The sequence below is a fragment of the Diadema antillarum genome, unplaced genomic scaffold (assembly GCF_040938485.1).
Source record: "Diadema antillarum isolate AM-2024a unplaced genomic scaffold, OU_Dant_1.0 seq00000894_RagTag, whole genome shotgun sequence".
Lineage (NCBI taxonomy): Eukaryota > Metazoa > Echinodermata > Echinoidea > Diadematoida > Diadematidae > Diadema > Diadema antillarum.
Genome location: NW_027271757.1, coordinates 452,733 through 524,821, shown reverse-complemented (window position 1 = coordinate 524,821; position 72,089 = coordinate 452,733). Strand labels below are relative to the sequence as shown.

The following is a 72,089-nucleotide window of genomic DNA, read 5'->3' as shown; positions in this document are numbered from 1 at the left end:
TTTTATCACACGTGTATCTCTGACTTTTGAAGAAGAAGCTTGACAATAATAATAAAGCATACACAGACACACACACACACACGACCAAAGATGCGTTCATGGACGTGAAGCCTGGGCGTGTCGGTTCAAGTATAATGAGAGCCGTGTCATGTAAGCATTCTTGACTTCCAAAATAAATGTCACTACTATCCAAAGTCCATATTGACAATAATCATTACCAGCACTATTATTATACCTTTTCATGCCGCCAGGGAATTGGATATGTCCTGACAAGCATCGTTGTGCTGTCCAGATCCTGCACGCGTGAGCACGTGGATACACTCGTGTTCCCTGAAGTGCGTCAGTTGCGTTGCAAAACGTTTTGACATCTCCGGTGAATTTACCCACGACTTTTGTTGTTGTTGTTCTTCTTCTTTCTGGCTCTCTTCGTGCTAAATGTTTCTTGCTTTTTGGGACTGTTTATTTCTATATTTCTATCCACATATCTGCATGTATAACCTCTCTCTTCTCTCTCTATCTCATTTATCTATCTCTATTCATTATTTTTTTTTTACATCTAGCCTACACATTGGTATTCAGAATACAAAACATCACTATCTCCATCTCTCTCAATATCATGTTAATGCCATCCCCTTCATCATTTTTCTACGCCTTTTTTTTTTGTGTTCTGCTTCCTGTCTTTTTCATCATTCGTGTATTCATGCACGCCATTGTTATACCTTTAGCAAACGAGTTAACATAGAAAATAATGATGACTCATTACTGGGGGGGGGGGGTAGAAATAAACAGCGTTTAAAAAAAAAAAAACTTCTCTGCTTTTGATTTTATTCGTTTTACAGTTCATTTGGGACAATATGATTTTGAGAATCATTTTCATCCAATACAGCTGAAGCGCTCAATAATTCCACAGACTAGGGCATGTTGTTTACAATCAGCCCTATAATGCAAATTGTTTACGGGTGACCCCAAACACGAATAAAACCGGAGAGTAACGTACAACATTTGAGATTAGGTGCATCTTTTTCAAAAATGATTAAGATCTTCGTACTGTGGCCAGAAAACAATCCCCTCTCCTTACAGAATTATTTCATAATTCATGCAGTGACAACATCGATCAAAAACGGGACAGTGTGGATCGCGGAGTTTCAATTGTGTTAATTCATGGCTCACTGCCAAGTAAAACAAAAGCGATCTTAGCGGTGTCACGCTATACCGTTGACACTTATTTAAAGGCATGATCAATGATATATATATCTCATATCTACATGATGGGATACTAGAGACATCTTTATTTTTCCACTGGTCATTGTGAACTCACCTGAAATTCGACCTCTCTTCACCAATCGATCGATACAAATTTATTTTACACAAGTGGTGGATGGCTGATCTTTCAGATTCGTTTCAAAGTAAATAACATTACGCACTATATCGTGTTCAAATCAATCATGGTAAGTATTATATGCTCTGTGTAAAGATGGACTCCTAAGAGTTGGCGCTGGGCAAAATTAATGTTGTCTTACTTTTTTTTTAAATTCCTGTGTAGGTGAGTTGAAAAGAGTCATAAAAAAACAAATATGATTAAGAAAATAAAGAACTTTACAATAATGTGTTATAGACCCTGATCCCGCGTAATATAGATTCGATATACTTGTGTGTCTTATACTGATTGTTCTATAATGTCTCATCCGATTATCGTTGGGATTCTTGTAAGATGTGTTTTGTTCTCTGGTTTCTAACAAAGTCTATACTAAAACAAGAGTGGTGTGCATGGAACACCCATTCTCATGGTTTGTACTGACTACCTTTGATTACCTGAAAGTAGAAAGCCGGAAATTGATAGAAAAGAAGAAAATCATCAGATGGTTTTCCTCGTTATTCGGAGAGCCCAACTTTAAAGCCTACATTCAAATTGATTTTTAGCTCCTTTGTCTTGCTTGTCTGCACTGATTTATGTAGATGTTGACGTAAACGAGGGAAATAAGTGGATAATGATGACACGTGTCTGTTTGATCGCTGCTGATGAATCACCGACAATTGACACCAAAACCCAGGCACACAGGTGCTTCATGGGTGACGGGCAGTGCCTGGTACAAATAGAATGGGGAAATCTTTTTGAGTACTGACCTAATTTTAGTCCCATTGAAGTGTATACATACCGTTACCGAGCTCATTTTTTTTTTTTTTTTTTTTTGGGGGGGGGGGGGGTATACAATATTATTATCAATCGTTGTTGTTGTTGTTGTTGTTGTCATTGCGTTCGCAATGTTCGTCTCTACTTCATTGTTAACACATAGAGTTAGCATATTCTACGACGCCATGTTGAAAATAATCTGCTTCCTTGATAATGAATAATGATAAAATAAGGTCTTCTTTATCCAGGGAGGCCTCTCCAGTGTTGCCACTATTCTACCAGAGGGCCCTGCCATTATTATTACCCTAGGGTCGCCAGGTACCCATTTATACACCTGGGTCGAGAGGGACATGGTGTATGGGTAAAAAACATCTTGCCCAAGGACGTAAGCACAGAGCGGGAATCGAACTCGTGTCCTCCGATTGGGAGCCGGCAGTCTTATCCACTATGCCACAGCGCCCCCACTCTGGTGTAAATAAGATGACCACGGGACACGGGAGATGGCCGAACACCAATCAAGTGGCACAAAGCAAAAAATAAACGGACAAACAAACAAATAAACAAACACAAAAAAAAAACAGACAAAAAATCCATCTAGAAAAAACGGGGAATAGTAACTGTTTACCCAAGTTTCCTTGCTTGTATGGCACAATGTATTTCCGTTGATGTCAGCACCTTCCTTGTATGGCAAACTCTGCGGCAAACATTACGGGAGATTTGTTTTTTCTTCTTCTTCTTCTTCTTCCTCCTTTTCTTCTTCTTCTTTGTCTTTTTTCGTCTATTTAACATATTTAGACAAGAATAGGTATACCAGTGTGTTTCGACTTTTCGCAATAATGTAGTGAGGCTATTTCTGTCTTTCCCGCTCTATACACACACACCGGACCGGATATTTCAATGGCCGACGTCATTTCCCCCATTAGTCCCAGTGGCGGGCTATGAAAAGTTCACCAACTTTCTTCTTTCTGCGAAGATTGCGAAACGATGCTAGTACACGTGCTGTATTGCCCAAGAGAGTGTTTATAACGGAAGTTGTTAGCGCACTATTATGGCAACAGCTACTATTGCTTTCGGAATATTAGTGTGGCTGTACTTTAGGGTTTTTTTAATCGGTTTTCAATTCTTTATCTTTTTACAAGGGTCGAATGGGGCAAAACGAAATTTGTCGCGTTAGTTCGAACGAATGAACAAATTTGTTCAAATTTCGTTCTCATCATTGCACATTTATTGTAATTATCTTAGTGAAACCGGATGAGCCACACTTATCTATATACAATAAAGCACAATCTTTTCTCTTTTTTTCAGTAGGGGTCATGGTTTAAACAGAATATTTCGTCCTTTATGTTTTTACATTTCTTTTACTGAAAAGAGCATTGTTACCTTAATGGGTTTATCTTGTCAATGGAAGAGCGCGGAAACAAGCAGTGTGCATTCAGGTGATGATCAAAGAGATCCATGTCAACCCGGCAGAGAAAGACAAGTCTCAACATGACTTGTCACGGTTGCCATGGTAACAGTGTTCTTCTCTTTCCTGCTATCATATCCACCCTGTTGTTGATGAATGTATAATATGATAGTTCGTTTGGGGTATTTTTTTTTTCCACAGACTATCGCGCAATGCTGCCCACAATACATTGTCAGCTCAGGGGCTACAGAAATGAAAATAATGAATATTGTGTGGAAAGAAAGATGACTGACTTTTTCGGCAACTGCAAGAGATGGAAGGACAATAAATGGGCGGAGGGAAAGGGGGGGGGGGGGAGTGGGGAGGATGGGGAGGAGGGATCGCCCTTACTCTCCGAAGAATTAGAAACATCTACTTTCGCGTAAAGGAACAACTTTCTTGAGCAAATTTGTTTGTACGCACAATTTTTCCAACAATCGCTCAAACTCGAAAAGCAAATCACGGTCATCTATTATTTGTGTCCCGGGCCAAGAACCGGAGTGAGTCAATGAACTTGCAGCTGAAAGCAAAAATAACAAATTTTGATCATTGTTATGATGGGTCATTTCGACAGAACAGAAAAAAAAAAAACCCAGCTGTTTTGTTATCAACAACGACATCAAGCACAACTAGAGACAGCGTGGATAATGATGTTTCGAATGCGTAGAAATAAATTACAAAATGTGCGGTTTGAAAATAACTAAGGTATCTTACAGTGCTGTTGAGTCAAATCCCTGATCCTAATATTTGTCACTGGGAGAGCTTAATATATTATGATTATATTGATTTTTAGAAAAAAAGCTTGTCGGTCTCGAGTAATCCACTTTTTGCATATGTATAGAGCACCTTAATTCCCTTGGCAGTGATGACTTGTGTCCATGACAACGCAACGAGCACTACGAATAGAGGAGGCGTGCGCATAAACTCGGATCTTATCCAACAAGAATAATATTATGATATATTGACCAAACTCTTCCTTCTAAATCTCTCCGACCTTATCTACTCATAAGAATGAACATTGATAAGAAAATATACTGCGAATTGCCTGATGACATACATAAGGAAATAGTTTATCGTAACCATAAGCGGTGCCTCACTCCCCCACCCCCACCCCCAGTTGTGACCAGTCAGGATATATTGCACACGATGTAATTTGCGAGTCGAGATAAAATATTAACACCAAGGTAGTAAAGGGGAATAGGTTCACAGTGAATTTGTTGCAAATACAGAAGAAAACGACTGTAACACTGTTAAAACTCCGAAACACGGCTTTAGTCAGTTGTGCAGAACACTTTTGTACAATCATACCCGAGTAATCCTTTTGTTATAGTTATAGATATTCATTGCGCATGATTACCTTTGTTATTCAGTGCGGTCCAGTGCACTGAACGAAGCAAATCTTTAGGTAATAACTGCGTAGTTATATTTACCTCCACTTCAAACAAGAAAAAAAACAAACAAAAAACTTTTGCTTAAATGTACAGCCCACGTTGGAGAAGTTATTGTTTGATAACAATGCAAATAAGACGGGAGTCAACCAGAACAAGCAAGGCCAGGTTCACGTTGCCTATCCAACATATCACGAGGTTTCATTTTCTTTGTGAGTTAGTGAGTGAGTGAGTGTGTGTGTGTGTGTGTGTGTGTATGTGCGCGCGTGTACTTTGACAATGGCGCCACTCTTGTTACCACACAGACGACAAAGCTTATCTTCAAACTTATAGTCCAACACTGTCGAAAGCGCGCCATGGACACAAACCAACACTTATTGTCCTGATTCTGTTGATTTCTATACATGGTACCAAACGCATGATGATCATATCAAAACATTGCACCCCTTTGTTATGCTGCTTTGTTCAAACATAACAATGCTGTTATGAAATTATAGTCGATATGATTCGTAATCATATATCCTTCATGATTGAGGAATAATCATCACTGATGCATATTGTGTATTACTCCGTTCTTCTTCGGATCTCCTATATGATACAGGTCAATATCCTTCCGATCATGACACGGACTCACCACAGCAGGGTTTCAAGGGAAAATGTCAGTTTATGAAACAAAGCAATTAGCTGTTACTTTGATTTACTGATAAAATAAACTAAATAAACTCATAAAATCCACAACCAGTTATATAGCCATTTTGAAGCAGAAAGGTAACACGAAGATGGATGAAAAAGAAAAAGACACACACACACATACGCACAGAGAGAGAGAGAGAGAGAGAGAGAGAGAGAGAGAGAAACCCTCTTCCCATGGGAATGTTGGTATTGCACACGGTATACATCACGATGTACTTGAACACATGGAACATTATCTCTTTCGTGCTTCCCCCTCCCAATCAGCGGAAAAAAATTCAAAGGAAGTCTACCAACTGTTTCTGCCGATGTGTCAATATTGAATCTCATAATATTTGTTCAACGACGAATGAAGAAACTAACAATACAGGAAAAGTACCGATATATGAATCATAGTGATTTAAAGCTTGATATCATGAAATATTGCTTCATGTATATTCACTGCGATATTATATTCTGTTTCTATTTTAATCAACAGTCCTGAACCAAACTCAGTCATGGCATGTTGATGTGACTCACCGAATAATAGAGGTCATGGAGTGAAACCTAAAAATAAATCCATTTAATTGCTCCACGCATGTTTACCAAGTGCTTTAACAAGGCACTATTTGTGTCAAAAGCCATTTTTTTTTCTTCCGTGTGATAGAAGAGAGAGAGAGAGAGAGAGAGAGAGAGAGATATTTATCTATATCAACCCCTCTTATATTTATATGATTCGTATATAACATGTATGCAATATCTCAGAAGAAGTATAAAGGCTCTTTCTACAACCCTGAAATATATCTCACACCAACGCAAAGACGCCTAATCTCAAGCCGTATAGTACAATAGTAGAAAACACAATGTTACCATGGTGATAAGTGAAAATCCAGGGCTCCATAAACATGAAAACTTGGTGATTGGTTGCTTATGATATATGTCGCTCCCAATCCTCAAGTACTCAGCAGTGTAAGTTTCGTGTGGGTGGGCCCCTGGAAGTTATGATCAGTCAAGTTTCCAAAGAAAATGCATTAACATAAAGTCCTGCTATTGAAGATGGTTAGTTTGTACTTGTATACTTTGTCAATGATATAACAATAATAACCCAGGCGCCTGTTGCATAAAACTACAGTAGCTGTTCACCTGATAAAACTTTTGTAAGAACTGAAAACTCAGATTAATATGATTTTTCTATTGACTTCTGGTAACACAGGGAATGAGGGATTATTTTTCAATTTCAATTTAAATTCAATTTTGGGGGTTTTTCGACAACATATACATTTCACTTTCTTTGGTAACAGAGAATAATGTGTCATAAGCAAAACAAAGCAAACTGAAAAGAGTGAATATACAATAATTGTGGAACCTTATAGTAATTATACATTGTTATGAAAACTGAAGTGATGAAAAATTAAATAACAATACGCAAACTGCGGAAAAGAAATCCTTCTATTATTGTTAAAAAGTAACACCAGTTTCCTCAGGTAAAAAGTTTTATGCAACAGGCCCCAGTTCCTAATGATAGATCAACAAAATGATATCTATCCATGCAATTAATGCATGCGCATCAGCAGTTTATGAGGTGCTTCTATTCATAAAATCCCATGCGAACTAGTTGACTCTTTTATCACTACATTATCATGTTGAAATGAATATGTATAGTTTGATTATTTTGAGCTAATCAGGGTAGAATCAGATCCACATAGAATCAGACCCACATCGCCCAAATTTAACTGCTACCTCCGTGTTTCTCAGTTGTTAGAAGACAACTATAATCGTTCATTGGAAGTTGAAGATGTCCACTTAATACACGCCATGACGAAATTCCCCGGTGGATTTTATTTATAGTCTGCCAAGACTGTTCTCATCCTGCCATGAAAAATCCCCTAGGTGATGCTGAGAGCTCATATGTCCTCTGATGCTCTCAACCAATGCGATATTTCCAAACCTGTAGAAAATCAACCCCTCCCCCTAAAAAAAGGAAGAAAAATATATCTATTTCCTCATCCAAATAGTTGGCAAGGCCGAACCTCGCGTGACTTGCTTGCTTTACTTTGTTTGCGCACTTCCTTTCTTGTAGCAAAGCCATGGCAAAGATGAACAAGAGCCACACCCCGATTGAAGTGCAAACAATGGCACGATCATCAATATGATCATTGCTAATAATCCATTATTGAATGTAATACAGCGTAACTATGACAGCAGTCAGCCTTGGGAAGTTTTCGAACTTCGATTTGCGATAACATCAGCTGTTGTAATGATCTACCAAGCAGGCATTCCCCCATGACGATATGAATCAAGCGTTTTGATGAGATTCTGTTTTGCGCAACGATCGTCTTTTGAACGTATTTGCAATAAAACGATAATGGGGAGAAGGAAGACAAAAACAACATAATGGCGCCTTTTCACATTGTTTGGATGGTTGCCAGTAGTTTTCCCGTTCTTGTTGACATTACGGTCCCGACCTGGAACGAGAGCAACCATCAATACGAACAAAAATCGATTTCTTGTAAACCGCAAGCCCAGCGAGCCGGAAGTTTAGCACGCGAGTGGAACGTTTTACCCTTGTATGGTAATACGCATCAAATTACAGCATTGTTTTTCTGGTTGCTGTTCTTCGCATCATTGTTTTCAACCTTCCCCAGACCATTTTCTTCTCTTTCTTCATTTATTCCTCTTCTCTCCCCCTCTCTCTCTGTCTCTCTGACTTACTCATCCTCTCTCAAAGTTCTTTTAATTTCTTTTAGCGCCTTTGATCTGCTTCAATGTCGTGCAAAAAAAGAAGAGCAAGAAGAAAAAAAGATCTCGACGTCAATAGTCATGGTTCTTTTTTTGTGATCTTTGTGAGAGTGTTAATGACAACAGCGTTTAAAAATAGAAATCGGTCGTGCATCTCTGCCATTCATGTTTCAACTTGCCACGCGCAGCTGACTTTCAGAGGGGCATACTTGCATGATTGATTCCTGAGAGAATTTTCCACCGAGTATAGCTACCTACAGTTTCCCCCATCATCATCCGGTCAGCCCTCCGCTCGCTTTCCTCCCGTGTATTTATAACGAAACTAAAACATTTATTCGATGGTTTATACGCTCAATCAAAGCCTATTTCGTTTACATGTTTTTGGAAACGTATTGTAATAATGAGTACTTTTTTATGGTATTGTACTCAATTTTTACTGTTAAAGTTTATCAAAACAGGGTCCTGTTGCATAAAAGTTCAGATCAAACATAAGTCAGAAAATCAAACATAAGTCTCTGAATACTCAATTCTGATTGGCTGATAGGCCTACCTAACGCCTGTTTGATTTTCTGACTAAGTTTGATTGCATCTTTTTTTATGCAACAGAGCCCAGGTTATTGTATTTCACATAAAGTTAATTACAGTGAATGCACGAAACATGGATCTCACATATACGTTTTGGGAAACTTCTTATACTGTGGCTTTTAAATCTCTTCATTTATCGAATAGGGAGACTGGAAAGAAGGCGTTTCCACATCAACGATATGCAGGTGAAATCAAAATCAAATCTCGTTTCACACGAACACCACTGAATAGCACCAAAGCCGTAAGTATTTACGGCTCCGAATAGCATCATCCCAAACAACGCGCTTTTCAGACAACCGTGAAATTTGCACAGCAGTCACGAGTCAAACATGAGCCTGTCGTGGTGCGCCCGAGGTTTCGGCGCGTGCAACAAATCTCTCTACCGTGCGGGTCAGGTCGAGGCCAGGGGCCATGGCACTGCTTTTGTTATCCCCCGCAAAATATCTGCAAACATTTACCTCTAATTTTCTCCCCTGTCCCGTTTGATTGCGTGTTGTTTTTTCTGCTCTTTTGTTTTCATCTACACCTATACCTCGCCTGAAGTATAGTTTTACTATAGGCACTGACAACATGTCAAATATCCCTTCACTCAGCTAGAGTAATTCTAGGTAAGGTACAAAGTCTGACAAAAGTGTGCCATATAATGAGTTTGAATGATGACTATACGACAACACCAATAGCCCCACGCCTAAATAGCGTCGTGTTTCTGGCAGCTGTCTGTTTTTCTCATGTTTGGGAGAGATGTCGTAATATGCTCACAATTTCAGAAAACTGGCAGAGAGAGATAGAGAGATAGAAAGGGTCAACAGTTGGACAGATGGATAAATGCGCAGCCTAGCTGTTTACAAGGTTTAGATCGTAAATGTGTAAAGCAGACACGGCAATAGGGCTGTGCAAGAATGCATGTCGCAAATCTTTAGTGACCATTGGGGCGACTATTCGAGTGGTTGACTTCGATTTGATTGCTTAATTGGTCAATTGAACGCCTGCCAATTTGATTGACGGCTCGCACTTTCGGCAAACAATCGCCTGGACGTTCTGTTTGTATGTGTTGAATAGGATAAAAACATGGTTACAAAATGCCAAAGTTTTCGGAGGTTTTACGCTCCTAACCCTAATGTTGCGTTCCTCGATAGAAAATGTCTTTAACCTTTTTGACTTGAGTTGTAGGAATGTATAGTCTTTCTTCGCTTCATTGGTCCGCTTTTCAAAATGCCAAAGTTTTCGGAGGTTTTACGCCCCTAACCCTGATCAGGGAGGTGAGACAACCTTCCTCTCACCTCCTTGCCCTGATGTTGCATCCCTCTATAGAAAATAGGAGTGTGATCTTTCTCCGCTTCATTGATCCGATTCTGTGTCTTAGTCGCTGTGTTGCATTCACTCTGTCCAAGGAGCTACTGTATATAGAAGCTCCCGGGGTTATCCCACAAGACCGACACCCACGAGTCATACAGCCCACGAGTTCGACATTGAAAAGAGGTCCACACAACTCACGAGTCATACAGCCCATGAGTTCGACACTAGGCAAATAAAGCCCATGAGTTCGACACTAGGTAAAAACTGCCCCTGAGTTCGACAGATACAACACGGGGCTTATTGGCTGTATATGACTCGTGAGTTGTATAACTCATGGACTGTAAGACTCGTGAGCTCTATGACTCGTGGGCTGTAAGACTCGTGACGTGCACACGAATTTAAGCTCCCTGCTCTGCCCAAGGAGGTATCTATACCTCCTTGCTCTGCCCCATTGAAAGATTGCGCTTGTATTCATCACAAAGCTAGAACCATCGAATTCGGTTTCATTTTGACGATAAACTTGTACAGTTTCTTTTCTCGACTCCGTCTTGGGACTCTTAATATCGTGTCAAACCGATTCTCTATGATTGTTTTTTTTTTTACTCTATACAGTCATCATCTACACTATCAATTGACTATTACAATAATTGTTTAACGAGGGATGTCGGAGAGTGTGCTAATCGTTCACTCGCTTTGGGATAAAGAGGCATTATTTTCTGAGTTCTGATAACAGTGTTTTTCTTTTGTGTTCGCAACCGCACACACTGTGAACCTGATTTCCTTTACTTCCTCAGTTATATCAGTTTTCTATCTCAGCACGCAACATGCGCCATGTACTAGTATCCTGAAAGACCAGTCATCCTTTATTCATTGGGGGAGGGGGGGGGGGGGGGGGGGGGTGGAGAGGGGAATGATTGCCACAGCTTGACTGTTACATTAAATGTAACAGTCAAGCGGTGCATTGCTTTCTTTATTTCCTCAAGCAGTTTGAAGTCAATTTCAGGACCTTCAGTCTTGACATGACGTGAGATCGGAGAGTGTGCTCAATATATCGTAAATTATTCTTGTTATAGATAAGATTGCTCGTTGGACATGCGTTGTCATGTATACGTCACCGCCAAGATGCGCTACACGGAAAAACGCGGAGTCTTTTGAAATCAATAGGCGTTAAGTACTACCACGACATATCTCGTTCGTCTGTGAGAGACTCTTTGTTTCCTCTTCGAGAGTGTTACATTTTAAAGTCGGGATATTACGATACGGTAATGGCTTATTTACCCGGGTGCAGTTCGTTTTACCCAAGGTTCGTTATTCCGAAAATGTAAAGACGGTGCATATATTATACTAACGAACCTTCGAATGTATTTTTTCATTTTCGGATTATCGAACCTTCGGAATAACGCGCCCTATTTCATTTCCTGATAAACGAACCTTCGGAAAAAAAAAAAACACCGCGAAACAACAAAACGAACATCATCAGTTGCCCTGGGATGCATGCATGCTTCTCATTCCAGTATTATCCTTGTAGCATTGTATAATGAGTCAAAGTTCAAAGTTGAAAGTTCAAATCAATTTTCAATTCCATCAAATAAACAGAGAAAATTATAAGCATGATAAGGCGTTCTCTGGTTTAATCCTCGGTCAGTTTTATATCCGCTACAAGAAACATTTCCTAACAAGAAATGACAGAAGTATATAAGGCAGAAATTGAGCTATACTATTCAATACTAACCCTTATAGCACTGGGGACATTGTGGTAATACATGTAGTAGATAAGACTCCTATCATGATTTTCAATCGGATGCTCCAACATTCAAGACAGCTACATTATAATTCCTATCTCGCCTCGAATCATATCGACGAAACTAATTATTTCGTTATGATGTTGTTCACCATTTCAAACATTCATTTCCTACACCATTCCTTTTTCTTCACCCTCTCTTCTGCGCCCTTTGACACCTCTCACTTTCCAAACGACACTAATTCCAGACAATAAAAACAAAAGGGAGGATTATAGAGAGATATCTTATCATTATTTGACAACTCAAACTTCAAAACATTTCGCCCCTCGTCACTTACGTTCTCATTGTCTAACCTGTCGTACGATACCCGTCATACCCAATATAGGGCTTTTTACACTTGTAAATTTTTGCTTAGCCCCGGACTATCGGTGGGGCTAAGGGGGGGCCTTAGCCCCACCGTTGGTACGGGACTATCCTTAGCCCACTTTCTGTTTACACTCGTTTTTGCCAAAGTGGGCTAGCCCCACCGATAGTACGGTACTATCTGGCCCTGCAAAATAGCAGGGGTTAGCACCGCAATTGCGGTGCCAAGCAAGTGAGTGTAAACAGAACGAAAAAATAATCCTGGGCTAAGCGACGGAGACGAAGTCCGACCCTCACTGACCAATCAGAAACGAGGCAATCAAGTGCTGCCGGTGCGTGCGTGTACGTGTACAGTACACAGCGTAATTATGAATATTCATGTGGTTTGGAAAGTCCGGGGCTAAGAAATACGAGTGTAAAAAGGTCAGTTTTCTCCTTAGCCCCGGACAAGAGATAGTACGGGACTAATTGGCCAGTGTAAAAAGCTGAAAAAATTGGTACGGGACTAACGATAGTCCTGGGTCAGAGAAAGTCCGGGGTTAAGAAACACAAGTGTAAAAAGCCCTTAAGAATGTTTGTAACTCACATCACGTATACGTATCGGAACACGCAATACCAGCACAATAATACCCACCTGCTAATCTACTGTCATTGATTCAGCGCGAATGCTTACATGAAACATCACACACATGCATTATATCAAAACTACTCAAGGCAGAACACAGAACTATAAAACAAATTTGAAGTAACATGAGATGTTACTGTATAGGACTACAATAATATGTGTGGACAAACACTGGAATGAGAGAGGTTGAATATTTCTCGATTTTTGTGATTAATTTATGCCCTTAAGTCGTAAAATGACTGGAGGCGGCCTCAACCCCAAAGAGTATAATCTGCCATGATAAATTCTAAATCCAAATAAAATTGTGGCGTTCTTTATCCGTAAATTATCCCCATGACTCAACGACAAATTACAATTAAATTAGTAAATTACTTCCCTCCACAATGACGATGACCCCCAAATTCCCTTGTGTTCCTCTCCCCGCCACCTCTATATATCCATCTATTCATGACTATCCACATCTAAATCTCTACAAAAATCTAAATCTCTCCCTCTTTGTTCTCTCTCTCTCACATTCTGTCATACCGCTGGTGCAGTCCCTTAGCTCCAAAAACACACATTGTTCAGTAGCAACACGGAGTTCCCCTTGTGGCAAACACCCCCTGAACGTATCTTTGTTTTTCTCTCGCTATTCTTTGTAAACTGATAATATTTACTCAACTTGAAACAGAGATACCCCGAAAAAAAGAAATCTGTGCTTACATAATAAATCTCCGAGATGTGCTTCACATCGAAAACACGGTTCGAGTTACGGACGTGAGTTGGCAGCAGAAGCCGCGTATGTGGATTATATATCACGCCACATGCCGCTAAAGTGTCGCTGGACGATTGCTTAATGTGTTGTTGTTAAACATTCGCGATTGCACAGTCGAGAGTGATCACTATAGTCATGCACCCTCGAGACGATTCAATTACTTGACGTCACAAGCTTTTCATGTATTTTTAATACATGTACGTCGGTAACAACATGCTTTTTATAACGCGTTACAAGTGGCTGCATTGCGTTGAATGAGATGGGGTATTGTGGGGGATTTGCTCAGGGGCTGCGGATAGTTTGTAAAGGGGGAGGGATTTACTTTTACGATACATTTGTGTACAATGATGGGCGTATTCGGAGGTGATGACATTAAAAAAATTAGCCTCTTCTGATTTGCACAACTTTAAAAAGTTACTTGCAAAACATTAATGTCATTTTTTTATTCCATAACATAATTCCTTACTCAATGTCCGGTTTCGATGAAACAGGTACCATACTGGTTGTTTCATTTTTCTACATTGTATTTATTTGAAGGAAAACCAAAACCCAAAGAGAAATGTGGATTGAGTGAAAGCAGCAACTTTAGTAGAACACATGAGTGAAAGTTTGAGGAAAATCGGACAATCGATGTAAGAGTTATGAATTTTTAAAGTTTTGGTTTTGGTTTCGCTGGATGAGGAGATTACTAGAGGTTATTACGTCACGTGTGGACAACAATGTAAAGAAAATATAAAGGGAATTCCACAAAAATTCGCTTTTCTAGCATAATGTAAGAGCACTTAACTAACCGCTGTCAGAAAGCAGGGGGAATAATATTGTTACCCTTAAAATATTGGCCTAATTCATAGGCTATATGTCACTATCAAGTTGATGGAAAGTGCAATTTTCAGGAAAATGAATATTTGTGAATTCCCTTTATATTTTGTTTATACTTAGTTGTATACGCGTGACGTCACAACCTCTATAGTAGTCCCCTCATCCAACGGTTCCAACACCAAAACTTTAACAATTCACAACTTTTGCATCGATTGTCCAATTTTCTTCAAAATTTCGCAGACGTGTTCTACTAATGTTACTGCTTTCTCTCAATTCACATTTCTCTTTGCCTTTGGGTTTTGGTTTCCTTTAAATGTCAACTTGCAGATGACGTAAACTACATGCATGCAGCACATGAAATCCCTGTATTTCCTGTCGCCTGCAAATAATTGCAATCTCGATGAAAATTTGGATGTTTTTACCGTCACCATGCATGCCTCCAATGGTGTATCACCTATTTTGAAAGTATTAAATTTTAATGATAAGCCCGCGTAAATAGATACCGGCAACTTTTCCATTTTTAATGCCCTTCTGCTGAGTGATGTTTAGTTAATCGTCCCAGATGACAAGCGTTATAAAAATTCTTACGGGTTTGTCTGTTTTCTTTTTTTATTGCAAAATTGAAATGGGAAAACTGACGATGGACCTCTACCTGTCAATTAACTTTTACCGTTGCACTCACCTGGTTTATTTATTTGTTTGTTTGTTTTTTGCTCCATTTTTTTCTGTATTGTTCCCAAGGTTGTGTCAGAAGAGAATCAGCGGAACCAACCAAGGCAACGTTTATTTTGTAAGGACACATACCTTGATAATAGTTCATAAGAAATGGTTTCATGTTTATTTGGGTTTTTTTTTTTAAACGAAACATGAGAAAAAGAAAACAGAGAGTAGAGCGTCCAAATGTGTCCCTACATGGCACTTCTACTTCCATCTCCACTTCTTTTCCTTTGAATTAAAATTTTGATTAAATTCATTTGCCTTCTCTTTAGATAGGAACTCTCTGATTTTCAAAGTCATCATTCTGGTATTATAAAAACAAAATACAGACACGACTTTCTCAATAATTCTTTCACCAAGACACCGACGTTTTTACATTCAATAATGTCAGTATATAGGACAGGCCACGGGAACGTGTCTTCATATCCTTTTTTTCCCTTCCTCACATGAGAGGAGGCAGTACATGGGATTATTCAAATCTTGACTACACACACACACACACACACACACACACACACACACACACACACACACACACATATATATATATATATATATATATATATATATATATATATATATATATGAGATATGAGAAATGAGGAGAAATCGGTGCGTAGCTTTGACATCATTATTCCTCTTACTGTTCCTCTTTTTTGGACAGGCGCAAGAGTTGAAAAATTGGTCTCCGCCGGGGATCGAACCCGGGTCTTTGGCATGGAACGCCAACGCCTTAACCGCTCGGCCACGGAGACGTCATAGCGATTCAGGCAGACCCAAGCTCGAATACCCGACGGACCAACCTTTCAACTCTTTATGCGCACGTTCCTTTTTGGGGCAGAGAGTTATGAATAACAACCAGCCGCGTGCCTCAGCTGGATCTGCAATGAGATTCACGTAGCGGTGAATTGGGATAATGTTTTTGCGAAAGAAGACACCGCTACAACAGCTTTGTGGCTTCTCCTGAATAATTTGCATATGTGAGATATGAGAAATGAGGAGAAATCGGTGCGTAGCTTTGACATCATTATTCCTCTTACTGTTCCTCTTATATATATATATATGATTATATATATATATATATATATATATATATATATATATATATATATATATAATATATATATATATATATGTAACCCCCAAACACCTAATTGTCTCAAGGGGGCGACCAATGTTGTACAGAGGCGGATAAATGTTGGTCTGGTCTGTTAGCTTCTCTCTGTACTGGTCGGGGGTTAGCAAATCACATAGACACCAATCATCAACAAATTTCCAAAAGTTAGAAAGAGACTAAATACTGCTTCACAACAACAGTGAATATAAAATGCGGGAGAAGGATAGAATTTACATGGATAAGGTTAATGCTGCTCCCAGCATATTTATTCACCGACCTGCCTTCTTATAGGTCTGAACCCGAAACTTTATCACAAACAAATTCCTTTTCTTATTACGCAATCGAACACATCATTTATCACTTAACTCTTCTACACCTGAGGAGACCTTTACTTCTTTGACACTTCTTAAGGGCAGGGGAGGGGTTTTGTTAGTAGGGATAAATGATGTTAGTTGGTGTGGCCACTTATCTCGACGTCGGCATGGTCGCGGGATGAGGTTCTCGCCTGCATGTCGACCTCGTCCACGGGGCTGGGGCGTCTGTTAACCGGTCTGCTTTCACTGCGATTCGTCACCATTGCCGTCCACGTTGTGGCAACCTGACAGGACGCTTTAACATCTCTGATGACACGTACCAGTCGACTATTTGGAGTTCATTACACCCCAGATTGGTGTAAACCAAAGTTCTGTCTTGTCGTGGTGTAAAGTTTCTCAACTTGTCGTTGTCCACCAGTTACTCGCGTAACTCGTTAACTCTTGGGCAGTTCAACCAAGATCCTCGTCACATTCGCAGCGTTGATAGAGTTTAGTTGATTAATATGGAGGGGAGCATGATGTACAAGGAAAGGGGATCTCCTAACTCTAACTCTGTGGTCTCCAACTATTCAAAGTACCTCAAAGTTCCCAAGTATTCTGCAGCCTTTGCTTCACTATAGTGTGAAGCCGCTCCCATGATGCTTGCCACGCTTCTCTAACTGTTTCCCCTCTCTTCTATCAATAATCTAACTCTCCTCAAACATGGTCTTTTATAACAAATTTACTATTGGAATCCTATCCCTAAAAGTATTTCATTGGCTAAATCTTATCTTGGGGGTGTGATCTTCACTGGAAATTAATTTCTTATTGGTCAGATATTCCATTGGCTCCTCCCATTTGTTTCTGTGGAACTCCGTTTTCTCTGATTCATTTCAATTCCTGATTAACTCGCCCACTGGTCTTTTGGTTTCTTTATTTCCTTCTTCTCTGTAACTACTGGTCAAGACTTATTGTTTCTTGGATAATAAAATCATAAAACAAATGAATGTTAGTGTCCTTATGACGTCCAACGTGATCGTCATCATTTTTCTGGGTTGTTGTCCCTGAATTTGTCTTTGGAATTCCTGTCTGACCTACTGCACTAAAGTACATCAAAATAAAGGAGAAGTTCTGGCTGGAGAACAACCTTCTAGCCCAGCGAGGGTCATTCATGTTTAGGGATCAGAGAGCAAAAACACGTCATTCCCGTAATTTGGATTGGGGCTTTGGGGATGGAGAGTGCGGAGAACTGACCACTAGCTGGAGAAAGTAGCCAATGTCAAACTCATAAATTCCCAGGACCAATAACTTTTCTTGGGAGAGGAGAATCGACACGCACGTACAAAAAAAGGAAGTCTAGCTGGAAGCAAAATAAAGGGTTTCATAAACTCCAAGAAGGGGAAAAGACTGATTCATATTGACGTCACCGGGTGACTTGGAAAACAACTGTAATGCTTCTATTTTCTTTAACTTTCTATCTTCTTCTATTCTTTTCTTTATTATATGTGCTAGTAGCCATCTGGGCTACATATATATATATATATATATATATATATATATATATATATATATACATGTAAATATTGTTCAACCGGTGACCCAATTTTTATGAACATTTTAACCGAGTGTGTCGCTAATTGTTACACGCATTTTGCTGAATCCATTTAAACAGTTCTCGGGGAATACTGCCCCTCTGATTTCTCAGCAGGAACAACACGAGGAACGGGCTTCGTAAAGATCTTGCGCAATGTACCCTCACTTTTGTTACCATCTGCAGCAATCGTCTTTGAATAATGAAACTTGTCGACCAACAACTTCCTGTTTGTTTGTATTGCTTTTGTGACCTGATATTTGCGAAGATTGGCACAGATTTAACGTAGGTCAATAACAAAATATATGGGCAAGGACGAAGGTGGCCATACATGCACATCGCTTCTCGCTACCGACAAAGAAAAACAAACAAGTCATGTTCTCATTTTCTATTCTTCCACATGCCGCCACTCCCTCAAACCCCCTCCCTCTGTTATGTCAGTCTGTCTGTGTGTCTCTCCTTTTTCATACACTCCGTGACGATCTTCATCCCAGTTTATTTTTTTTCTCTCTCTCATCAATGTAAAGTGTACTATCTATCTATCTATCTATCTATCTATCTATCTTTCTTTCTATCTATCTATCTATCTATCTATCTATCTATCTATCTATCTATCTATCTATCTATCTATCTATCTAGGGCCTGCGAATGTTTCTGAGAGTATAACGTGTTTGCAGACTAACAGTGTAGATATGCCCCATATTATGTGAGACACATTGTAACCAAAGTAAAATACATATAAATTAGGTTTCCGGGACTAATTAGTGGACTAATTTTCCTCTTTTTCCCTTCTATCTTCTCCTTCCTCGTCATGATCATGCGAGATTGTGGCGTGTGCAGTGTGAGTGTATATGCGCAAAGATTTATTATGTTTTCTTTTTCTTCGTCTGGTGTAATGTTTTCTTTTTTTCTTCGACTGGTGTAATGCATATGCCCTTCATATTTTGTTAGTTTGTGTGTGTGTGTGTGTTGTTTAGTTTAATATCGACATGTGTATAGCTGCTAAAATGCATTGGTGTATACATACGCGAATAGATTGTGGAAGTGAGCTGTGGGGGGGGGGGGGAGGGGTAAAGGAAAATCATTATTATGTGTTGATCCACGTTTTACACGTCTTGCTTTTCAGTTGGACCATTCTTTTCCATCGTTAAACTTACTTTTTTCTGTCAACTTTACAGAGTATGCATCGCCGTTCTTGGTTAATGCTATGTACTTAATTGCACTTTTATATTTCATTAGATATCTCATGACCCACACTGCATAATGTAATTTCTTACAAATTGATGAAACATTAAACAATATGATTTGGTGCTGTTATGTGTGCTTTGTATTTTGTTTCGCCCTTTTGTTGGATGAGAATAATGACCTACTACTGAATTGAGTTGAGGTGAATTGGATTGAATATTAAATTGGTTGCCTGGTCCGTGCCCTTCCACCCTGTCATATCATGGTCTCACCAAGGCGGTACCAGGCCTAGTACCGCCTTGGTCATACTCCTTCCACTCCCCCTGGATGGCTCCGGCCAGCCCTGGTCGATGGGCAGGTAGACGTGTTTACATCTCGCCGGGTCCTCCGTCCGGACGCGCGCCATCAACTGTCAATCAAATTGCCTTCAAGATGGCCTCCGAGGGAGATTGCCTTACAGCGATAAGATCCTCAAGATGACACCCCGTCGGAGAATGTAGTGGACCCAACGTTGAGTGACGTGACCACATGATTGACAAGAGTGTATAAGCAGGGAGGTGGGAAGAGACGATCCCACCTCACTGGTATGAGGGGGCACGAAATGCCAGTCTATAAATTGTACTATATGTCGAACCACTAGGAGTTACTTATACACAGACCTGTATAGTAACTCCTTGGTCGAACCCATACCTACTACCATTCCCAAGTCATCATGGTATCAGTCCATTAACTGGCACCACCGATATACAAGATAGACAGGCAGACAGACATACTGATAAATAGCAAGAGAAGTGTGAAAGCGTGCGAAGTGATACAACAAAGATCAAAGTAAATTAGTGAGTTATTCCACCTCCCTAGTTCTACAACTGTCTCCTATTCTCACCTGCCCTCACCCGGCACCTTATCTCTAAAATTTGGGGTGTTCAATGCGTGTGCAATAATAATGGCCAGCTATAATGCGCAACGCAAGACAGCATCATCATAATATGCTGCTGCCTTGCTGGTACATTTCCATGCTTGAAACTTCAAAAACCAAGGATAACTAGCACGTTGTTAGCGATAAATAAGGGCAATAGGGATCAGTGTCGATGCAAATACTCAAAATAAATAGCACACACACACACACACACACACACCCCGCAACGCGACAGCTCAGTAGTAAAGTATTATGCTCGTGTGTTGCTGTTATCCGGCGAATTACTTCATCCTATTGTTAAAATTTGACCAATGGCAGTCGAGAAGTGTTTACCACACTTCGGCCGACGGTAATTTGACGCCTGCACGCGACCAAAATACGAGGTGGGTAGCTACCCTGGGCATCTTGGCTCTCGGCCAATCGTAAAAGTTTCGTCAAGAAAGGAAAAAAAAAAAAAAACTCTTTCTCCCCGCCCCCTCTCTTTCACTCTCTCTCTCTCCCCTCCCTCCCCCTCCCCACTCTCTCTCAATCCCTCCATTTCTCTTGCTCCCCCTTTCTTTCCAGAGCCTCAATTATTGTTTCTTCCAAGCTTGTGGTTTATATAAACTTGGAAGACGGCCATTGTTTTGTAGCGTACAAAAGCAGGGAAGGTTGGCCAAAAGTCTTTTGAGATATAATTATTGAAAAAAAAAGTCATTTGGGTGTTGTTAGAGAAGTTAAGCTCTAAACAGAAAAAAGAGTACTATAAAGCAGTGCTTCGTGGAGCTTGATTTTTCTATACATTGTTATTTATAGGCCCTATAGTTCTTGTCTTATGAAGATCAACACGCACGTGTGCCATTTTCTTCGAATTGGCAAGCTGCACCAGTTTTATACAAAACCGCTGAGCTAGTAAATCATTTTATCATCGTAACGATAGGGTTTCACAGAATTTGTCTTTCTTTTTTTTCAGTATATAGAGAATACATATTTATATCCTCCGTCGTGATATCTTATGTGGCAAACAATTAACTTCCAAGAATAGTTGCATCCCGGAAGATGCCCTCCGGATGATAGGGGGGGGGGGGTACTTTTAAACCATCCCTTTTATTGATATACATGCATGCAGCATTTTCATGAAATTCAAAATAATCATTTTTCCTGAAAGGACCGCAGTTTTTGTTGACGATGATACTTTATGATAATAATGAAAGGGTGATAAAGTCTTATTTAGGCCTATATACCTGATGTGCGTGCGGTATAGTTTCTTCAGCGTTGTTATAATCTTTCAGACCCTGTCGCTATGTTTGCCAAAATTTGACCAGGTACAGACATAGATAAACAACCCCCCCCCCCCCACCCCCTCCAGCCCCACTTCACCCCACCTTACCCTCCCTAGGAGGAACAAAGTTGGTATACACTACACTTTTCAAGAGAGTCATGGTGCTGGACAATGATTGAACCACGGTCTCCTGGTAGAACCTGCGGTTTTAAAGAAGTGTTTCAGAAGTTATGATTGTGTGAAGTGCATGTATCACTATCAGTCTTGCCGTTCTTGTTATAGGCTTGTTTATTAAAATTCCACTCAAAATGTAAAGATTGTGGAATTTATTCATGATGCTCTATCATTATTACTACACAAGATTCGTACGCAAATTGACGGAGGTGATGATGAAAAAAAAAAAAAAAACACCACACAATCCCATTGGTTTTTGCACAAAACATGAAACAAAGATAAGGCTTTGGCTGATAATTCGGTGACAAGGTCTAGAACCCTTATTGCATAATCTAGCCTAATGAGGCAAAAATCACAAGCACGCGGGAATGAGAACAAAGCAATCACAGTCGAGATAAGAAGAAGAAGAAGACAAAATAAAAGCTATCTGATCTCGCCTATAGCTGCTAAGGAGATAACGGTGTCCCGTTACGTGAGGGTTATATGTCGATTATGAACATAAAAACCCTTTTGTCCGCAACAACAATGCCCATCACTCACACCTTAGATACACCGGTACTCGTTCTGTATATCACTGGCTCCAAAACTATACAAAAGGATTTTAGGAACAAGTGTACCGTAGCGGGCCACCTAAAAACTCTTTCATCATCTCCCCCCCCCCCCCCCGTAATCTTTTCTTTTTACGGGGAGATGAACTCAGATGAGAGCGTTATGAACTAAGTAAACAAAATGTGAAATAGATCCACTGAAATGGATTTACTGTCTTTCTTTTGACACGCTGATATTGGGAAGATATAGGGATTTAATAGTTTGTTTTGAGGGGGAAAATCTTCGACAAGTTCCCCCCCCCCCCCCCAACCTGGTGCTGCGTTGTTATCTTCCATACGATCAAGGTGCTTATTTCGCAACGCAACGAAAACGTGTCGCGCTGATTTCGGTTGGGTGCTCTTGCGTGAAGTATAGCAAGGGCGTTTCCTCCACTATCCAGCGACGGGTTTGGTTGCTAATTGTAAACAACATGTTGATGTGCCCCGAAAGTCTCGGCGAGACATGCACGATGCCGGGATGAGTGTTTAGATCATCCGTCGGCGGAACTAAGGTGTATGGGCAATGGACAGTACTGTTGAGATACTCTCTCGATTCTATCTGTTTACCTTCAAGAATTTCAATCGTGTTAAAGAACAAGATCTGTGTACAATCCTCGCCTGTGAAAGTAAATAAACAGAGAAGACAAGTTAGTAACGAAAAAAGACATATTTTCTGAAAGCATTATACTCTTTCTTTTTTAGTTCATAAAGTTTTCCCCCATGAATTACATACATGAGACATCTCAAGACCAAACAATAGTGACATGTAAATACAATGTATCTGAAAATCCCGTGTAATTACACGGAATGAACCGTACATAATCAGTTACAGGATACGGATAAGTGTATAGAGTTTGTCATGTATCATCATTGGAATCAAAATTATGTTTTGTGTGTGTGTGGGGGGGGGGGGGGGGGGGACTTCAGAAAAGCAAATGCTTGTGGGGGTATGTCTCCAGAAAAGACATCTTATATGACACAGCTACGCATCATGCACACACACTCCGCGCACGCAAGGACATGTGGATAAGCGTGTGCTCATCACACACGAACACACAAATGAGAGAAATTGAAAGAGAATAAAAAATTGGAGCGCCCATCGACAAGGCAGTCATAAAGATAGCATTAAATAGAATATATTGTGGGTACTTGAAACTACAAGAGAAAAGAAAGCATCGAAACCTAGGAATTGGAGAAGAGACCAAATGGACATGTTCAACAACCATATCCATTTACATTTTCGTATCAATTTCTGAATACACAAGGTTGGATGCTGTCACACTTTTAATACCGTAAGGATTGACATTAGTTGTTGCTTCAAAAAAACACGCGCCGGTTGAATACTCAATTTACAATCCACGAATCTCCTGAAAGGCACAATACTTTGAATGCGTTTTTAATAGTACAGAAAATTTTACTGTCCTGCATTCTGAGCTCGGCTGGTTATTCAAGCGTTAAAACGCGAAACGATTTTGGCAGTTATCCCATCTGTGATTACGTGTGGACCAACGCGAACAGTACCCCCCCCCCCCCCTTACCTTACCTATCTATTTGCCATTAAAGACACATAAACACACAAACCAAAAAAAGCACCAAAAAAAAACATGTAGGCCTACTTTTGTTTCCTCGATCTTATATCTTCCTGTCATCTCGCTAACACCTGTGAATGTGTGATGATGCATTATGGCTCGCAAGTCGATACAACGCTTAATGTACAATCGTGTAACAGTGAAAACAATAAAGATGCCACAAAAGAAACCACTTTCACTTGTATCGATTGACTTCATGCAAGCACCCCTCAAATCACTCCAAGTGATCCACATGGTAGGCTTACTTTTGTTTCCTCAATTTTAAATCTTCCTCTAAATCAGTCTTTCTCAGTTTAGAGTTTAAAAACAATTAACATTATTTACGACGCAAACATAGTTTACTGAGAACGCGTGCATGTGGCGATGATGTCAATTTCGGTGAACGGGGACAATGAACTTGCACCGCCGCCGAGAGCCTGGGGTCCGCGGCGGAGTGCACGTCGCGTGCTGCGTCGTGTTCCGGTTCCACAGTTCCACGAAAAACACGGCGATGATGGTTTGGAACAGCCCGAAACAATAGAGGCGCGCAAACTGGCGCGTGCCCATAGCAACAGATGATGTCACAGGCTGAGGTCATGTGACGGTCATATTTCGGGAGAGGGCAAGATCGAAAGTACCCCATGTTCTAGAGTAGCTCTTTTGATGTGGACTATTCGCTATGTACAATGTATCATGTCTCTTCACCTTGTCATTGTAGGCCTATTTCATTTTCCAAAATCTGTGACTAATGCAAAGTTCTAGGAATATTCATTCCGAATCGCGTCATTTGTTTTGTCCATGAGCTCTGAGTGAGCCAACGACATGTCTCATGGCAACAGTTGCATCAATCGAACTCGTTTCATTTGCTAATCAGTCCTTTAGAAGGAGTATATAGTTTTGGCGGGCCCTAATTACGTTGTTTGCTTTGCTCTATTGTTGAACTATACTATAGTACCCTAATTTTTCACATACACATTTCCCTGTGACAGTATTGTCAATGAGTGATCAACTTTCGGCCAATTTACCCGGAAATAGACTTCCCTCCCGAATACTGTAGAACAACAACACTGCGTACGGCCGAGAGCTTCACGGCATAAGAGAACTAATATAAAAGTTTTAGGCGGTCCCTGTATAATAATGTACGCATCATGGCATTACCATTTGAAGGTGCAACTTTGCATTTTTCCGGTCGGAACAGTTCAAAATTGCACCCTTAAAGGTGCTACGATTGTGTCACACGTAAGGGTGAAAGCTATTTTTCTTGGAATATAGGTTCCGAAAGCGAACTCTTCAGCATCGCGTCAACATTCAATGATCTGTTGTTGCATTTTGTTCTTTATTCATCCCAAATCGCTTGCTCCTTTACACTTTATGTGGTTGGATAATTTTTGCTCTCATACCTGATCAACGACAAATATAATATATTATCTTTCTAAAGTATATAGGGCCTACCCCTTGTTTGTCAACCTTTGGAGTCTGAAAATTCACGCTATATGGTTTCTTCTATAGTTTTCCCTCCCTCAATATGTGTCTGTGTATGTATGGGCACATATTTGGGTTACAGCTCGTTATTCCGAAGGTTCGTTATTCCGAAGGCTCCTTAGTCCGAAGATTCATTATTCCGAAGGTTCATTATTCCGAATTTCATTTTCGGATTAACGAATCTCCGGAATAACGAACCTTCGGAATAACGCCACAAATGTTCGGATTAACGAACCTCTACGTTTTCATTTTCGGATTAACGAACCTCTACGTAACGAACAGCACCCCATACTCGCGCTGCTTAATTTGTGTGTTTCAGATTAACGAACCTTCGGAATAACGAACCTTCGGAATAGCAAACCTTCGGAATAACGACTGACAGCACCCGAGAAAAGTAAAAATATGTTGAATTTTCTTTATACTCGCGCTGTAGTCTTAATTTTCTGGTTTTTTTTCAAACTCTCAAATCTCACTGTCTTGTTTTCTTGCCCTTTAAACCAGTATAGTTTCCTGTGCTGTAGGCCTATACATAATCAAAATATCACCATTAACTTTTCGCTCATAGTACGTCACACGGATAACGCTCACTGGTATGGGGTGGTTTTTAAGGAGGGTTACTGTGCAGGACGAATTTATTGTATTGTTGCCATGCCAACATTAGGCCTAAATGAGATGCCATCAGGGTGGTGGCATATAACTGGTAGTCTCAGTTTCTTGCGGTCACCTCCTTTTGATTACCACTCAAGTGTTTTAAAGGGGTCAAGCTGATTCATTACCTTTCACTTTGTGTCGACGGCGTGCCAACATCGAAACCAACCAAGCTGAATCACAATGTGTCTTTTTATCACGTACAAATGCCTCTTTATGAAAGCAAAAATCAAAGAAGAACAAAGAGAATTAGAAGACATAAATATAAAGGAGGGAAAAATTTAGTCTGTTGCTAACCGGAACTGGATGCGACAGATTTGAACTCTATGACAATATTTACCTGATTTTGATGGAATTTGATAAAAATAAAAAAGGGATATAGTAACATGAGATTGCAAATGTTAATGTTACCTATCCATATAATATTATATACTATCTTATATACATATATATGTATATTATGTTATATACATAGTTCTTATATACATATAATAATAGTAATAATAGAGAGAAAGAGAGAGAGAGAGAGAGAAGGGCAAGAGAGAAGAAAATAAGATGACAGGGAAGATGAATACTGGAGTTTGTCATGATTGTTTTCAGAAGTGTCGTTGGATATGGAAGTACACAATTAAGGAGTTCAGGGAGACTGCTGAAAAAAACGTGTGAAAGTATAAGATGTAATGGGACAGAAACTTGAATCACCGTATATAAATATATGATATATGTCTTTTTTATCATGAACAAAAGCCTGCGAAAATCAGGTAGAAGTGAAAGAAGAAGTAGAAGACATACAAAGGAGGGAAAAGGTTAATCTATTGCTTACCGGAACTGGATGCCACAGATAATAGGAATCTCTGACAATATTTATTATCTAATTGTGGAGGAATTGGTTTGAACAGAAAACGGGGAGAGCAAGAGCAAGAGAGAGAGAGAGAGAGAGAGATGGAGATATGGCAAGAGGGAGGAAAAGATGAAGATTAAGAAAGAATTTTAAAGAACAGAAGAAGTTTGCTATATATTATATTCTATCGATCGTTGCTGAAGTGTCGTCAGATACGGAAGTGCACCTGGAGTTCAAGGAGACGAATACCAGTGTTCTGACAAACATAACAGTATGAAAGTAAATTATAATCACACAGAAACTAATATCACGATGTATATATATCATATAATATATGAATATAAGATGTTTACATACACACATAGACTATATAGAAATATAGATATATAGCTACATAGATATATGAATAAACGACGTTTTCTTTATGCATAAAAGCTTCTTTATGATTGAAAAAAATCAAGTAAAAGAACGAGGAGAAGCAGAAGACTTAGGAGGGGAAAATGTTCATCTATTGCTTACCGGAATTGGATGTCACAGATCGACCGGAATATAATGACAATACATGTAATATGACTGCGGACGAACTGGACTGAATAGAAGAGGGGAAGATAGAGATAGATAGATAGATAGATAGATAGATAGATAGATAGATAGATAGATAGATAGATAGATAGATAGATAGATAGATAGAAAGATAGATAGAGATGGAGAGAGGGCTTGAGAGAAGAAAAGAAGATGACGATTAACAAAACAGAATTAAATAATGATAATAATAATGATAATGATTATAATAAGAAGAAGTTTGCTATCATTTACAGAAGTGTAGTTAAGTTATAAGTACGGAAGTACACACGAGGTTCAAGGAGACTTTTCCTGACAAACAGGACAGTGTGAAAGTAGATGACAATTAGACAGAAACTCTTCTCAGATTCTTGAGCAGGGTCGGTGATATCCGTCTCACACACACACACGAATATGAAATATATAATTATGATAATTATTGTCGTCTCACGGTTCCTTCATGTATACTTGCACGCCAGTCTTTTTCAACATTTTCTATTCCCCTACGAGTGAAAAGAAAAAAATCTTCATGTCCCTTCGGAGTTTATGATTTAGCTCTGATTCTTGTTACATAGAGAGTTACAGTAGACACATCACTGCACCCCCACCCCATAAAACTTTTTTTTTTTTAAATTTTAGGGATAACATTGTGATGACAAAAAAAAAGGGGGGGAAGAGGGAGAGAGGAAATAAACGGCAGGGTCACTATCAGGTCACCATGAAATCAAGGTTACCATGAGGTCAAGGTCGATACGAAATGGCACAGCTTCATGAGAAAATCGCTGCAGCAACAACAAAGATCCCAGGTGAATGTCTCCTATCTTTCCGCTCATTGTATATCGCTTTATGATTATGTCTTATGATAATAACATGTCTAATGATGATAAAATGTTTAATCAAAACAGTCTCTTCGTTTCGTTTTTGAAGGACAGACCAGGGAGGTGGGAATGTCTTTCCCACCTCCTTGCAGGGAACGAGGAGCAATACAGGCGTGCAATACGGCGATGAAATCTTTTCCCCTCAAAATTACAACAACAAAAAATAAATTAAAAAAAGGAAATAGTAAAAATCGACATATCCTGTAAAAACGCGCTGGTGTGAGGTGGGTGCTGCAATGAATTTTTAAGTCATTGCTGTCTGAACATCCGCTCCAATGAAGGATCCACTCAACATGCTCCATGTTATTTCAATTATTGCTAAAGTTATGTAAAAACACACCTACGCGGATTCAAAGCGTTTCATGTTTGTTTTGATGTGTAAACCACTTGTTTCCATTCAGCCAATATCAAGGGACTTTTTTAAAGGGACAAACGTCAATCAGCATAGGTCTTTAATTTGCAGACTGTTTTTTTTTTCTATTCATTTTCTTCTTTCTGTTTATTCATAAGCCTATATTTTAAGTACATTGTTGTGAAGGTTGGAATGCAGTATCACGTCTGATAGCCTCCTAATTGGGTAGATATTATGCTGGAATGAACCTGTCACAATGCGTGACAGTTTTACCGACATTCAGCTTGTTTGTTAATGAGTATCTATACGTAAATGTCAAGTTCAAAGCGTCTTGAAACGTCTATTTATTTACGAGTGGAAGACCATAACGCCTTTAATTCTTATTTCGGGAAGGAAGATGACCAAACTCAAGAGATAACACGCGTTTGGCCGACTGCTCTTTCTGGGACTTGGTTGCGTGAGAAGGCCGATCGAGTCGAAAGGGAGAACTGAAAGGTGAATGTACTCTCGAACGTCAAGATGATTTTCTTGTCACTAATGATTAATGTCCTCTTGACCACCGGATGATATTACAAACATTACAACAAAACAAAGCAAAACCAAATGAAACTGGACACTAAAATATTTCAACTCTTATGGGGGGGGGGGGGGGAGCGGGAGAGAGTAATGCATAATAATGATATTATTAGATAGTACGTTGACATTTTAATCCACCATTCAAGACATCAGATTCTGTATTGAAAACTGGTTACAGAGTATATTCGATACCTTTGATATCCTATGACACTAATACTAGAAAGAGGGTGGGATTTCTCTCTCCTTATACATACACACCCCCCCCCCACCCCCTCCCGATACGTAAGACTAAGAGATATATATTCATGAACGTCGTTTTCTTTTCCCTTCTACTTCCTCGGTAGTATAGTTACTCGAGACTTGTCGTACTGCGCTGGATTAATCTCATAAACATTTGAATCATGACCAAGCAAACACTTTTTATGGAAGCGTGTTGATCATTATCTTGTCACACTCGATTTGATATAGAATTAGAAACACTGTTTTTCCAAACCGTTACAGTTTTCATCATCCACTTGGGGTGTACGTGTGTTTGTGTGTATGTGCGTGTGTGTTTTGTTTTGTTTTGTTTTCTGGTAGATTATTCTCGAACAAAAAGTCAAAATCATAACATCACTGATGACGAAACATTAAGCGAAGAACAAGTGAGAGACAATGTTGAGCTTGATGAAATCGGATTGATTGGATTGGCGCCAAAATAAGGACTCGACAGTACTCCCTTATTCCGTATCTAAAAGTCAGCCACCCGGCGTAAACACCGTACAAAAGTCCAAAGTTCAATAGGGCAACGCCCACTGAGCCAGCCCCCAGATCTCCATGGAAACCAAAGAGATGCGCTCAAGAGAAGGGTGGTAAATACGGGTTGTTGTCAGGTTTGCTGTTGTTGTTGTTGTTGTTGTTGTTGCTGCTGCTGTTGTTGTTTTGCGGGGGGGGGGGGGGGGGGAGGGGGTAGATGCAGGATTGCCTGAGCGAGTGCAGCATCTTGATGCAGCAACTCATTTTTTTTTTTTTTTTTGTTCTAGTGTTCATCTTTTGGAAGTCATCCAGTTGTTATTTTCAGCAGAATAATTATGATACGCATGAGATTCAAAACCCTCAAAGCTATAGTGTCTCCTTAATTTGACCATGGACCTGCCCTATAGGTCCATGCTTGGACCGAGGAGTTCACACAAACGACTACGATAAATCCTTGATTTGACATTAACTACCAGAGCGTCAATTCATTGTGTTTTATCTAGATGACGACGACACGTTGATTTTCACTCGTTCATTTTCTTGATTTTTTTTTGTTCCTTTCTTTCTTTCTTTCTTTCGTCGCGTCGTGTGCTTCATTGTCTGACTAGACAGCGGAATCTTATTGGCTGTCCTCAAATTTTGGCGGAGCATAAACTCACAGGAAGAGTCTGGCGCTGAGCTCTTCCACCATGACGTCATCATATTCTTTCGCTGCGCTTGTTGCCACACGGTATATCAGGGGAAAAAAAATCCCTTTTGACGATGATGAAAGACCCATCCATTATTAAAGACCTGAACCAGGCTTCACTAGATTCTTCAAAAGGCAGCTCTTCCCACTTCTGTACTTGTGGAAAGTAAGTTGTTCTTCCAGGAGACTCTTGTTATTGTTGTTGTTGTATTAGTTGTTAGGATTTTCTTTTTTTACTATGTCTGGGCGCAAAATGTGAGTATATCAGCCCAATCAAAAGAAAGGACTCCAAAAGTTAATTTGTTTGGACTTGATGAGAAAGGTGGAAAATTAGATCTCTTGCAATTCGCTTCGGCTTGAACAAAACGGTTTTATTATCATCAGAATTATTACACAACGGAACCGAGAATATCGGGATTTCCAGTGCATCCATCTATTCTTCTTTTCTTTTTTGTCGCCTGAATATGATTTAAAGCGCATGTACACAATATAACTTTGCAACGAAGCATGCTGTTAGCAAACAAGTCGAATGGTATGGATTTCGCATCGAGCGAAGCCTTCGAAAGACAAGTAGGCACATTCGGGGTTTGGGGGTTACGAATTATCTGGGAGCGGTATAAATGACGACTGTTAACGAATTTGATTGGTTGTAACGTTATTAGTCAAGAGCTGTCTTGTTAGGGTACTACGGAGAGATTATTGAAGTCTGCCCATTCCAAACGCGCGTCACTTCAATCGCTTTACTGCTGTTTGTCACGGTGTGGTGTTGGTAAATAAAGCAATGTGGTTTGGTCGTTAAAACAAGGAGGGGAATCACTTTGGCCGGTATAGAGATACGAATTTCGCCTTGAACCTGTCCGATTTTTTTTTTTTTTTTTTTTTTTTTTTTTTTTGGTGGGGGGGGGGGGGGGGGGGGTGAGGGAAGGAGGGCGATGCGTAAACATGATCCGATTCCCCGGCTCGTTTGTTTTGGTCGAACCAGGGAGGTGAGAGGTGTTGTCTCACCTCCCTGGTCGAACCTGCTCGGGGTATGAACCCAGGAGAGGATACTGTGCCCTTCCAAATATAGCCATTACCCAGCTCCCAGGTAAGGCGGACTTCGGACTTTGGACGAAAGGGACAGCACGAATATCCACTGGCGATCAAAAAACCAAAAGTGAAGAAAGAACATAACAATACAAAACAAGAACGCAAAAACCTTAAAACAGAACAAAACAAAACAAACAACAGCCTTCAAAACAAAAACAAGACAAAAAACAGATCACGACTTAACAACTCAAAACGAGCCAAAAGCTGGCAAGGTTTTTGTTTTGAAGCTGTTTGATTGTTTGAATGGAGGGCGTGGATAAAAATCGTGATCTGACGAAACTAAATTCAAAGCGGTGTTAACAGCAATTAGAAAAAAAAAAGACTTATGCAAGTTGAGGTCATGACAATACTGTCAGCATTGCGAAATGCATGGTCTTGAACGCCTGGTAGATCCCCACTCGCAAATTATTCCCTGGCCCGAAAACATAACAGAACAGAACCGATAATGACATGTTGAAGTTGAGACGATACCAACCCAAACATATTAATATTGCCCTTATAGATCTTACATCGATGTAGGGCAATTTGTCAATCACTTGCGATAAAAACAACTCAACGCAAGAATTTCATCAATTTGAATAATAACCCAAACACACTTCCCCACCTTCTCACACACACAATCACGTATACATGCACGCATGCAAACAGGGCACGCATTACGTCATTACCTTTTTCATAAATCCGATGATCTTGGAAGAAGCGCGCTTCATTTGCCGTGTTTGTCTTTCCGGGGCATCGAAACTTCAGGGTTCGAAGAAACGGACTCGATAGTGAGGTTTCACACTATGTTTATATTCAATGTAAAGGGCAGAAAACAAAATCTGACGAGTGGAATGACATAATGAAAAAAAAAAGGAAAGTTATGAAATGTTGACGTTAATAATCATCGATTAATTATAGTAATGATCGCAATCACATTTCATGCGAAATAATTGACGCTATGATGTCATCTACTTGTAACTTTGCCAAAGAATCGCTCAAAGTTCCTTACAATATTTTGTACTCATGCAAGCGTTAAGTGTATTGCTCTGTATGTGGAAGTAAAATCACTTGAATTGAATTGAAAGAAAAAAAAAGGGGGGGGGAATCATGTTTTTTGGCCGGTAATGAAGGAGTAAAGGGACACAGGAATATTGAAGTCACCCAACCAACATTTTTGTTACATGTAAAGGATGCAACTTTTTTATTATCATTGATTCATGTCATGTAAAAGAAAGATACTATTTTTTTGAAAACAATTAGTGAAACGTGATCCTTACCGTTTTCTTCCCTTTCTTCCTAATAACATAATCTTATACTCAGAGTCACTATTTCTCTCCTATTCTATCTGTCGTTTCACCTAAGACCATGTAGGCGTATATGTAACGGGTGAAGAAAAGAAATAAAATCAAGCTTACGAGTGACGAAAAACAAAACAAAACAAGAAAGACGTGCAGATTTCATGTGTTTCATGAATGCAACTGAATTTCATTCACATTTTGCATCCATACATCGTTCTGCACATATCCTAAGCTGATTTTGAAGATGTGAATCAGGCTTACAAAACAAACGAACAAATACGCAAACAATTTGAATAGAGCAATTAAATCCTCAGATGTAGTATACACATACATACATACACCTATCTGCACTGTACACACAAACAATCATCGGCCGGCAATCTTATCCCTAAACTTATCCCAATGTGCAGTGTTGTCTTGCTCCGCAATCATTGAGCTCATTGGTTTAGTTTATTTGTTTGTTTGCTTGCTTGCTTGCTTTTGTTTTCCCATTCCAATATCAATCTGACAAGTGAGACTCGTAAAAAGAGAACTGCTAATCGATTGCCAAGTACGGAAACCCCGTCACAAAAATAGGCCCTACATCTGATGCTGGATTGGTAGAAAAGGCACTTGAGAAAGACAGGGGGAAAATCGCCATCCGATTTGAATAGAATAACGTGAGACTCGCTCCTATATACAAAAAAAAAAAAAAAAAAATCTCAGATGTTGATTTATGATCATAAATCAACTTGCGGTTATATTGCAAAAGTCATTATAGCCATATCGCGAGTTCAGATGGCGGTTCGTGTATAATAGAGCTTTGTAATGGGTGTAATGAACGCCTCCCGGGAATGAATATGAAGAATAGCGCCACATAATACTCGTGCTCTTTCATGAATGTTGTGATCATCAATTCAAACCCTGCAAAGTATGTATAACACGTCATCTTTACTATTACATTTAGCTCTAAAGGCATCCATGACAATATGGATAACAACTATAGACCCCCTCTATCTCTCGGTCACATACACACAAACATCTAATGTGCGAGATACAATACACAAGTGATATATGAGGGTGAGGGTGTGTGTGTGTATGTGTGCATATCTTCTGTGTGTGTATTGCATCATGAGTATTGTGTATTACTGAATGTGTGCGTGTGCATGTTGTCTGAGGGTGACGCTTTCACATTACGTGATTCTGCAAAGGTCGATGTAATACTAGCTTTTATTCTGTCCTTGGGCTCAAGGTAGCTGAGTGTCAACCGTTTCCAAATGGATCGTTTCACTTCCGTCGCGTTTACTCGTTTATGCTCCAAATCGCAGGTAGAATTCCATAATTGGAACCCACCTGTCAATTTATCAGGGACGCGCGATTTTATTGTCTTTCCTCTCACATCTTGTGGCACGTTTCTCGATGAGACGCCTTTCTTCTGGTGGTTTTGTTTTGTTTGTAACAGTCTTCTGGCTTTTCACACAAACATCACGTAGCAGAGGTCTTAAGTTACTAGCACAACCTGTACTAGCCAGTTTGGAGTTCCACTTTGTGTATGAGTGGCTAAAAATGAAGGTAATTTGGCACTAACAGGCATGTTGGTCATTGAATTCGTCGAGATACGCATTTTCACGGATACAATTATGATTCATTTTATGAAATCCTTTCAAATGGTGCTTGCCAGCACATGCACTTGGCACCAACACAGTATTCACCAAAGCATTTAGTATTTGGCAAAATAATTAATATACAAATTTGTTGAAATGATGACATAGGTGGGGGATTCAAATAACACATTTTTGCTAGATTATTAGAAACCACTTGTGCAAGAGCATAATCTACATTATAATTCTAAGAGGAATTCAAAGTTTCTTGGATGAAAATCGGTTTTGAAATGGCTGAGATATTCAATAAACAAAGTGAAACATAGTGGTCCTGATGAAATGACGATAGATCACCGTAATAAACCACCGCAACATGATTATGTGCATCTCAATACGAGTACACATGTACAATCAAAATAACTGTTTGGATGATGATGATTGCGTAATCGTGCATCGTCACTGATAAAAGACCCGTTTCCCTCATTTCGGTCTAAAATATTTGGCTGAGGCAACTTTTCGAACTCAACTGCCTTTAAATAAACACCAATGATAGGGAGCAGTAAACCTCAATACACCAGAAATTTCATGTCACAAAATTGTTAATTACTGAAGTGGATAATTAATTTTGCAACTGTATCAGTCTGAACTCGGCAGCGGCGTCCCGCGTCATGGTAAGTGCGACAACCAGCTATGGGGCGCCAAGTGTCGCATGGCGGATTTCCTTTACGAAATCAGTCATTTCGTCGACGTGTGGACCACGGAACTAGAGTTCTGTGGTGTGGACACGCATGTAAAGACATTACATACACGGTTACCGTTCATCATCACTCTAAAACAATGTGTAAAGTTGGGCAAAATTATATTACAAATCACAATCAGCCTGCCAAAATATTTGCTTTCTCTTGTAAAGTAGGTCAATTTTGCAAATGAATTCTTGAGCGATGATTTCTCTATATTATGCGCTACAGCTGCACATGTAATTTTCTTGATTTAACAGAGTTACTACCGTCTGCGCATGTAATTTTTAGATTTCTCAAAGCGCGGTCTTGTTTTTATCCAGGCTGGCTGTCGGCGGTGATGATGAGAATACATCTCACATACACACAATACTTTTCCAGTGATTTTCCTCCTAAGATTTGAATGTACACAACACAAATCAGACATTTCATGTCCATTGTTACTCAGATATCATTTAAGTCATTCACGCAAAAAAACCCCCAAACAAACATGTGATAAAAGATGTATATATATATATATATATATATATATATATATATATTATATATATATAGCATCCTTTTCTATCAAAACAGAAATATTAGATAAGTAGATCAATGGAAATTTTGGGGAAAATCCGACACATGAGAACAGTTATGACTTATACTATGAGAGTCAGAAATTGGCAACTTTGATCTACGTGTTGATCGAACAGCTCTCCATTTGTTTTGTCCACACAGTTTCAGACAGAATTAATCCGCCGAAAGAAAACCACAAAAATGTATTATTCTTATCATATACCAAGAACAGGTCTAAAAATTTGTGTGTCTTTTTTCTCGAAAGAAAAGGGGATATTGGTGAATTCTTGTAAAGAGAACGGAGAGCTGTTGAAAAACTAGATCACGCACAGTCGCCACAGGGGGTGGCGATGGTGATGGAGTTTGGCACGGTGTGTGTGTGTGTGTGTGTGTGTGTGTGTGTGTGTGTGTGTGTGTGTGTGTGTGTGTATGTGTGTGCTTGTGTATGTTGTCTATTTTGAGCGACTAAGTAGACGTTTTTGAGCTTGATCAAATTGATCAAGGTGAATTTTGTACTGCAAGATTTACAATACACAACACTGTTCAATACAAATCAAATTTGTAGATGTTAGCATATTTTGTTTTTTGTATGGATCTGTACATAAAATTGTTTGTATTCGAGTCATTGTGAAAATAATTGTTAATATTGAACGAAATTCGAATAAAAAACAATATTAAAAAGTGTGTGCGTGGGCATGTGCGTGTGTTATACCTATGCACATGCAGTTGTTTTTTCTCTGCTTATATTACATTGTATTTCATACTTTTCTTCCTTCCTGAGGTACCCAAGGCTTTTGAGGGCATTCATCACACACACACACACACACACACACGGCAGAAAAACAGCACTCCATACGCACACGAAGCTCCTATGCCCTATTTTCACCTGCTCTCGAACTCATATCTTCACTCAATCATCCAGTCCATCCATCCATCCATCCATCCAATCATTGTTCTACTGCAGCGCCACCACTGCACTGTCAATGTAACCCAATGTAAATGATAGCGGAAAGGCATTTGTGATTGCCAATCTACATCACACATTCACATCAAACTTGATAAACAGCACTTTTGAATCATGACTTTTGATTTTTTTTTTTTCATTTTATTTCATGTCATTTCACAAATGATTTTGTAGTTTTTTTATGTTCAAATTTTCCATTATTGTCTCATCATATATACATAGAAACATGTAAGTATGGCAATTGCTTTATCTACACATATTCTTATCGAAACAAATCATCAAAGTGTGATGAATACCATTACAACAGTATTCCATTCGTACAATCTTTCATTAATGTACAACTCACAGAGATTAAAGAACCTCTGTGAGCGTAGCGTCATTTGAGTCAGGGTAGAGTTCACAGAAAACAAATTACAAGCTTACACGTAAGCTAAACCTCATCAAAATTTCAGACTGCGTCAGATGCGATGATGGTTGCAACCAGCACAAAGAGAGAGAGAGAGAGAAAAAAAAAATTATATCAGCGAGGATAAACCTTTGGGACTTCCCTTCATATTTTTCTCTTTTCTTTTACTAAATAAATAACATTGCACTTTAAAAAAATCCTGGTGATGATTTTTTTTTCTTTTCTTCATGGCAAACAAATTCATTACAACACATGCTTACACAATAGTGGACGTGTGTTTACAGCACAATACAACGTACGTCAATGGACTCAGCAACATCCCTGCACTTTTGCTTGTAGAATGATTATGTAGCAGAGTCTGGCATGCCTGGCAGGATTATACACCCCGTCACTTTTCTCTAAAGTGAAATAATGCCCCGTTGTCATGGTTACTCACTTCCTTCATTTTTTTTTTCTTTCAAGTTTTCCTTCAAAAGCCTACATAACCAACATTATCGTCATCATCATTAACAACAAATATATATTATGCATGTCATGTATGAATGTGTATGCACATAAAATGTTCTGGAGTGACCGACCACACAAAAGTAATGTGAGAAGGTGGGCGGTTGTTTCTTGACTAGCGTTTATATACTCCAAACTGGTGGCGGACGATGTGTCCAAAAACCAGTGCAGAGGAAGCTCAATGACACAGTAGCCATTGCCCACTCATTTTCTAAATGGTTGTGATTCCCTGACAACTAAGAAAGAAAGAGATGGAATATCATAGTATGACACTCTTCTTGATATGCAATATAAATAGCAAAATTAATGGTAAGAAGAGTACAGATAGAGCGGACTGACAAACTAGTTGTCAGTCCAAATCAAACATTGAATCTGTCTCTCATTACCCCACCCCCCTTGAAAATAGGAGATGAAAAAAATCCTAAGAAAGACATCGGGGCAAATTAAACACTTGAGATTTCACGAAAATGCTTCTGATCATTAAATATTACCCTTCAAAAATCATTTTGGTTTTTTTTAGTCAAAAAATTTGATGTCACTGCTGCCTAAGTACACAAGACTTTCTCAATTCTAAGGCAACCATGACAGAAATTGAAAGGGGAAAGGAGATAAAATGATGTCATGTCTATATAATCAGAGTAGGTGGGCCTAATACGGATGTGAGAAAACAGGCAGCGAATTTGAATTTGCATATAGGACCAAAAAAGAAAAAAGAAAAAGAAAAAAAAAAGAGTGAGAGGAGTTCCATAGATTAATGCAGCATTATCCTCAAACCGAAATGGATGACATGAAATTTTTCTGCATTCGGATCAAATCGACCCTTTTTTTTTTGAGGAAAAAATTAATACAAGATGCAGCATAGACTACAGTCGTTACATGGATAGGCCTATTGGTCAACAGACAACGGTAGACATGATTTCATCTTCCTGCAGCCATGTGTAAAAATGGAATGTACAACGTCTGCTAATTATGCATGTGTTCATTTGCTGTGCACAGCTCTACAAAGGTACAGTGGCTGGTGCGCGAACCCTGACCTACATTCAGCTCGTCAACCAAGCAATGAAACAGACGAAAAACCCACTGATCATTAACAATCATACAGAATAATTATCATTGGACATTTTAAGTACGTGCTTGGGACTCGATAGACCAGTTTCAACAATGGAGTTTGTACAAGAATACCTTAATGCTTTATAGAGATCAGAAAAGTCTCTTTTTTGAGGTTGGGGGGGGGGATGTGATATGACAAACTTTTGTCAGACATTGACACAATTTTTTTTTGTAACAAAATAAACAGAATTAGCATAAGCATTACTAACATTTTGATAATCGATGCTTTCTTAGAACATTGTCTGAATTCATTGAAATATGCAATACACATAAAGAGCATACAACACAAACCACCAATGTGAGCAAAGAATGCAGGACTTCTGTCATAAGGATGAGTCCAGGAAAGAATTTGGAAAAAAAAAATAATGATGGAAACAGTTAAAGAGGACAACTTTACAAATAGACGTCATACAAGACCGACAGATACATATGTAGTGTGCCCTTATTAAGTGGACATACATCGTCTGTATTTGCTCTGCGTAATCTCTGAGATTTGTGCGCAGAGACCATTGAATCCGTTAGGCAAGAGACAAAAAAAGAAGAAGAAATAATAATCATTGTACAAATCGGAATCACAATAGGTATTAATGCAATGCTCAGAAATTACTCTGGAACAAAACCTGACACGAGATTGAACCACTGTGTTTTAGCAGACAGTGTAATTGATGCTCGCTTCATTATCACCTTCACTATCAAATATCATGTCCAATTTACAATTATAAGTCACCACTCTCGACGAAACTTTGGCATGGCGGCTCCTTTGCCGTGACAACTCACTTTACAGATTTCTCTGTAGCCTCCAAATACTGAAGTTATATCGCTAATGCCGGAAGGGGAGGGAATACACAAAGTATGTGGTGTCCGCCACACCATGCCTGGCCGAATAAATTATTCCTAAAATATACCTGGACAACTACAAAAGGTGTTCGTGAAGGTGATGGTAATCAGTACTTGTGGACAGTGATTTCATAGTACTACAAGTATCCCACGCCACTTTCACTCTTATAGTACGAATCAAGGTCTGACCGAACAAAGAGGCTATGAGATTAATACATACATCCACTTTATGAAAAAAAAAATACAATAAAAAAAAAAAATGATAAAAATGTTTATGGATGTTGCCATTTTAAGAAAATATCAGTCAAAGTGAGGATTAATTTGAAGCATGTTTCTTCTCTATGCCTGAGGTGAACACTACTATTCACAGCCATCAATAAACCGGAATGATTTCATTCGGAGTGTTGACATCAAAATGGTGCAGCTTGGGTCACAACCACATTACACAGGCTTCTGTTTGAAGCTCCTTGCTTAGACGCTACAAAGGACAATTTGCATCCCATTCCTGTGGCCAGCATGGTAGTGTTTGATTTTAAGAGCAAAGGTCTCTACCAAAGACACCATAAAAAGGGAAGTCAAACAACCTCTTGCCTCATGCTCATATCAAGATATTAATTGCATCTCTAAGTACAGCACATTTCTCAAAATGTTTGCTTTACAAACGTATCCTCGTCTTACTAGTCCCATAAATGCATATCCGGGCTGGATCTTTCAGCAGAACAAGGTAGTTCGTTAACAAGTTTTCATAACTCACGTATTACTTGCATAATAGACCTTCCCAATCACTTTCTCACAACAAAGAACCAACAATTCTGCAAAAATCATGCACACACACTGACTTTCCCCATATTATTTGCAGTACTATGTAACATGACCACCCGTGGACCATTTCATATCGCGAAAAAAAAAAAAAAAAAAAGAGAGAAGAAAATGTGTGATGTATAGGTTTTTCAGTAAGTACACCCTCCATCCAGGACTAAATTTTGTTCACTGATGGTCATATCCTTCAATAATTATAATATTCTCATATTTTCTGATAAATATAATTTAACGAAAGACCTTAGTCTGTAGAATTTCATTCCATTACTCGGCATGATAAATTTATTTAGTGGGTCTTTTAATATTGACTTTACATACATATATCTGGCCATACTCTTGGAACCAATCTTCATAAATATCTTCTCTTCATTCTGTTTTTTAAATTTGTCATACTTATGACATATAAGACATATTCTTTATTTACTTACATAAATAGATTAACTCTGACAACACTTATCGACAAATCTTCACCATAACCTTTCCAAAAACATTCCCATTGAAATGTTTCATGAATTATCTTCAAAAGGTACAACTCTTCTCATCATCAAAAGTATTCTTGCAGGAGTAAGTGGAGCATTTTGCACATCCTACGAATCCACCTCGGAAATCTGCACAAGTGATGGGCTAAATACACAAATGAACGTATTTACAGTTGGTAGGTTTATCGTGTGCAAATTCAGTTTGTTGATGTTGGTCACCCACAAAATCAGAAGAGAGCAACTCGTAAAAAAAGAAGGCAGCATTCTTGGGAGCATGATACGTCTTCCAAAGGACACTTGCTGAAATAAAAAATTTGTAACACATACCGACGGCCATTTTCTTTCCTCTTTCTCTCTCTCTCCCTCTCTCTCTCTTTCTCTTTCTTTCTCTCTGCCACTGAGAAATCTGAATCAACAAATTCCTTTTTCTGAGCGTTACAAAAAACAAAACCGAGAACACCAAACTTGTTACTCAAATGTCTGCATTGGCACCTTCAACTTTGGTTTTTGGTTGTTGTTTTTTTGGACATGTCGATATTAAAAAAGAATGACAAATGCCCACATGGGGCAGCACAATTACTAGAGATACCTTATGGGGACAGTAATTTTCTCTTCATGAAAATGGGATGCCGTCAGCACACTCCTGCTCTATGGACCTGGACATAATCATTGCTGGAATGTTACATGTATTTTTCTATATCATGAAGAATATTTAGAAAAAAATAAATAAAAAGAAAAGAAGAGGAAAATGGGAGGGGGCACTACGGGAGATTTGAATTCAAAATTGAGAAACTACAGCTTTTAAGTGGCTCTGCACTTTCCCTTTACACTCTACTGGTTATAAACACAGTGAAGCAATGATGAGCCTGAGCTTGACAAACCGCAACAAAGAACACTGAACAAACAAATTCTCTAGCACCATTTGTTATTTCACACAATGCACATTCCATGGCCACAAAAATCTCTCCCTCTCCCTTCCTTGCACAGAAAATGTAAGAGACAGGAGCTGCATGCTCCATTGTCTGAATTGCAGTGGAGGGCACGTATTCCTACATACCGAATTTACGTGAAGGGCGTTCTGTTACCATAGCAACAACTCTTCATTCCATGGGTAGTTGTCATTTTCCCCCTGAAATGCATAAGATCATACTGCCCCATTTAGTCGTTAACATGGTTTTGACCCTACAGCTGAAAAATCAATCCTTTTAGATTAATATTACACAATGTCTGTATGCTAGTGGGGTCCATCCCCTACATACATCAGCTACATACCCCCCCCCCTTCAATAGATTTAAAAAATGCTATGCATGAGATGATATAGAGTAGAAAATAAAACCTTGCATTAATCTCCAAAAGAATGATCTGTATTAAATGGCATAGCTTAAAGGCATGCCACAGAAGAGACAGAGAAAAAAAAACCCACCAAAATGAGACAAACAAAGAAAGCCCTCTTCTGTTCTCTTTGGCAAAGAATTCATCCTGGTACCTGTTCTTTTATTGTAACATATCTCCAGAAAAAATTATTACAAAAGAAAGTCGTTCTTTTTAGAGAAACACACACATTTCCCTAATAGTAGGCACTATGCAACCCCTCCATACACTTAGTCAAATGCAAAACAAAAAACAAACTTCTCTTTGAGCTATTCTATAAATACCCTTCCATTGTTTTGTAACACCTAACAAACTTCATGCCTAATGCTTTTCTGGGGGAAAGGTTAAAAGTAACCTTCAACTGTTACCATACATTATTGTTGAGCTATTCCATAAATACCCTTCATTGTTTCGTACAACTTGACTAACTTCATGTCTAATGCTTTTTTTTTCTGGGGAATGGTAAAGTGACCTTCAAATATTACCATACACTCTGATCTGGATTCAAGATGATCAATTTACAGACAGGTCTCTTTGCTTTGACCACACAAACAAGATTATTGCAATCAAGGAATTTCTGTCATATACTTGGCAAGCGTCAGCTCCACACATTTCACATAAACGATCCATAATGCTCCGGAGAGGGCATACGCAACATGTAGCAGCATTCTCTCCACAAAACAAACATTTGGCAATGACTCATAATATGTGAAAATGGAAAAAAAAAGAAAGAATATGACCAGAACTCTTTTAGAGAACTTGACAGATGTCATTGCAAAGATAAAATCAAGAAGAAAAAAAAAGGCAAGGAGAATATTTGTTGTGTAATGTTAAGTATACAAAATGGATGGACTGTGATTAAACATTACTTTCATGAAGCGCTTCCATGGCTGTTAGAAGCACGTTGCTTTTCTCAAGACCGACGACCCAAAGACTTGGTGCGTATCATATTTTGGGCACCTGGACTTCTACTTGTGGGAACAGAAACATACTCTGTGATACTCCATTTCCCTATTTAAGGTTGACCCAAGCAACAATTGTTTTGACACAGTACTACCATTAAATTCATGGAATCCCCAAGAATACTGCATGTAATTGCTACTATTTTCAGGGGAATTCCTCAGAAATGTATTGCAAATGATCACTTCTGAGTTGCTTCACACAGGTTGCTTGTTTCCACTACTCAAACAAACAAGCAATAAAAAAAAAAAGTTTATCAGTTCAGTGGCAAAAAGCCTTCCAACTTTGAAACAATAACAAATAAAAATGAATGCAAAAAAAAAAAAAGGGAAGAAAACTGGTGTCAAATTTATACAATTGCTCTTCTGGTCTACTGAAATTTCACCATTATGGATTTGTTGTGATGATTTATGCAGGTCTACCTACCTGCACAGGGTGTGTAGACACTGATCACATCATCACAAGTCGTACCGACCAGCATAAGGGGGTGGATAGGATGCAGCCTACCTGATTTTTGTTTTGTTTTCAAAGCGAGTTCAATCTTTCGGAAAGCTTTTGCCAGAAGTGCAATTCTTGGCGGCCTACTCTGTGAAGACAGCCGTCTACGTCTTCACATCCAGCCCTGAGATGATTTCAAATCAAAATAACATGTTGGACACAGATATCTTTGACAAGCAGCCCTAATTTTCTCCCTTCCTCTTCTTTAGAAAAAAAACAAACAACAACCGAACACATGCAAGCTACATGGAAGACTTTTCACGCTTATAAATTAACACACCATGCTCCTTAGATGCACCTGTTTCAAACCACTTAAATCTTTGAACTCTTTTTCAGCAGCACTTTCCCTTTTAATTGATCCTCTTTGACTTGACTTTTCTCAAATCCTTCTGCTTGATATACATCTCTTGCACGAGTAAATGAATGTGAGCTTCGTTGGTGGTCTGTGGACGAGCTGTTCATGAATGACACAAAAGGATGCAGCATGCTGTTTTCCACGTTACGCCCAATCAAACGTTCCTCTTGGTCACTCCATGCCTGGACAAGCATTCGCAGCATTTCCACGTCCATCGACTGCACGTCTCGTGTCAACTTTGCGATTTCAAATCAACACCGTAGCACTTCCCACTTTCCTCGCCAAATCTCTTGTCCAGTTCAACTACATTGAAGAAATTGTGGACAAGGGAGTCTAGAACCTCAAACGCTGTAAGACGATGCTTTCTAGCAAGTGTCAACGCTACAAGCCAAAGCTACAGAATCTCAAAGTCGACAAACTAAAGTCAGAACCCCAAGCTCCGCAGGAAAAAAAAAGAAAAGAAGAAAGAAAGAAATGAGGATAATAAAGTTGCTTACACCGCTCTTGGGCAGAGGTATAAAAGAGTAGTTTGCCACTTTTTTAATAATCAAAGTCTCCGACAAGCCATTGACTACAGGTACTGCACTGTGAGCGACTCTTCCGCAATGGATGGATTTTCCCCATAGGCGCATGATGACACCATAAGGACAATCGCGAGTTCTCCTCGAAAAACACACAACCGCTTTAATGGCATTGTCTTGCACACACATTCTCCCACAGGAATGACGAAAAACATGCGGAAAACCAAACGGCTTCCCTTCACACTACGATGGCACAAATTATGTCTGTTTCAGTTGCTTTCTGCCGAGTTTTTCTGTTCCACTCTTGTCTCTGTCTCTACAATACAAATGTCTTTGTAGGCCTGGCACTTGGGCTACACAGAGCTGTCGTTGTTGCTGGGTACTGAGGTTGGTGTGTGCTCAGCGGCAGAGGGGGTCTCCATGGGAGTCGCAAAGTTGTCCAGAAAGCGCCGTATCAAGGAGCGCCGCTGAGGGTCTCTCCTCCGAAAACTCTGGATAAGAGAAGGGGAAAGAGGACATACTCGTAAGTTTCTTGATGAGAACACAAGTCTAATCAACAGATGCATGATTTGTAATACAGCTTATAACACTCGAACATCTGAAGATCATAACCTTGGGCTGCTTTCTCAAGTCTGGGATTTATATAGAGGCGTGGATGATGTGAGAGGAATTATTCTGACTATCAAAAGCAAGTGGTTTCAAACCTGCACTGCAATGTGAATAACAAGACAGAAGAATCATTCATGTCGATTCACGTCTCATTTACATGTACGTCGATGTAGGGCAATTTGTCAATCAGTTGCAAAGATAGAACTAACAGACACAGAGTTACAATACATTGCTATCTTTCAGGTGGGTCAAACTACAATACTGGTGCTACTATTTCTCATAGAATCTTTCCCCATATGTCAAAACAGATCAAGCTGACAAAGAAGAACAGAAATGCTTTGCTTTAATGCTCTCCTGAACAAAATTCTAAAATTCTACTGACTCCTTTATTATGTTGCACTAGGGACTGAAAGATTTGATTCTTGTAGAGAGAAATCAATTGCTCTATCTACCAACTCGACAATAATGGGAGCCCGCGAGCAAGGGGCTACTCTGAAGCAAATTCTTTTGCTGAGGGTTCTGGCCTCTGAAAGAAGGCATGAAATCTCATTAGCAGTGCTTGAATCAGCCCCGTGACAAGTGATCACACCACTGCCCTGGGACGAGCATGCATGACATTCAGAATTCAAAGCAAAGGAAATGATAGCAGCCATCTTTGGTGCGCTGATAGCAATACAATTGCACTTTTCTCTCTCCCCCCCCCCCCCCCCCCCCACCCCTTCAGATTTATCATGACTTTGCACAAGTGATGAGGTGACATGATTTGACAACCCTTTCGATGAAAACAGATTGTAATTGTAACATGTTCTCTTCCTTCAATTCTGATTCTCAGATTGAGCAAATTCTATTGCATTGATTCGAAATCATTGCAAGGCCAATAGCTATATACATACAGCTCCTGCATATCGACCCACTTCAAAGATTTTCAATGCCTGAAGTCGAGGGTAAGTAAAAATCAATACAATAGTAATGAATTTGGTACAAGGGCATTTGGCAAACTAACTGTCTGTACGTGCTTTGTTCTTTATTCAGTGGTTCATTGCATCGTATTGCATGTTACTCATCAATGTTTGAAACATATGCGAAGGGCCTGGCAGCAAGACTATAGCAAGAGTGAAGGAAATCAATATTTTGTTTCCAGGTATTGTGCCCAGCGCGGCTCCAATATCCGAATGTCAATACCACGGTTGACACGGATCAACGCTACAGCTCCGCTGATCAATACACTGCACGCTTTCACAGTGCTCTGGCTCACAAGGACTTCTATCTGTCCATTGTCAAGTGGGGCAGTGAAACAAAGACTGCACTCTTATACATGGATCAGCATTCAAGGTCAATGTCAGACGATTTCCATCTATCGGCTAGTCTGGTATGACAGAGCAGCACCACAGAGAGAGAAGCTGGTATAGGAAGTGGATGTTATGGAATCAATTGAAAGTATTGTTTGTGTGAGCTGAAGTGCACTACTTGAGACTGTTACCCTGCCCTCCAATCATGCTCTACATTTTTTCACATTGGGTTACGCATACTGTTAGTAGGCCCATGAGAACTTTGTTTCCTACTATGTAAAAGAGAAGCTATAATCATCCCAAGAAGAGAAGTTATAATCACCCCAATGATGATATAGCATTTTTTTGGGGGGGTGGGTTCAAATTTGTGGAAACATAATCACAATTTTTGCGACAGCCTTACTTACTCTTCTCGCGACGAAGTCGTCTCCGATCCGCCGCAGTTCCCGCCCTGTCATGATCTCGGGCGCCACGGGCCGTGCGGGAGCGGAGTTGGCGCGGTCACGGAACCCCACCACGTCTGGAAGCGGGTTGTCGCCATCGTCCGCATCGTTGGCCACATGCGCAGCCTCGGCACTCCCCAGCGAGAAGTACCTGGTTCGTCTCGACTCTGCAGTGTTAGGGAAAGCAGCAAAGGGTGGACAAACATATAATTAAAAATATGCCACACTGATACACACTTCCATGGAAATCATACAAAGGAACATTGGTATCACATTCATGTGATTTCAAGACCAATAATACCAATCATCAAACAAGTTTTGTAAATGACACAAATAAACACAAATCACAGTGTACAATGCAATAGCAAAGCAAACTTCCAGTGATAAGTGCAGCACAAAGCCAAACAGCCAAAGCTCTGTGTGTGCAGGCACTGAGGCAGACAAACACACATTCCAGAGCAAACAAGGGCTGTAGACCGGCATAACCGGGGCAGCGCTAAACGAGGTACAAGAAATATATCACGACCCACTCCAAAGCAATTACACATGAAAAGTTCACACCTACTTCGTAAGTTAAGTGGTAAATCCTCCATTTTGCTGTTACTGTGACAGCTAAGCCTGCACTTCATAGTGTTTCCAAGTAAAAAAGTATATATGCCAGTAAGCTCCCAACTTTGCAATGCAGTTCACAAAATCACACTGTGTCGTCCACAAGCAGCTATCAGTCTGTCAGCCCGTGATAAGCTACCAATAGTGGGTCACACAGCTACATGTCAGCTCACCGGCACACCCACGCACTACAATCCAGCCTGGTGCCTCATAACGCAAACACCAACAACAGTCGCCACTCATCCTACCCAAAATAAATCCATGACAATGCAACAAAGCCTTGTGCCATGGCAGACTGTCTAACCACGGAAAAGGTAAACCTCACCACAGAAAAGCAAAACAAAAACAAAACCTTTGAGGGTCTATTACGAAAGGGTTGCAAAGCTAGAGCCAGACCTGTCCATTGTGTCCATTCGGAACTGTGATGACTCGGTTCTGACGGCATCTCTTCATTGAAAATCCTCCTGTTCCAGCTGAACGAGCAAACTATCTTCATGTCACCAGTCCTCGCAAACACAAAATTGAGTCAAATTCTGTCTCTTTCTTTAAAATTATATCAGATTTGTTATTACTAAGAAACTCCAAAATCCCTTTAAAATCGTCTCAGCAGAATATTTCACATAGCTAACACACAAAAACTGGCTACCAAGTGCCTTCCAGTGAGTGCACTGCTTCCGGAGATGCTATCACTTTCCTGACTGCTATCAAACTGAGGTGACTCATTAGGACACGTCTTGTTTTGGTTCCAGGCCTTCAAGGGACAACAACAAACACGAAAAGCCATGAAAAGCCATGAGTCTTGCCACGTGATTGGCTCCCGCCAATATGAAGGTGGGAGAACCACCCCCTGATCAGCTCCACCCCAGCGTATGGAGAGGGGAATCCCTGATAGACCGTATTTAAACGATGACAGCCTACGGATTGACTTAAGTTAATTCTAAGGGGCAAAGGGAGGTAAACATGCAGTCAAGTTCCAGCTTGCCCTTCAATGCCCTTACGCACTGGCACTGCAATGATCAACCTTGGAACCCCCCCCCCCCCCCATTATTTTTTTTTTTCTCCAGCAAGACCAAAAGAAAGACTCTGGAGATTCACAAACAAAGGACTTACTTGGCAGAGGATGAATGCTATCGCTGTATTGATCACTCATGTCCGAAGGAAAGACTGCCTAAAGATGTCTTTGGTGCGCATGGACACGCAAGCGCAGCCAAAACGCTATCCAAACTTTGTGTCCTTTTTGAGCTCTGACCTTCTAATTGGTTGCTCCCTTTTGTGTACACTTCAAGGTATCACGAACAGCTCTCCCCCTCTCCCTCTTCCCTCTACTAAGCTTGGAAGAGATGTTGCGCAAGATGACTGCATGATGAGCGCATGCACCATTTGTCAATCAATAATTTCTGTTCATGGTGTTATACTAGTACGAGCCACAAATAGAATCCTCAGTGACCAATCTCCATCGTGATATGCACAATCCCTACAGGGCTGACCAAAAAAACATGACAGAACCCAACAAAAATTTGAGCAAAGAGAATCCTCAGCAACAACAGAGAGGGAGAGAGAGGGAGAGAGAAAGGAGCACAGCCCAGCTGACTCATTTGCATACAATGAAAAAAAAAGAGGGTGTGGCCTTTTCCTCCCCTTTTATGCTGGACCACAATCCCGGTGCAGCCAAGCATGGAAGCAGCAACAGCAATAACCAGGGGCACAACAGAAGCTGATGGGAGAGAGCAAGAGAGAGAGAGAGAGAGAGAGAGAGAGACAGGGAGAGATGGGGGGGGGGGGGGGGAAGGGAGTGAGAGGGAGAAAGAGATAGCAAGGTACACTAGTAGATGAATGTATGCATACAATTTTGTGTGTGTGTGTGTGTGTGTGTATTCAAGTGCTTCCATTGCACTGCTGCAGAAAAAACAATGACAGCAACTTCCTTGTCATTTCCTTATAGATGTAAATTTCAAAATGTAAAAACCTCCCTTTGATCACATCATTTCTTTTAATCATTTATAAAAACCACAACACTTAATAGCTTCTAAAAACAGGATTGGGCACTCATATTAGAGTTTTAAAAATGTCATCCAGCTTTGATTGTTGACCAGTGCAACATGTACAATGTATATTTATCCTGTTGTACTTAAAGGACAAGTTCACCTTCATAAACATAAGGATTGAGAAAATGCAACAATATTAGTAGAACACATCAGTGAAAGTTTGAGGAAAATTGGACAATCGATGCAAAAGTTATGAATTTTTTAAATTTTTGTGTTGGAACCGCTGGATGAGGAGACTACTACAGCTTGTGAGTCATATGCGTACAACAGTATAAAGAAAATATAAAAGAAAATTCAACATATTTTCACTTTTTTCGCATAATAAAAGAGCAATTGACTTGCCTCTTTCTAAAGGCAGGGGGAATAATATTACCCATAACATTTATCGGTAACGAGGTAGGGGAATGTGTACTTTTTTCAAAAGATGGAATTTTGTGAAATTCTCTTTATATTTTCCTTATATTGTTGTACGCATGTGACATCTAAAGTTATTCATACACTGCAGTAGTCTTCTCATCCAGCGGGTACTGCAAAAAAACTTCAACAATTCATAACTTTTGAACGGATTGTCTGATTTTCCTCAAACTTTCAATGATGTGTTCTACTAATATTGCTACATTCTCTCAATCCTTATGTTTATGAAGGTGAACTTGTCCTTTAAGTATATACTTTGTCTGGTCTTGATATATTTCAATTAAAAAAAAAAGAACTTTTTCATCATTTCTGCATCTCAGTGACCACCTGACCTTTCTATAAAGACATTTCTAACTCTAATATGTTTACTCAAAGTCATATAGCAATCAAGAGCTATCCCAAAAGCATCAAACATTCCATGATGGGGAATCTTAGCACTCACTGATCAGATGTTCTGAGAGCATTTTATATATCTCATATTTCAATATCTCTCTTTACTGGGCAGAACAAAATGTACCCGAAGTAAAGGTGCTTCAATAAAAATGATCATCCTAGAATTCCACATCTTTCTGCCCGTACGTGAGAGAAGCAAAGACAGCTCGACAAAGCAAAAATGAAGTTTGACTTTATTAGCCCATATCATCAATTTACATTTGTATGCATGATGTATGTTATGAAATGATTTGCAGATTTATATCGTACAACTTGTGGCTATTTACTTGAAAACACAGTTGGGACATAAACATTTTGCAAAAAGAAATGCATGCTCACAGAAAAAAAAAAACAGAAAAAAGACCTGTAAATTGCATAGCACTATATACTGTAAGATCTGCCCCAATTACCCTCCAACCAATGAAGTAAATGCTACAAGGCCAAATACAAAAGTTATTAATGCATTTGCTTTGCAAGCTGTCGTTACCATATAAGGAGAACATTCCCAGATTAAAGTTGGCTGGAGGGTGTTCCCTCACGGGAGTATTGCCCAATAGCTGAACTCTCTGATGAAATATCCAGGTCCCTGAACGATGTGATTATCATGCCGAAGGCAAAAACAGTCCTCTTGTAGAGTAAGTAGGTTTTTGTGCTTTGTTTTGTATCTGCCGGTAAAGGATGAGTATTTGTTGGGGGGGGGGGGGGGGGGGAGGGGTAAAATGAGTGCATCGGGGTGTTTAATGGATAGAGAGAATATTCTATTTAATACCCCGCTGCCCACCTCATTTTAATCCACACTGCACTAAAACCGCATACTTGCTCAGACTATTTCTTTCACATTCATGTCGGGAATTGGGATATAAGCTAACAGATTGTCAAGAATGATAAAGATTAGTCTTTTGCATACAGATTTCAGCCCAGACACCTAACAATTCCTTGCACAAAATTAAGAGCAGCATGCAGTCATTAGATAAAACTCCAAAACATAAGTAAAGAAAGAAAATTTGGTTGACCATAGGCAAATGTGCATTCACATACCAGCAAACACCCCACCAAGGCCAGTGAGATACAAACAAATGCTTTGAAAAAAAAGAGTAAGCTTTGTAAAACATTTCAAGGATGTTGATTCTTGATCTCTAATAAAACTGACATATCCTTAATAGCCTATGATGCCCATCACTCATTTATGTTTTTTTTTTTCCCCAGCTAGACCAAGCATAAAGTCACTCTCTCATTACTTTTAATCACTGAGTTGTGCCTTTAGAAAAGAAACACGCATCTTGTTTCACTTGATTAACACTGTCAATATGATATCCATCCATTACATCAAGGGACAAAGTGCCTTCCAGGTGTGTAGGACTAGTGTCCTTCAAAACACTTGATGACACCAATGCCCCCCCCCCCCCATCCCCTTTAGAATACTATTAAGCCTTCACAGTGTGCTCAAGCATAAACATTATACAATACCTATTGTCTCCTATTGAGCTCCCCTTCTCTCACCCCCCCCCCCCCAAATCCCATAATCCCTGGCCCACAAGGGGAATGAGGGGAAACTTGCTCATTTGTTGGTCACAGCTACGGAACCTGCAAAGCCTCCCCCTCCCCCCCCCCCCCCCCAGAAATATTAGAAAGTTTGCAAGAGAAGTCAACAGTGAAAGATTACTTGAGAACATATTACAAAGGAAAACGTAGAGACGAGAAGCATCATAGCCACCTGTCCAGCCCAAAGTGAGGGTGTAGCTGACATAGCTCAGGGGACCAGTCATAATAAACAAATTATGAACAACCATAAAATCAATACAAAGCCCTCATCATGTCTACCCCACGCTCATATTTACCTCAAATATGATATTGACTTCTTCTCCTGTGGATACGCAAGTCACATTCCTGAAAAATTCTTTTGCAGTGAGTGTACTCACAGTTTGTGATGTAATCTTACTCACCAAAGTTGTCGCTCCCCCCCCCCAACCCATATCACAAATTCTACCTTTCTCGACAGTCTGCTGGATGCACTGACATTAACTTATTACAATGCATTACACTCTCGCAGCAAAGTTTTGATCATTGATTGTTAACCATCTGTATGATCTGACTGCCAACAGGAACAGGAAACCCTATAACGCTGTACACACAGTCCAAAGTCCATGGCGCAGAAAGGGTTAACCATGACGTGCCACAAAGACCACAACAAACATCGCAAAGAGGGAGACAAGAATTTTTTTGTATGAGGCCTCCTTGTCACTCATTAACTGATTATTTCACACACAAACTATTCCCTGCTGTAACTTATTCGACATACGGTTTGCAAACATAAGCCCTTGGGATCGGACATTGAGCTATGTTTTGATATTATCCCCCAAAACATGTCTATGCACCGTATTCAAGTGCAATGCCAGAGCCGCCTGAGGCATACGCAGGAAAATCCTTTAGTTACACAATACCACTTCGGGCAGCTTACAGGAAATGGAACTGAACATTGTCCCATCGCTATTTCATCATGAATGTTTATGATTGTGTTATTCAGGTGCCATCATGTGGCTACTACAAATTGCATTACCCATTTATTTGTTGGACGACTGCCAAATTCAAGAACAGGCCACATCAAAGCCGAAGTAGGAGTATATAGAGCAGTTACAATAGCTGTGGCTTTACGGCTTAGTTGGTGCCTCGCTTGCCAAGAGTTGGTGTTTGATTGTTAAAAATAGAAGGCGTGACCCCCGATACCCGCGCATTTGACCCCACTTTGTTTGTCACTTCCCTTAATTTGATTGGTGACATGGGGTGCATGATTTGGCTTTTGATCGCATTGAGGTGGCAATGTTTGAGCATTTCTAAAGTGCATCCCAAACATTACCTTGCAACAGATTCAGGGTGTAAAGTTTACACACCTTGCTCATCTCCCCCCCCCCCCCCACTTACACAAACACACACACATACGTATACAAACACACCTTTCTTCATGTATTAGCGTAAAAAAAACCCCACATATTTTTGCATGCATGAAACTTTTGACAATTTCACTAGGAGCCACCAAGACTTGCAAAAGAAAAATGAATGCGAAAATTTCATGCTGCGAATGTTTTTGATAAGCAGCCGACAAATAATAGCATCCATTTATTGTGCCATGAGCTATCACTGAAGCAATGCACTTGCTCTCAGATTTCCATATCTACAGAATCCACACAAACTTTAAATATATCCAGTTGTTGTACACCTCATCCAAACAGACACAACCACACTAAAGAAGGATGAAATATTAGAAATTTTACAGGAAAAAAAATTTTCAGTCACTTCAATCTAGAACCTAAATGCAATTAATTGGCCCCCCCTTTTTTTTCAAATCCAACACAAAATATGAAAGAATATTTTGATGAATTGGCACATTCTGATGCCTTGCATAGGAAAATTCCTTATTTTTTTCTCCTTATCTTGAGGACCACAGATGGTGTGAAAACTCACCAGTGTGTCTTCTGGCATTCTCCTCGGCTGACGAGGGTGAATCCCGTGAACAGGACGTATTTGGGATGAGGTGGAGCCGTATCTGTGTCTCGTGCAGCACTGGTGACAGGGGCGGGGTTTGGGTGCTGGCGCAGACGCTGGCGGCGAAGAACCGTGGCGCCGAGCCGTACCCGGACGACAGCGGGGAGACCTCGTCGTCCGGCGACGAACGGCTGTAGAAGGAGGAGGAGGAAGGGGTCGAGTGGGTCGGCGTGCACACTCCACGGCCTGACCCGATGGGGCTCAATCTTGGGATCTTGATTGGCGGCGAGGAGCCCATTCTAACGGGAGAGCCCGGCGAGGTGGAGATGACCGACGCCGGTTCGTCGGCGAAGGCGCTCGATTCCTCGTCGACGATGCCACAGTCAATGCCTTCCTCCTCCTCCTCTTCCGCCAGGGCATCCTCCATCTTCAAGCTGTCCTCGTCCTTCTGCATGCTGCCAGGCAGGACGACTCTGGCCTTGGACGCCCCAGGGCTGCTACATACGTCCACAATCAATTTCTTGAATGGCTGAGGGCCACCACACACAGATACCTCCACGCTGTTGATACCATGCAGTGGGGTGCTCACCACATGAATCTCAAGATCACTCATAATACAGCAACAGATCTCTGTCGGTTGAAAATGAAGAGAACAGAACAGATTGTCCTTAATTCAAGCACACTACAGAATATGGCAGTTGAAAACAAAGAAAGAAAAATGTACTGTAGGAGTACCTTTACTGTACTTTCAACTCCACATACACGGTGTTATCATTTACAAAGAGTAATAGTACATGTACACATTCTGTCAAAGTCCAAGCTGTTCACTCATCAGATGGTATGTTTACATCTCTCTCCTTCACTGACATTGACTGAAGCATGCCCAGAATGAACTTCAACGAGGTCACACCACATACACGCACACAGGAAACATCAGATGAGCCCTTGATAACCGCCAGCGAGGGAGGGAGCCACTTCCGCATGCTGGCAGTTTACTACTCATATTCTCAACCCAGGATAAAGGGAGACACCCTCTGAAATTCTTGCCTAATTGATCCTGCATCAGTATTTCATCTTGATTACCAACTACCACAACAAGATGAAACTTGGACTTTTAAACATATTGACAAGCAGCTGACGCACAGATGATGACGTCCCGCAAGACCAGATGCTGTTACCTGGAAATAATCTTCAACAGGATCATGCGAGTGTGTGTGCGTGTGCATTATGTGGGAGTGTGTATACAGGCGAGAACATTAAGAAGTCTCACTCCTGCATACAATCAAAATCAATCATCCCCCTCTCCAACCATTCCTGTGACGCAAATTGCTCGGGACACAGACGTTATGTATTCCTTGGAATAAAACCTCTCTGGGTACCCCTTTCAGTGCCGGGGCATGTGTACAGTGTGTGATACATTGCTGTGGGATTCTCCGTGCCAAAGCACGCAAGGGTTAAGGCAGGTCGTCCACACCACTCACAAACTGCCTGCTGCTGTTGTCGTCCTCGCCGGGTGTGTGCGCACAATTCAAGTCTGGACTTGCCCTTTTTGGGCTCCAAGCCATCTTTGTTTAGCATCACTCTTGGAAGTCTGAGAGGGTTACCGCAACATTAAAGGGCTTCCCTGGTCCCACTGGAGGAAACAGTTTGCCAGCTCTTCTTGCATGACTGGACGGTCAAGCGTATTGATAAACCTATTGATTGATTACAATGTGCTTTGTCAGTGGGCTAGAGAGGATGTTTTTTGCTTTCTGAATGGTTGCAACAGAACAAAGATGCAATGCTTACTTTCAAAGAAAAGTGTACAGATTGTTGTTGTGAGACGGGATAAAAGCTGTTACTTGTGTAACAGCTTGTAAACACATGCACACTTGTAAATTTATGGTCGTAACAAGTTGACCTGTCTTTTTGCACTTTTCAACCCGGATCTTTGCCCAAAGTCAGGTTGCAATGCAAAGCTGTTCATTCTCTACGAGCACACTTGCATCAAACCTTTAAAACACAATATTACATTAAGTGCTCCCAGCATCTGCTTGGAAATGATGACAGTAAGTACAAGAGCAACTCATAAATCTCAATGCCAAAATATTCTTATCCCCCCCCCCTTTAATGGCCAGCTAGGTCATCAATGTTTTTAATTCCATCCCCATCCACCCCCCCCCCCCTCAACACACACACACACACACTCACACACAATTGGTTTCTATATTGTACACCATTTCCCTGCTGGGTACTAACATTATGCTGACCCCAACCTGGTTGGCATGATGCCCAATTTTCCATGTCAGAAAATTTTGTTGTTGATCTCTATCTCTCTTTGTTTTCTAGGTCCTTGGTTGGTTGATGCAGGCTGTACAAAAGAGTTTGAAATGGTTAGTGTTTCACCTCTTCACTGTCTGTGGGTGATACTTATTGCCCCACACCAACATTACCCGGCGTCGTATTTCCCCTTGCCTCATGCGAACTCAAATAGCCTACGACTTGCGCAGTTATGATCCATGCAGGCACGACGACCAACCTCTTGTGACAGTGACGGTCGTCAACCCTGTGAATATGCATTAGTCATTCAGTGATATCATGTTTTGTTTACTGTTCGGCATACGTGTACATTCAGAATTGGTCGCACTTCACCACCTAGCATGTTTGCAGTATTACAAATGAGTTATGACAAATTAAGGAGGCACTTTACAAAAGACATCTCACTATGATGACCATAGGCTAATCATATTGTCCCGACTCATCATGGAACTATTGCTCTTTTAATTGCTGTGAGATCATCCTCCTCTGAATTCAATAAGTGTCTAAACAGATGTCTAAAGTAGCAAAATTTCACACACAAAATACAGTAAAGATGAAACACCAAGAAGCGGACTCCAGAGGAGAGCCTTGTGATCAAAACAGGTCTACCACACACTACACTACTACATGTCATGTTAGATGACTGGCTAGCATCCACGTAATAATGTAGACCTGTCCTTTAACATTTGAGCTATATTTTGCTCATATTCATCAGTCTTGTTGCACATTTTCCATGACTGCTACATAGAAACATTCTCAATCACTATACATCACTTTCCATCATTCTGTTCAACACTTGCGCATTCCCTTTAATCATATTATATAGGCCTATTCCTTTTCCATCCTGCTCCACATTTTCATCCCAAGATCAGAGGGCTGCATCGAAATTTATTTGCCGTGTTACCCTGCCTATAACGGCACAATGACTTTAATTCACGCAAGTTCTATTTGCACATCAATTCCTGGTCAATGTTATTCCGACCAGCCAGAGAAAGAGGTGTTCAATCTCTGCTGTACAAAGGCAATCTGCACAAACCGCATCCTTTGTTCTGAAGTCAAGTGAAGGGACCATAGTCAGTTTACTCGGTCCCTGCCACTGCTGCTTTCTGCAGAACAGTCTATTTACCCCAAATCTTTTGACGTGCAAACAGACGCTGGGTTACAGGTGACCTCATACTCAACTGTTTGTAAAAACCAAAGGTGCCCAGAAAAAAAAAAAATCACACACAAAGACAGATAGAGAGACTGGACAGACAGACAAACCCACACAAATCAGGGAAAATGCCATAAGTTTGTCTTTGTTGTTGTTGTTGATTATTAGCCCCTCTGGATTTGGCAGCAATAATGAAAAATAAAAATCATGCTACCATAAAAACAGACTTCACCCTTTCTGAGGAGAAGATATATGTGGAAGAATGGATGAACAGACAGCAGGTTCCTTGACAAGTGTAAATCACCATCAAAATGTGAAAATGGAAGAGGCATGTTTTTGATGGGCAGGGAAAAGAGGGTCATTCCCCGGCTAGGTCACGCACACAGCCAGTTTTGCTCACACTTCTCCTGTCTACCACTTTCTACCATTTTTCTTTCTTTCTTTCTTTCTTCTTCTACTCTTTTTTTTTTTTTTGAGCAGACAACAACACCCTGTGAGCAGCAGGGGGTGTCAGCGGGTCTCCACTTCAACAGCTAACTTGACAGCCCACTGGGGGTAGGGGTGGAGGGAGCGGGGAAGATGGGGGGATGGAGGGGAGTGGTTTCCTCTCTGCGAGGATGAGAGAGAAAGAAGAGGAGTTTAGGTTTGGAGAAGTCAAAAGGGGGTAACTTTTCCCAGGTAACCTGTCAGGGTCCCCCTGGGGATATGTAGTAGACAGTCAGGTACAGATCAGGGAGAGCATGATCTATTTTCACCTGGTGAGCTGTAGGTTTGGAAAACAAGGACGCTACTCCTCAACACACTACTACAGACCAGTACCATCAAGGGAATGTGAAGCAGGTGGGGGTTGTTTCTTTGTAATTGTTGTCAAACACTATTCTTTTTTAAGGGTAAAACAAAAATATATCCTCATACAGACTCATTAAAATATGCACTACACAATTCACTTTAATCATTCCTATCCCTACACACAAAATCAGAATGATATTCTGCTTGGATGCAAAGTGCACATGCCACAAATTCATATTTGCATGGACCATTAATTGGTGTCCATTTTTCTACAAATTGCATTCAATTCAACATTGCCCTACATGACCTTTGCTCATGTAATATGCACTGTAATGATCTGAAAGGTGTGTACACACATTCTCCAGGTGTAGGCAGTTTGTGCAAATGGTAAAGGTACCCCTCCCCCCCCCCCCACGCTCCTCCATGAGTGAAGTATGTTTCTTTCACATGGAAACCTCATCACTGCTTTTCCAACCGGAGGAGCTCGGTTCACATTACATGTGGTTGTTTTTCAGATTGCAAGGTACTCCATGGGATGGAAAATGGGAATGAGGAGAATAGCTGAGACAAATACTCTTTTCTCCATTTTTTCTTTTCCTGGTTTGGGGGGGGGGGGGGGGGAGGGGGCAAGCCCTGCCTCAGTCCCTGCCTCCATTATACCACTTTTCGCTTTTCTTAACATTTTGCGGTTAGATGTTGGAAGACTGGATCTCAGTGGATAGAAGAAAACAAGGAGACCCAGACATCACGGCTGTTCCTGCTCTCGTTTCTTTATAATTTCTTTCCATCATCCATCCCGTTTCAACCCATCCCCCTCCCTCCCCCTCCCCCCCCCCCCCCCCAAAAAAAAAAAAAGTGTGAGTGAAAAGAAATCTTCACCAATAACTACTGAGGAAGTAAATCTTGTAAATCTTGGGAGGACCCCTGGCCGCCTCTGCCTATTTGACGAAAAAACAAGTCTGGCTTCACTCCTTTCTCCCTCTCCAAAACATGTTTGCAAGAAGGATTTAGCATCAGAAGGTCACAAGTACCAGACTGCAGCATTTATTGTAAATGAAATCTTGGTATATTACCCAGGGAACATAAAATGCAAGTTTACGGATACATTTCAATCAAGATGTATTTCACTGTATGGAATGGAAATCTTGTCAGCCATTGGAATCATATTTTTTGTTGTTGTAGTTGAAACTGTGAAAATCTGATACATCACAGTAGAATAACCTCCTTGCACAGTGCGTAGGAATTTGACCTTGCCAGGTGACCTATATGCAGTGAGCTCAATGAAATGGCTAAACACAACAAAACATGAAAGTGAAGATTTTTTTTTTGCCACTTCAATGGATATGTTTGATCATACATGTATCTCATTACCACCCTCGCTAATGAGCTACTGAAAAGTGCTGGGAAAACAACTGACAGCATGCGATGTGATCTGAAACACAAGGAAATGTGAATTCTTTATTTTTTAGATAAATTCAAACAGTACGACTTAAAAAGAAAACCTTTTTTAACCTCTAAAATAATAAATGTGTTTAGAAAATGGGGATCGTAAGTGCAGTGAACGGGTTTGGATGGACCTGGTAAAGAAATTGAGCGAGAGGGAAAACCAGAGGAAAAAAGAAAAAAGAAAACAAAAACAGGCATGTATGAGAGAATGGAGTCGGTGGGAAATGGGAAACTGAAACTAAGAGCAAAAAGAAAACAAGGGCAACTTGGGAAGGAGATAGCAACAAGTCGTGGCAAGACTGGAGCTGGATGATGCGAGAATAATAGTCATCTTCAGATGAAATCGGTCGAGGAAAAATAGGTCTCACGTAGAACAAGTCACGTAAATAGGGATATGGACATTGCACCCTATAATGGTGTAAAATCTGTGACTCATTAAAGTTCGCTGTATGGCGTTTCACAATATTATCACCCTTTGTATGTCAGTTAATGTTTCTTAGATTCACAGGCAACAATTGTGTGGCATATTGAACTGACCCTCATAAGCCAGTTGGTGATTATGCATTATCGACGTTTTGTTTTTTGTGTTTTTTTCTTCCCAGATGTTTTACACCTTCACGTACATGATTATCCTATTTTTCTCTTCACTGCTTTATTTGTTGCTGGTTTGGTTTCTATCTAACGAACATGTAGCACAACAACTTCTTCCACAAACCGAATTACCCTGTGCCCTCTGCTTCCTTCCCCCCCCCCCCCCCCCCCCCCCCCCCAACCTGATAACTTGTTGCTATGATGAATTCAGGAACACTGGACTGCTGCTGCCTGGTTCAGGGTAAACCCTGACCTGACTGATGGAATGATTTACGAGGCAAATCCCTTTTTCAGAAGAGACAGGTCCATGCATTTTAAAACTTCTGAGGAGACAATGCCTTCCCAAAGGGCTCGCTGAACTGGATGTGACTGCCCCTCCTCCTATCCCCATATTAACCTCTAAATCCGTATCGTAAAACAAGAAATATTCCATGGCATGAAACATTTGCAAATTGCAATTGGCATTCAATGCATTGTGTAAAAAAATGAAACGAAATTTTGCTAATCTTCGCTCCGTGCAAAATTCTTGAAAGTTTCATGCACGGGAAAATTCCTAGTTTTACAGTACTCCTCTGCAATCAAATATGATGTAATGAAGTATCACCGTCGCACATTGTACGCTGTATTGAAATGCAACATCCTACATGTATATATCATAAAATAACAATCAATCATGTGCACAGTACGCAGCCACAAATTTATCAAGCTAAATACAGCGATCTGGTGACGTTCAGACTTTCTGACTCTATTCAACGGATGCTAATAACCCTAGTCACACCACTTTCACTTCAGCATGACCGCAACTTCAAGTTCGCAACTAGTGGTAACCTAATCCTGCGATGACACGAATGCATGATAGTTTTCTTGTCATAAACAACGCTATTTGAGACGATGGGGGCTTATGGAAAATGATGAATGACTTAAACAGCATCTCCACTTGAGACTGAGTTGAGATGGGAGAGGATTCAATTCTTTTTAAGAATGTTAATTAATCGGCATTGTTGACACCATAGTGCATGCATCAGTCTCCTTCTTTGTCTCGTTTTGACTCTCTATGTGAACATCAAAACGCCGAGTGGCAAGACCCTACAAGAAAAACAAAACAAAATGTGTGTAGGGCCTACTAACCCTTAGACAACTTCCAGGAGTGAAAGCGCCCCCCGCCCCCCTTCAGCAATAATCAGTATTAAATCTCTGCAGACAGAAAGTCTGCAGCGTCTACTAGTCCACACCCACCTTTCTCTCTCTCACTTTTCCCTAAGAAAGAGACAGACGGACAGACAGACTGACAAAAGACACCCTTTCCATCATCACATGCACATTTCCATTTTACACTGTCTTCCTTTAGATTCTCTTTCTCTCTCAAAGCCCAAACACTCAGCCTTCTTTTTTCAGTTCTCTTGTGCATGCACATGCACATGCACACACACACACACACACACACATACATACACACACATCGTAAAATATACACTTTTCAGACAAACATACACCCCTTTCTTTCTCCCCCCCCCCCCCCCTCTCTCTCTCTCTCTGTTTTGAAGAGGAGAAATCTGTCCAATTGAGTTACTTGTAATTGGATCACACTGATATGACCCCCAGTGTTGGGGACAATGGCAGGAGTACCAAAACCAAAACACTGCCCCACCCCCCTTACCCTGGAGTCAGTCACCGTCCCCCTTGCCTCACAAAGTTCAGGTTAAGGTGAATCCCAGCACTGGAGGGACATTTCTGGATTGGCTGTGGATGCTTGCTCATCAATAGTTGCTTTTTCCTCATCAACAGAATGTACAATGACAATTGCTTGATTATTTCTCTGTTTTCTTTACACTGTATGTCTGATCTTTGTGTACTGGTACAGTTCCTAGGTTCACATGTGAGCAGCTGTCTCAGGTCTTTCGGTTTTTGTATTTTTACCATCAAATGAAATATCTGTCTTTGCAGAGAAATTGGTCAGAGTGAAGGCTGTAAAGATCATGGAATACGCAACACATTTCTTCAAATGAGTAATATTTCTGCCATCCACTGAGACTGAGATTTTCATGCAAGCTGCGCACACTGTGTACAATGAGCAACGGACATCATGTGGTAAATTCAATCATGTTCCTGCTTATCAAATATTCAACAATGTATAGATTAGAACTGTGATCATATTTTTGCCGCATGGACAACTGATTGGCCCCCTCCTCAAAGTAACAACACGAGAAAGCATAATTAAAATTCTTCTAAGATGATATTTGGGTCATATCTTAATAATACACTCATTCTTTAGACTAAAGCAACAACAAAAAACATCAACCACCCACAAACATAACACACATACACTCACATACGAAGAAAAATATGCACCATACCCTCAAGATAAACACGAACAAAGGTATTCATAGCACATGCTGACTGGTTTAAGTGCACTTGGCTCAAGATAAATCATGTCAATAGGTTTCTGAAGTGTCACATGCCTGAGTGATTAAACAGCACCAGCGCGAGGAAAGAGAGAGAGAAGGAACAAGAGAGGGAGACACAGCAAGAGGGGAGAAAGAGAGGGAGAGAGTGTGCACGAGCCAATGTTAAGGTACCTGATCACGCTGTCGCTTAACGTTTGCTGCTCGCGTGTTCTCAACGAGCCGAGCACACTTTGGGGACATAGTGTCAGGAGCTGCCCACGCTTCAGTGCTGTAAATAGCAGCAGCAAAGCAACAGAAAACGTGATCATCGTTCATAAACTGGGTTGGGGTCGAGGACGTCCTTTAATAGATACTCGGCAATATTGACTTCCTTGTACATTATATATATTCATACCGACAGGTTAATTTCTGACCTGCAGTGTCAATGCTCGCTGTTTAGCCCTCTTCTTCTTGCTTTTTTTCTACGCCTCACTGATCTTTCCTAATGCCCTTGGTTTGCCTGCCTGCCTGCCAGCTGTAAGCTACCTAATCCCATGCTTAATTCACTTGTTGTGCGGCCAAATTTAATCACGCCTGCTCGTCCAGGTCTGTCTCGGGTGCGCAGTCGAACGCCGTGTTTTCATTTCAGGATATTGCCCTTCTGTACACCAGCACTAACGAGCACATGCCAGTTCACAGGCACTCTCTCTCTTTCTGTCTCTCCTGTGTTTTTGTTTCGATCATGGTTTTCAAAGCTATTTTGCAAAGAAATTCTGTGGGTGGAAGTTCTACAACTGGGCATGTTCAGACATGTCGCAACAATCATGAGACGCAATCTGCAAGGTTTCGCACACCGAGTTGCAGATTATGAGTTGAAGCGTGCAGTAAGACAGAAAACATTTAAGTGTAGGTTTATTCAACAACAACAACAAGGTGACCATCCCGTTGTCCAGGGTTGTTAAGTGGTGGGCATCACGTAGCACATTCCATACAAAAGACATTTCTGATATATCTTTTCCTCCTGCATACACATGATATGATTACACAGGAAGGTTTGTTATGCATAATCACAAGGTTTGTCACTGAGCGGAAAAGCAAATTCTTTAATTATTCTCTGGAGAGAAAATGCTGAAACCAGCATGAAACCAGCTCACTTGTATAACTCATCTCAAACAGTGTGACATAGGAAATCTCAAAATGTACGGCGACGTAAAGACAGAAAACAAGTCATAGCCTATATCATTGAAACAAAAACTACATAAGACAGCCTCCAGCATCCTTGATATCAAGGCTAAGGGAAAACAACGGCAACAGCAACAAAATCTTCCCACGTAAACATAAGATATCATTAGAGCTTTACAAAGGTTTTGCTTAGACACCATACAGTTTCATGCTATGCAACAGCCACCCAATCAAAATCACTGCTGCGGAAAGTGAAAACTCTCCCCGTGGCTGCGAGCAGCTGCCAAGCGTTAACTACACCACTCTTGAGTCCAAATAACAGTATCCAAACACCGACCACAGTAGATATACCTCACACTCTGCACTAACATCCGCCAGCGACATCGCGGATCAGTTGATGCAGCGAAGAGACACTGCGCACTCGCCCTACTACAGCCACCGCATCCAATGGCCCGAATGACTCGCCCCACAATGGAATGGCCTGCGCCCAGCCACAATAACGCGCCTCCAAGTCACGTTACACCCGTCCACGAACAACACCATGACGAAAGCCAAGGCAGAACATGAGCCCGCGCCATCTAGAGCTACTGCAGTAGAATGCACGGGACAAACAGAAACTGAAGCGCGCCAGCTATTTCCTGTCATGGTGTCATGTCCATGTGCTCGTCGTACATGGCAGAGATGTAGCAGCCACATGTTCTTAGATTCCACTCAGGGGACTGGACTTCACTCAAATTTCTTGCAATGATCGCCGTGTCTACTTCTCCTACCTAAATGGCAGTGGATCACATTCCCCGACAATTCACATAATAGGGCCTACAGTCAATTGTATATGACGCACAGTTCATGGAAAATTCCCCATTTGAAGGATCAACAATGACATTTGCAAAACGTGCGTATGATGTTACAAGCGTCAGATTTCTGTGATGGCCCATCTATCAGTCCCCTCCCCCAACACACACAGTTTACAGTACAAAAAAAAGGCTAGCTCCATACAAATTCGTGTGTGGTATCATCGTATCATCATGAGGAGTACAATGGAAAGACTCAGTAGAAAAATATAAGCTTGCACTACCTGGAAAAAAACACTGAGGAAATATCAAATTTGAGAAAATACAATGCCTCAGACACCCTTTTCAGCTGAGGTATCAAAACTTGCCCCCCCCCCAAAAAAAAATGGACAAAACAAAACAAAACAAACAAAACTCCAGAATGCTTAGAACACAAAGCAATACGCAGAATTCTAATGACCAAATAATTCTGAGAATGGATTGCTTCCACTATGAGCTAGTAATACTGGGTAAAACATGGCATAGAAATATGCAAAGGGAGGGTCCTGCCTACTGGGAGGATGAACAACCTCTCGTTGACTGACCCTTGCCAACTCCCATCTCTATGGTACCGTGCACCTCTCACGATACACTAACCCAGCCCCATACCCAGGCTGTCAACTGATGTGTGAGGCCAATACAATTTCGTGGAAAAGGAACAGAACCCTGCCAAAAACACTGCTGCACCGGGACAACAATAGCGCCGACAGCCATGCACACAAGGCTCTCTTTACTGGGAGCGTGCAACAACAGTTCTACCAAGGACAAATAATCACCGTCATCAACACTAACATGTTCAAGCAAGGGGGAGAAGAGAGGGTTGGAGAGGGACAGAGCAACAATCGATCAGGGCTAGAGAAGTCAGGGGGATTGGCCTCGCTAGCACAATAGGATGGGGCTGGCTAATTGGCACATGTCCCAAGTTTTGACCTCTAGGCTTTTGTTGTTGGTTTTTTTTTTTTTTTTGGGGGGGGGGGTAGGGATAGGGAGGGGGCATGTGCTCATCCCCCCCCCCCCCCCCTTGTCAAGATTGTCCTTTTGTCCTTTGTTGTCATAAACAAATAAATCTGAACCCGCTTAACTACCACTTGTAATGACTTGCCTGGTGCCAAAGATCAATGGTGGGGGAGGGGGAGGGGGGCAGCTTGAGCATCTCACACGATTGTCCTATCTGCCTCTCTATGTCAACAGACACAATTCATGCATGTATATCTATATCACATCTTAACTGACCCTTCATCACATCTTCATTGCATCTTTAATCTTCATTTTCATGACTAGGATGCGCTTCAAAATATCACTGACTATTATAGACTGCTCTTTGAGCTGGATAGAAAATTGGAACTATTTATCTCTCATAAGTAATTTTTTTTTCTAGTGCAATGATGCCTTTCACTTCTATCTACGTAGAAATGAATGCTTATTGTGGAATCATTCATACTAAGTCCAGAAGTTTCTGCACAAAATACAATTTTAGACTCAATTAAGCAAAGGCTAAAATGTTATTACTACAAGTCTTCTCAGAATAAAATAAAATCAATCACAAGTGGGAGACTTGTTAGATTGGAGAAAAAAAGTATATATTTTTGAATCCTCACCACAAAAAAAAAAAAAAAAAAAACACAAAGAGAGTGTAATAAAGTCTCAAAGCAGGAAACAAAATTTGCTTTCTTGGCTTACCAAATGAAGTTTGCTGGTATTTGCACAAGAATATCGGCTTCTCCCGATCTTTGCTTTTCCAAAGTTTCTGCTGATCCGTGGATAATAAAAACAAAATCTTTATCTCCCAGAACATTCCAAAGGAATCCCCGGCGAATAGTCCGTACCAAAGTCAAGACACAGTGGCTGGCTTGAAATACATCCAATGACATGTGAATAACTTCCTCCACTTCTGCCCAGGACAGTTCGTCTTCAAATCCTTCCCCCGCAGCAGAAATCTCGAAAAAACACCACCAAGTGGGCCGGCATACAAAAGCATTAACACTCGTCTCACAGAATGACTATTCAGTCCTGAGCAGCGGTTGTAATCTCTCCCGGCTGGTGAATGAATGAAAACACACTACCGATCAGCTGAGCTAGGGGTCAATAGATGTATCCACAGTTGTGCGAAGGCAGATTGCTAAATGCTCTTGCACCCTTAATGACAAACTACTACACTACTACTATGATTCACTCTGCGAATGTTTTTTCCCGCTCTTTCTCCAGCCTATCCTCGGTTACTACAATGGGTGTGCAGTCAAAACACAGTCATCAAGGGCACTGTTTGGGTATACGGACTGATCCATTATGGAGCAGGGAGGCAAGGGCTGCTTGTTTTTATCGGCCCCTCTAAAGGCAGCGAGAATGCTAGCTGCCTAAAGCACAATGGGCGCACACACCACCTCGCGGTCTTACCCGCTCTGGCTTATTTACAGAGGATGGAGCAGGCCAAGGGAACAGCCAACCAGTGTGCAGTGAGAATAGGTATGATGTAATCTAGGCTCCGCCCTCTATCATGAATAATTCATGAGAACAACAGTCGGGGACGGGTTCAGCCAATCATGCTCTCCTCATGTAGTCATGTACACGACCAATGGCACATAAGACATACAGTGGCTGGAGATAGCCCCCCCCCCCCAACTCTGACTGGACAAACCTCAACCTAATAATTAATTCAAGCAAACAGCCTCCCAAAGATAGTCACAGCTCATCACTACAGGCCATCATCATAGCATGAAATCTGTTATTGACATGTTAAAACGTTGGCTTTTCACACTGTTTATTTCAGTGAGGACTTGGTGCAAAAGAATAGTTTAATAATGTCATGCTACAGTAGCTTATTACAAATATCCATCCCTGCAGATCAATCAAATATTGATAAAAATCTACAAAAATTTGATGGAAGCATAGTAATACATACTGTCGAATTGTTAAACTTGCAGGATTATTCAAGATGGGTCCTAAAAAAAAAAAAATAATTCTGACGTTTTGAGAGAGCATCTAAACCCAACCTCAGTCTAAAAACAAACAAACAAACAAACAGATGCTTTTACTTTGGAGGTTCCCCGACTGTAGTTCCACTATAACTTATCCTAATCAACTACACCTCACCTTCAATCACCACTACTTCAATGCGAAAATGACTTGATAGAGTTGGCCAAAACAGCCATACACTCCTGCAGGGGCTATTTAACCCCCACCGATTGTTCCCTTCCCCATAATCCCTCGCCTTGCCCCAGTCTCAAAACCACAACCCTTTCTGGCTCAGGGTGACACTTCTACACCCCCCAAAAAACAAGTTTGTTCCTTCTTTCTTTCTCTGTATTTTTTTTTTTTTTTGGTAAGTTGTATTGTTTTTCTTGGCTTCTTTTTAACATGTTGCAATATCAGAGTTCAGACAGAGTTCAGCTGTCTGCTCATGACTCCCCTAGCTTTGTCTGGAACCATTCATTGGGCATAGACCAAACAAGGCTTCAAAACGTGTACACAAAAAACTGGGAGCTGTAGAAAGCAGACAAAAAGAAAATTGAAGAGAAGGAAAAAGGAGAAAATCCCTAAATCAGCAACACTTCTTCTGCAGATTTATCCGAGGATCTGAGGATGAAACAAAAATGGGGGAAAATTTTCCCCAGTTTACTTCACCCATTGAGGATGGACTGATTTCGCCACAACACGCATTTACCATAGACACCTCCCGAGTATACTCATCCTCCATGGGTTAATATTTGTTTAACTAAGTACATCTTTGTCTTGAGACTGTATGCAGAGAACATAGTAATCTTTATAGCAGCCTGTATGAAGAATAACTTGCAGTGATCTTTAGGCTAATGTGCACACCCCACAAATTTAGCATTACTGTAAAAGTACACGTTTTCACATAATTTCTCATGCTCAGTTGGGCAAAATGAAATTCACATTGTGTCAATTCCATAGGATGAAAGACTAAAGAGATGAAATATAATTACATTTTACCAGCAAAAAAAAAAAAATTACTTGCGCACATTTATTTCCACGCTAGTTACATGTCACGTAAAATGTGCAAAAATTTCCACACCACAAAATTTTCCACTTTTAAGTACCCCATTTCAAGACTCACTTGTCATCTATGACAAAGAAATACAAACATAAACACAAGTTTCACAACAAATCAAATCCAGAAAATACTACATGAAACAGAGAATTGCCAAATACATGCCCCACATTCTATTACACTTACGGACTGAGAAGCTACAGATGAAATGATGGATGGTCAGCACAAACTTTGGAAATACAACTGTATCTGTCTTACACAATTTAGCTCTTGTGTTTCTTAACCCTGTACTTTCTCTGACCCAGGACTATTGTTAATCCCGTACCAATTTTTTCACCTTTTTACACTCGCCAATAAATCCCGTACTAAGCTCTTGTCCTGGGCTAAGGAGAAAATTGACCTTCTTACACTCGTATTTCTTAGCCCCGTACTTTCCAAACACATGAATATTCATGATTACGCTGTGCACTGTACAAGTACACGCACGCACCAGCAGCACTTGATTACCTCGTTTCTGATTGGTCAGTGGGGGGTTGGACTTCATCTCCGTTGCTTAGCGCCGGATTATTTTTTCGTTTTGTTTACACTTGCTTGCTTGGCACCGCAATTGCGGTGCTAACCCTGCTATTTTGCAGGGCCAGGTAGTATGGGATTATCGGTGGGGCTAGCCCACTTTCGCAAAAACAAGTGTAAACAGAAAGTGGGCTAAGGAAAGTCCGGTACCAACCAAAAATTTGCAAGTGTAGAAAGCCCTTATGATTGCCCTGACTTACTTAAAAATGTCACAACTTGGGAATTGTTATCCCCCTCCCATATAATGTCACAAATGTACACACTAGTAATTATGTACATGTATGATGTACTGTATGCATGGTTGTTTTAATGTGTATGTACACAGGTTGACCAGATTAATGGAGAACATTCTATGTGGTATAGATATAGTACATACAGGCTGACCAGATCAGTGGAGAATTTTCTAGGTGGTATGCAATGTAGCTATACAGTACATGCATGTAGCAGGAAATACATTATAGCTCACTCAATTTAGATTGATTTCACCCATTCCAGAATGTTCTGGGAAGTGCTAACATATTTGGCTGAGTGAGGCACTGTCCCTGTAGCCCAATGTGATTGGTAGTTATTCTTGGTAATGATGTTTTGTACATAGTTAGGCAGTGAGTCATCCAGGTTTCCTGGAACTTGGACTGGCTAGTAGGTTGGAGAGAGTTATAGAATATGCTAGAAGGGGTTGAATGGATAGTATATAAGCCAGAGAAATTCTGCAGTAGGCAGAGTACCCAACACCTCTGCTCTGAGAGTTACGTCACTTCTGGCTCTGAAGCGACTTGTTATAGTCAGTCCTATGTTACCTGCTGACCTGTTAAGTTTGTGGAGATAAGGCCTGGGAGACATTTTGCCTGCAGAGAATTAATGTGCCTTCATTGGACTCCATATTTTAATGTCAATGGACATTGCTACGGCAAAGCTGTGACGGGCTGGATTCATAGCTGGACAATATAAAGTGAATCATCATTCAACGCATCAACTGGACGTGGTCGTCACAACGTTTGGACTCTGCACGTTTCGCCGTGGACGTATATCGTGGATTTTACCCCGGATCTATACCGTGGACTATTGTAACCTGTGCCTCTGGATTTACGTCGCAGGAATCATTCATCGGTGCATCGCGGATCATTCATTTGTGCATCAAACATCGTATTTGGACACTTTCAAAGGATTATTTAATGCATGTAAGTGATTCCATTACCGATTTGTAATTGTTTCTATTGATCATTGTTGTACTGATATGACGCCGATTACCAGTCTGTACCCTCAATATCACTGTTAATAAACCGCCTGAACATCAGTTGATTGTTTCTTTTGTGCGATCATTCTCAGAGTGATTTTGGTCGTAACAATAACAACGGAACAACTAAAATTACTCATAAATCAAGAAATCCCAGACAACCGTCTGCAAGCGAGCCATGCAAATCACTCCTTGAAAGTGTTAGGTCATGGCCTTCACAAAAATACAAATACAAAAACAAAATAAACCTCTACAGACTATTGTAACAGAATGATCCTCGGCAGTCAACAACGAAGGACAGCTCATTGGGCAGACATCTTAATGCATTTACCTTACAAAGCCATTCTGACATCTACGTGACAAAAACAACTCGATCATCTACCTGGGTCTTGAGAACATACCCCTGGTATATAATACATTCAAAAGGAAATTCCAATGTGATATTATGTTGCTCTGCATAAAAACAGGATATTCAAAGAAGATCTGTGAAAATTGGGGGGGGGGGATAGGACACGTTAAAAAGTAATATTCAAACATTTCACACTGTAAGCATTTAGAGTATAAAGCAAATTGTTATTAAACTCTGTGTGGCATACAGTACAATGTAGGTGATGAGCAGCTTCCTATTCCGTCTATACATGAAAATTCACCAATTCTAATTCTATCTCCTGGGGAAAAAAAAATTTCTTCACACCCCTTCTTAGCTATATAACAAGAGTAATATGGTTTTTTTTTGTGTGTGTGTGTGTGCGTGTTTGCCCTCCTCAGCTGATAAGTTTGGTCTGTGCCAAAATACTCGGGAGAAATGAAAATTATTCAAATACTGCATACAAAAACAAATGGAGGGCGCTGCTCAACATCTACCAGTAGCTGACATTCAATACAAATTTGTCTTACTCCCTAAAAGTCTGCAGTTCATTTTAATTTTTCTTTTTTGTTATATGATGGAATTTCTTCCCATTTTTTCACTAGTTTACTTCTCTGATTCTTCTGCTTTTATGCAAAACAACAAAATATCAGGATGAAAATTTTCCTTAACATACATCTACTCCCATTAAAGGCTGCACACTGGAGGCAGACACTTCAAGATCTAATAATGCATAGAATTATAAATGCCAGTTTTATGTGCCACTGGTAATTCCTGTGAAATGCACTCAACTGTCAGAGATGGTGTTTTTTGTTTCTTTTTCCGAAGATCTACACGAAAATCATCCAGAGTTAATCCAGCACACTAGAACTGATTGAAATTATGCACACATACAATGTAAAAGACGAAACAGAGACTGAACTAGCTCTCTTCAAATGCATTCGCTCAGGGAAGGTGGAAACTGAAAGTGAAAGGAAACCTGCTCCGACTCTGAGAGATCATCATAAAATCAACAATCTCCTGGTACGCTCCATGGCTACAAATTTTAGCAATGGAGGACTTGAGGATAATTCGGTACAACAGAGTTTCACGTACTGGTCTTGACACAAAAGAAGCCTG

The 72,089-nt window shown here is 40.4% G+C and overlaps 1 protein-coding gene across 1 annotated transcript; it reads right to left on the bottom strand.

The window, feature by feature from the left end:
- Positions 1-42,368: 42,368 nt before the first annotated feature.
- Positions 42,369-67,027, bottom strand: LOC139740989 (uncharacterized). The gene is made up of 4 exons (XM_071651574.1): positions 66,468-67,027; positions 54,094-54,744; positions 47,099-47,301; positions 42,369-45,284 (listed from the first exon to the last, which is right to left on the bottom strand). The coding sequence occupies exons 1-4, from the start codon at positions 66,580-66,582 to the stop codon at positions 45,147-45,149; spliced, it is 1,107 nt and encodes a 368-aa protein (XP_071507675.1). The 5' UTR covers positions 66,583-67,027; the 3' UTR covers positions 42,369-45,146.
- Between the last annotated feature and the right edge of the window lie 5,062 nt (positions 67,028-72,089).

Bases quoted from the DNA above. Each gene is read 5' to 3' on its own strand.
- LOC139740989 (XM_071651574.1), bottom strand. From the start codon at position 66,582: ATGTTCTGGGAGATAAAGATTTTGTTTTTATTATCCACGGATCAGCAG. The intron at 47,302-54,093 runs GTGAGTTTTCAC...CTAACACTGCAG, and splicing joins GAATGCCAGAAGACACACTG to AGTCGAGACGAACCAGGTAC. The intron at 45,285-47,098 runs GTAAGTAAGGCT...TCTCTTATCCAG, and splicing joins ACGACTTCGTCGCGAGAAGA to AGTTTTCGGAGGAGAGACCC.